The following is a 72,089-nucleotide window of genomic DNA, read 5'->3' as shown; positions in this document are numbered from 1 at the left end:
GTCTGCATCATTTACAGATAACCTGCTCTGAATAAACACTTTGTACTCTCCTCCATCGTCCCCAGCCCCCTCCTAATGAACTTCTGTTTTTGTTAGCAGGGCTGCAGGACTGGGATTTGTTTTATGCTTTGTGTCTCTAATTGTGTCTCACTGAGTTAAAAGATCTCCCCGTTATTATCGCTCTCCCTCTTTAGGCATCATGCAGCAGTTTGCGATCTCTGAGGCGACTCTGTTTGGCTTCAACTCGATGGACGGGGAGAGTATGGGAGCCGGCTCCAACCAGGGCAGCGTCGCTCACCTCAGTGAGGTCAACCAGGAGAGCATCACCAGCAGAGGTACGGCAGTTTAAACCTTCCTGCAAATGGCTACTGGGCACAACCAGGGCTGTAGTACTCGAGTCCGGTCTCGAGACCACGTTTTTGTTGTCTTGCACTTGTCTTGGACTCGTGCCTTGTTGGACTCAGACTTGTCTTGGACTCGGGGCTTTTGGACTCTGACTTGTCTTGGACTCGGGGCTTGTTGGACTCTGACTTGTCTTGGACTCGGGGCTTGTTGGACTCAGACTTGTCTTGGACTCGGGACTTGTTGGACTCTGACTTGTCTTGGACTCGGGGCTTGTTGGACTCTGACTTGTCTAGGACTCGGGCCTTGTTGGACTCGGACTTGCCTTGACTTCGGGGCTTGTTGGACTCGGACTTGTCTTGGACTCGGGCCTTGTTGGACTCGGACTTGCCTTGACTTCGGGCCTTGTTGGACTTGGGCTTGGCTATTGAGAACTGGTCAAGTTGTTCCTGGTTGCTGATTTGGGATAAGTTGTGCAGAATGTTGCCTGATTCCAACAGTGTTTCTCCTATATGCTGCTAATTATCCCCGAACGCAATTTGGGTGCCAAGGAAAAAAAAGGAACTCTGGTTCTATGAGTGTGAGAAATGAAAGGAGAAGAAGAGGTGTGACCAGATTAACATAGTTTATAAAAATGCAGCCCAGTGACGATACAGCTGTTTCATACACCAGACGTACTGTATATAACACGGACCTGCCGACGCTCATTCAACCCATGCTAGACCCATTCATATGAGTCAGCTGTCACTCTGTCAACGTTAGTAGAGACTTCATTCTGCAGTGTACTTCACGGAAACATCTGACAATTGGACACTAACATTAGGCTTCATGAGTTTTTGTATCTCTCTCTCTCTCTCTCTCTCTCCCTCTCTCTCAATTCAATTCAAATAGCTTGATTGGCATGACATAAAACTGTACATATTGCCAAAGCATATTCAAGTGATGAAAATTTATAATAATACATTTCATTAACAATCAATAACATAAAATAAAAAAATCATAACGCTCCACAAGTCAAAATTTGTTGGAACGATATAAACAGTAAACTCTGTCTCTCTGTCATTCTGTCTGTCTGTCTGTCTGTCTCTCTCTCTCTCTCTCTCTCTCTCTCTGTCTCTGTCTCTCTCTCCTCGATAGAGTCTGCCTCACAAGGAATAATGGACTAATATATATGATAATAAACAGATAAAAAAGAAAAGAAAATCTGGACTAGATCTTGACTTGGTCCCGACTGCCTTAGGACTTGGTCTTGACTCGGACTCAACTGGACCTGGTCTTGGACTTGACTACAGCTCTGGGCACGAGGGCTTCTACCTTGATAGCCAATAGTGTGGAACCATTGCAAGGATGTGGTACTGTAACTGTCATAAAGCTACAGTTGGAGGTTAAATATATGGGAGGAGGATGAGTCATTGGTGTAGTTGTATTCATTGAAGCCTATAAACCACTAACACAGTTACAGCACAACAGCAGATACTGAATTCTCACTGTAGACTTTTGCCAAGTGTAATAGCTCTAAACACTCTGTCATATGTCTTTGGACCACACAGTGAACTATCATGTTTTGTATTGTGCGTAGAAGCCCAGTTTGGGAGAATTAGAGCCCCGTAGGAACCTAAAAACAGCCAAGTCAGTTATTCTGCTATCCGACCAGCTGTAAAGGACTTTTGGAGGGCAGGCACACAGCTGCACATTTCTGCCTTTCACTGCTACCGGGCACTCACTCAAAAACGTCCAAATGACAAATCCAGATGACAGCCTGTCATTTCTGAAACATCAGAACACATTCTGATGGAGCGTCATCACGAGCGCTCGGGTGAGAGAGTTCACCCCAAATCTAAAAGACGAGTTGTATTCAGATAAGGAAGTGAACTGCATGAGGATTTCACTTCACACTTGGTTGAATAAAACTAAAACAGTTTGGGGGAAACAAACTCATATCCTGATTTGTGGTTTGAGCCTCAGGTGGTCAGATGTCTGTTCAGTTTAGTTGCACATAGGATGATAAAGAAAGAAGGAAAGGGAGCAATTTGCTCTGGCAGGATTAGGAAACCCCATCCAACCTCACAGGATAATAGAACTTCATACAAATCTAGACAATTCTGTGGCTCTGTGTCTTTTCTAGTTGTTCAAAAATAACACAACATTAATTTGGATTTGTGTGCTGCTTTCGCTTGTCCACTCAGTACCAACACTGTAAACGCTTTCTGGTTTAGTTCTTGCTGGTGTTAAGCAAAGAGTGACCCTGTACAAGGACTTAGCCCTGCTCTCATTAACAGCACCATATGGGCTCTGCTCTGTGTGCAACACCAACACACATGTACAGTATACACACACACACACACACACACACACACACACATGCACACACGCACACACACGCACACACACACACTGAAACAGCGATTAAAACGGCAGCATTAGGACTGAGGGGATGTTTCTCCTCCACAGACAGTGTGAGTGTTCAGCCTGCATGGTGTGCTCTATGATAACAACGCTGCTGCAGAAAGGCTCATCACACTCCTATTAAAGTTATTACAGTTTGTTGTTTTAGGGTGAGGGCAGGTTTATCTCGGAGTATGGCTTCATAAGAGCATCTAAACTATGCTGCTAATGACTGAATCAACAGCTCAGGGTCTGAGGTTGGATTTAACTCTCTTCTTTATAGTGTATTATGATTTTTTTCTCAAACTTGCTCATACATTAAAGTTACAGTATATTATACATCCTGAGTGAAACACTGCAACACACATGTATTTTCTTTATTTTCTAAAATTAGAATTATTTGGCTCAAATCATTAGATTTGTGTAAAGGCTGAGGCCTCTGAGACTTTTGTTATGTCGTGTGTTATCTAAAAACACGCTAATTCTGAAGCCTTGAATCCTGATTTGAACTCAACAGGAAGAAAATGACAGAAAAGTCTTTAAAAGTGCTCAATACGAAATTCCGAGCATTGCTATTGCCTCCATTAGGGCTGCACAAACAATCGAATATTGCGATCACGATTTTGGCTTCCCACAATTAACTGAACATGATCGCCTGTGATATTGACATTTAAAATGTGCGCTGCTGCATATCAAATCAAGAGCTTCCTAAACTAACAGCCAGCCAGCAGCCGGTGAACAAGATGTTTTGGATTCACTACTATCTATACAACCAATGTGTTTATGATTAAATTGAGAACATAACATTGTTTATCTAGCTCTTAATGTCGCTAATTTTGCTCTCGAAGTGCACCAGATTGAAACATTTAACTTTAAAAAGTAGCTAACAAAGGGGGTGGGTGAATATTCCAGTAGTTTTTCATATTGAATTTACACCGATCAGCCATAACACAAGGTCAGCACGGGCACCCTGACCGGTAGCCATACGCAACAAACTGCTCACTGTGTGTTCTGACACCTTTCTATCGGAACCAGCATTAACTTTTTCAGCAGTTTGAGCTCCAGTAGCTCTTCTATTAGATCAGACAACACGGGCCAGCCTTCACTCCCCACGTGCATCAATGAGCCTCTGGTCTGACCCTGTCGCCGGTTCACCGGTTTTACTTCCTTGGACCACTTTTGGTAGGTCCTGACCACTGCAGACCGGGAACATCCCACAAGAGCTGCAGTTCTGGAGATGCTCTGACCCGGTCGTCTAGCCAGCACTATCTGGCCCTTGTCAAAGTCCCTCACATCCTTACGCTGGACCATTTTGTCTGCTTCCAACACAAAGTTCAAAGTTCAAAATGTTCACTTGCTGTCTAATATATCCCCCCCACTGCCAGGTGCCATGGTAACCAGATAATCCATGTTATTCACTTCACCTGTCAGTGGTCTGAATGTTATGGCTGATCGGTGTAGATAGCAGAAGAAAAATATTGCAATGTCATTTTTTCCAACATGGTGCAGCCCTAAATGTCCATCAGCAAGAATGTAGCACAGCATGGAAGTGAAAGCAGTGCTGTTTATTTGAATGCGAAAGTGCAATAAAATAATGTTGCCGCTAAAATCAGTGAATAATCGTGATGAATAATCGTGATATCAATATTGATCAAAATAATGGGGATTATCATTTTGGCCATAATCGTGCAGCCCTGGCCTCCATACAGCTCTCAACATGGTGACGGCTGAGCCGGCTGCTCGGAGCTAACAGTGTTAACCTGTGGGGGGGAAACCAGAGAGTGGGCGCTATGATTGCGCCGCCGTTATCAGCTGTACGAGAACACTGCAGAGCAGCGGCCGTAACCTAGCCAGTGGGGCATTTTTCGTGCCATTTATGACCTAAATGGCACGAACAAGCCATAAACAAAGCAAGTAGAAGCTCTGATTACAACACACACAGAGGGAGAGGGACTTCATTCTCTGCTCAGGTAGACATTACTCCTCTATATCTTTACATAGCAAATAAAAAAATAGATGCTCTGGATATTGTTGAGAGATCCTTTAAGTTTAAACCTGAAAATGAGCTTCTTGTTTGTGGGAAGCAGTGTTGAGACCAGTGCAGTCTTGTTTTCCTCCCACTCATTACTGAAATGGAATTTTCCATCCATCTCTCTCCTCTCTCTTTGTTTTCCTTCACTGTTAAACTGTTCTCCTTTGTCTCACTCCTCCCACCTGTCTGTGTTTCCCCGTACAGACCAGGTGCTCCACCACTCCTCGGCGGACGTCTGGCCTCACACCTACGTCTCACAGGGCCTGTACTGCCTGTCGTCCACTGACGCCTGGGACCCAATCACCAGCCAGCCCTCGGGCGTGGCCTCGCCTGCTGCAGGCTCATACATCATGGCTGCCGGTGAGGACTGAATATTCTCTCTTACTACGCTGCCTCTAGACTCTGAACTGTGTCTCTGAGCACTAAGTGTTTTATGGTGTTGTCCAGGTGGTGGCAGTGGAGCGGCGGGTACACCTGGTGAGGGGTTCGAGGGAACGGTAGGCGGTTACCTTCAGCAGCACCATGGCTCATATCGCCCTGCAGCAGCAGAGCCAAATCCAACAGTTCCAACAGCTCCAACAGCTTCACCAGTACCAGCAGCATCAGCTTCTGCAGTACCAACAACAACAACAGGTCAGTAGTACTACTAAGTTGACTTACTGTATGCAGTGTGTTTCTAACCACTCTGGCACTGACAATGAGCAGCATCAGGTCTACCAGCAACAGCTACTACGGAAGCAACAGCACTAGTACTAGAATACTAGCACTGCATAAATATAGTATAGTAAGAGCAAAATTATGAACTGAAGTAACAGGTTAGTAGTAACTGCTACTGAACCGTATCCATAGAATGACTCAGTAATGGCTTCAGCACCAACTCTCAACTAATTTGCATCAGCCAATACATCGTGAAATAAATGCCCCATGGATTATGTATTTATCGTATTATCCAGTGGAATATGTCAACATCTCAGCACACAAATTTGCACAGATATGTATCCTAATGACTTTGATGAACCTGACCTTTCATCACCATGAAAATGACATGTGAGGTTTTTAGTTCAATGCCTCAACAGCAATTGGCATTAAATCTGGTACTGTGGACACTCATGCCTCCCTCAGAATGAATTGTTAAAGCTTTTAAAGACTTGTCATTTAGCTCCATCATCGGGTCAACATTTTAATTTGTCAGTAATAGCATTCCCATCTCAGCTGTACTTATAGTAGTGCTAATTAGTGAATGTTAACAAGCTAACATGCTAAACTAAGATTGTGAACATAGTAAATATGTGCTTTTTCAGCTTCTTCAATAATGGACAACAGCGCTACAGTGAGCCACGGCATCACAACACATTTCAGCTAGGAAGGTTGAAAAGTCCCTTCATGTCAAAACATGACAATAACAGCTTTACAGAGCTGTAGACTCTTGTTTTGTTATCAACATGACAATAAAGCGGATTATTACAACAGCTGTGTTGAATACTCGATTGATTGGTCAATCACGGTGTTCTGTGGTCTTTAATTTCTGTATAACAGACTGTTGCTAGGTATAACAGACCGTTGCTATGTATAGACAAACCGTTGCTATATATAACAAACCGTTGCTATGTATATGTATAATAGACCGTTGCTATGTATATGTATAACAGACCGTTGCTATATATAACAGACCGTTTGATATGTATAGCAGACCGTTGCTATGTATAACAGACCCTTGCTATGTATATGTATAACAGACCGTTGCTATGTATATGTATAAAAGACCGTTGCTATGTATAACAGACCGTTGCTATGTATAGCAGACCGTTGCTATGTATAACAGACCGTTGCTATGTATAGCAGACCGTTGCTATGTATAGCAGACCGTTGCTATGTATAACAGACCGTTGCTATGTATAGCAGACCGTTGCTATGTATAACAGACTATGCTGTGGGCGCAGCTCTGATGTCGGTCTCTGGAGGACCGTTTTTGTGTCAAAATATTGATTACTTCAGTAAGTAGCCATGTAATAAGCAGGATAATACACAGCTAGCGGGTCACTGTTGTGAAATAATCCCCGATAGGGCAAAGATTCTTCAACAACAATGACCCGCTAGCTGTATATTATCCTTTACTTGAATCATATTGAATGTATGGAGAAAAAAAGTCAATGTTTTTTTAATTTGTTTTCCCTGCAATATAATGTGCTCTCAGAAACTATTGCATGATTAAGGGTTTTATGGTTGTATTTAGGAAACTCAAAGATAGGTGTAGAAGGTGAGAAAAAAAGAATATTGGAGTGATCTATTTTCTAAGTGTGATCCATATAGTTTTCTCTCCTGTGTGTATGACTTAAGAACAGGTCAAAAAGAGGCTTTGCCAGGATAAACAGCTGATGAAAAAAAAACTTTTGCCAAGTGAAAAAAAAACTTTTGCCAGTATCTTTTTTCTAAGTTCCCCATTTCATGTGTGAAAAAAAAAGCTTTGGCAGGTGATTTATTTTGTCAAAATCATTTTTCAAAAGCATTCATGTTTTCTTCCAGATGAGTTTTAATATATGTACCTTGAGTTTAGAGGGGGACGGAGAAATTGAAACTCACCTGGACAAAAACATGAATGCTTTTAGTCCAATTTAGAACATGGGGTAGTGGTGCACTTCAGCTTCTTGTGGCCGACATTAGTACCACAACAACAATAACAAAATGTTTACGTCATAAACAATTTAGATCAGACTTAGAAAATGGATCACCAGAATTTATTTCTTTTCTTACTTGCCTCTCAGGACTTCTGCATTGGGAGGTTAGGGGAAACATCTTGGTCTATTGAAGCAGTTAACACAGACTTGAAACATGAGCAGCATCAGGTTTCCTCCAAATGGATTATCCGAATTAAATTAATTCTTCATTTCATAAAGTCATTCTTAGGACACAGGGTTGCTGGCACTAACATACTACCATACTAACATGCTGCACACACAAGATATTTATGTGCTTCTTGAGTGATCAGACTGTTTGGAACAATACAAATGAATGTTTAAAACTTCCTGGTTTAAATGACAGGCTTCACTTCCTGTTAACTGTCTGGATGTGCGGGCTGCGTGGCTTTTATTGGTGTAAATCAGCTGCTGACTTCCAGTTCTCAGGCTGCTGGGAGGTTTTCTGCAAATGCAGTGAGTCATGATGAACTGTGACACCCAAAGACTTTTTCAGCTCTGCTGGCTGCTCTCGTATTGGTACATCTCAGAGCTCATTAAGTGACTGAGGGTTATGAAATAAATAACTTGAAAAGGTCAGCGACTGTGTCTTAGAAAAGGTGTACTGATCTGAGACCAGAAAAGAAATGAGCTTGTTAGCTTTACTGTGTGTTTTATATTCTGAAGGAGACTATTGAATATATTACATTACATTTATAATAAAGCTTTTCAATCAGTCAGTCAATTTTCAGAGCACAAGAGCCTGAAACATTTCCCCAGTGCTCCCTGCAGCACCATCCCTGACTCCTCATTTAAAGGGCTATTACAAGAAGATGCAGACCATTATTAGTGACCAGAAGGAAGTGGAAAAACTGGCAAAAGTATCCTTCTAAGTCTCTGGCAAAGACTGCTTTGTCATTTGTTTTCCTACTAGCTGAAATGTGTTGTGATGCAGCTCACTGCAGCACTGTTGTCCATTAAAGCTGAGAATGTCAGGAGCTGCGGGGCTGTGGCGTGTTTTAAATCTCTAGTGGGTGGTGATAGTTTTATTCCAAAGAAAAACAAAAGTTTTAAAATCAAGAAATTTGGCCAACTGGCCAAGTAACTGTTGAGTCATTGCTTTCAAACCATAGACAGTATATAAAGGATGGACGTCATGACAGCTCCCCAAAAGTGAAGCCAAAACATCTGGATCGCCCCCCTGGTGGCTGGCTGCAGTATAGCTCATAAACCCCGCCTCCTCCATGTTAGTGGACGGGACATGAGCCAAACTAAAAAGTCAAAGTACACGTCGAATGAATTTTTCCCAAAGATGGTTTCAGTCATTTTAAGTATTAAGTTCTGATCACGCTGTTTGTTCTAGTGTTAATTTTTCTGCTAAGTTTGGTTAAATAAGTTATTTGATGCTATAAAAATGGGGGTGTGACGTCATGATTGACAGCTGCTCTGAGTGAAGTGGTCGGTGCACAGCCATAGGCTCAGGAAATGTACGAGAGAGGAGATGTAACTTTAACTTTCCATAACCGTCACGAGTGATCGTAACGGTATTTATACAGATATTCTGGTTAGTTATTGTGTCTTTCTCACCAAACAGCTACTGTGGTGCTAACGTAGCAGCTAGGTGGCTCACGCTAACGAGCTGCGGCCGTGTTCGGCTCGTGATTGGCTCGGACAGGACCCTCGATACCGTGGCTCCAGGCCCCCGATCACTACCGCGCAGACTCTGCCTCCAAATGATGTCAAAATATCAAGATGGCAGCGTCTGCATCCGGGATATTTTAGCTTCACTTTTGTACAGTGGGAGGAAGTGGAGACGCGTCATCCGTCTTTATATACAGTCTATGGTTTCAGCTAGGGCTGTCCCGAATGCCATGTATTGGACTTCGAAGCTTCTCTGAGAAATATCCGAAGGTATTGGAAGCTTGACATGTTCTGTCTGTCTCTATCTCCCCCGTTTCACTGCTAAGTACAGTGCCACTGCCACACTACTGTGCACACACCGAACCTGTACACAAAGCTAACAGCGATACCCGTCTGAGAATAACTAACAATAATACATGTTGAATATTAATAATGATAATGTTGAGGGATTATTCCTTATTTCATGGGCTATTTTGGGATTTATACATACTTAAAAAACATAATCCCCCCCCTAAAAAAACCTGAAGCATTGGAATATTGATTTGGAGGTCGATTACCATGGCAAACGGTCAAAGCTTCAAAGCATTCGGGTTCAGGCCTAGTTTCAACCCTTTGAAAATATATGAAGCTTATTTTCCAGTAAATTCTCATTAATTCTCTTTCCTTCCTCTCCTATCTCTGACTACAGTCTATGGAGCACAGGCTACATAGTGCCTCCCATTCCCTCCAAGCCACTCCCAACAGCACCATCCACAGTCTCGGCCCTCCCACCCACCCTCGGCTAGCTGACCTGTGGGGAGCTGCGCAGGTCGAGGCACACCACGTAGGCACTCCCCTGCTGAATCCAAATGGTCGGATTACGGACTTTGCGGACTAGATGGTGGTTTAATATATTCTGATGGAGTTTGCAAAGGCACGGGGTTGTATGATTGACTGTATATACAGTCACAGGCAAACAGGACAGGCATCTCCATCTAGTCATTGTTGCAGAATGAGTGAGGACATCATAACAATGATAGCATGTCTTATTATGGCATTTAATACTCTCTTGTTATTGTAGGAACCCAAGATTTATCTTCTTTGATGTGTCTTCAAAGGTGAAAATAGAGCACTTATCAAGTTGATGTTGATATTCTGCACAGGAATAGACTTTTTAGTCATTTTCCATCATGTTTGACACTTTGTTTTTGTCTTTTGGATCTGGATTTGTTTATATCAGCAGGCATATTTAGCACACATCTGTAGTGCAGTGAGTGATGGGAGACACTGCCAGGGAAGTCAAGCAAGGTAGGAGACAGGCTGAATGTCTGCATGGAGCACTGCCAAAAGTCTGCATGACAGCCTTTAGCGGACCTGATGAATTTTGACAAAGGACATCCTTAAATCCGCCTGGTCTTCAGAGTAGCATGCTGTAAAGTCCGCAAGTTTACAACTCTAGGCATTTGGATTCAGCATCTGTGTCTGTTGTACCTACCTGAGTATTTGTCTTGTCTCTCTGATGTCCTGCGTAGGCAAATCAAGCTGGGGTCAGGACATGGGAGCTCATATTCTGCTATTCCAACTTCCTTCCTTCCTGTCTTCTCTATATCCCTATTCTTTATTTCTGAAATTGAAGGGTTGATGTCAGTTTGTGATCTAACATAGAAAAAGGAAAAAAAGAAGAAAAAGACAGGTAATTAAATCAGTAAACTCAACTGGTTGCAGGTGGAGATTGCCGGGCAGATGAATGGACAGATGGCTGACATGGTCGGAGGTGTGGTGGAGACAGTCGGAGAGGAGCCAGAGCCCGAGTCTGAAGGCATCTCTGAGCAGCATGAAGAGGAAGAGGAGGGGCTGACAAATGTGAGTTATCTCAACTGGTCCCTTGGTTTTGTTTTTTGCTGCAACTCCAGAGTCCTAAAAACTGATACATCAGTGAGATTATCAATTAAAAAGATGACAAAGTCAGAAGATAGAAGTGAGGAAACATGCAAACACTTGGCCTAATACAGTGGTTCCCAACCTATTCTCCTTGGAGCCCCCTCATTTTTGCCCAATGATGTCAATAACTCCTGCGGTGACTGGTGACTCTCAGCCAAATGCATTGTGGTTGCTCGTAGTGACGGCAGCTGTTGAAAACACAAACAGAACATGTAGGTGTTCTCGTAAAAGCCTTCAATCAATTTTAAATACATACTAATCTGTGTTTATTATCTAGGCCAACCATTTATGCAAGTTACTACGAGCAACCCCGGACACATTCGGCTGAAAGTCACCAGTTAACACGGTCAGTCATTAAACCGAAACACCTGTTGCTCTGAAACTGTCGTGATCCTGTCGAAATTCTGTAGAACTTGAGTCTGCTGTTGGAATATCGACTCTGATAACCAAACATGCAATAACCAGACATTCTGATGCTGGCTTAATTCAATGTTTAAAGCTTGCAAGCCCGTCTGGATGGCTGGGTTAGAACGCCACTTCTGTTGCCAAAATGCACACGCTTATTTTTGATGACGTCGGCTGTAAAAAGGTCTCTAAAAATAGAACAGAGCATTACTTGCCTGTAGCGTCTCAAACTACCTTTTAAATGCTTCATTTCCTGTCTTTACAGGTAGAAGGGGTAACATTAACCTTGGAGCCGGCGCCGTGCTCTTTGACCCCGTCCCCACAGAGGGAGGAGGACCCCTCAACTAGAGGCTCAAGCCCAGGACTGCCAGCACAGGTCGCCCAATCTGTCGCGGGGAGGAAACCGTTTGAGGTCACGCCCTGTATCGTCCAATCAGTAGAGGAGTAGGACGAAGAGGTGAAGGAGGGCTCTGTCGTTACTGTTGCGACCAACTGACTCATAGGGCCAGAAAAAGAACTGACAACAAATACTTCAATAATCAATCAAGCTATTCTATCCCAACCCCAACCCCCTCCCAACTATTTACCCACTTTGAGTCAGAGGAAATGAGAGAAGACTTTTTCAGACGAAAACGTGGGATGTAATGTACACAAACTAAATGCCAAGAAGCTCCGCTAAGTTACTGCGGGACACGTGGAATTCTCAACAGAAAAAAAGAAGAAAAAGGTAGGAGGAGAAGAGGAAAGAAAGGGCCTAGTTAAAAATCAGTATCATCGCAATACAACAAACATGGACACAACAAGGTCAAAACAGTAGTTGCAAATCATTCTGAGCGGTTGGCTCAGGTGTAGCGTGTCACATCAGACCAGAAACTTCACCTGGTCACAGAGAACTGTTTGATTTGCTGAGTAATGCATTTTGCTTTGATTGACATAGTCGAGATGTTCTGATGAAATAAACCCGGTCCAATCAGAGTGACCTGTGCCAGACACTCAGAGTTATTTGCAAACACTTGATCTGAACACAACCAAAAGAAAGTGCATGCTTTTTAACAGTGACCTATCCCTAACAGTATAACACAGTATACAAAGTAATAATATATCAAATTGCTTTTTTATAATTAAAGAAAAAATCCAATAAAACCGATATGTATTTGTATGAATGTAAGACTGTATGTATGTATAGTATGTATGTATGTATGTATGTATGAATGTAGCTTTGTTTGTGTGTAAAATATATATATATTCTGGGAAACAGATTCTTCTTGGTGCTGTTCTGTTCCACCATGTCACAATGACAGATATTGTCCAGAAACCTTCACAGGTACTGCATTTAGCATAAAACAATATACTCAAATCATAACATGGCAAACTCAACAGCTGTCAGTGTGTCAGTGTGCTGACTTGACTATGACTTGCCCCAAACTGCGTGTGATTATCATACAGTGGGCATGTCTGTAAAGGGGAGACTCGTGGGTACCCATAGAACCCATTTACATTCACTGATCTGGAGGTCAGAGCTAGTATGACATGATTGGTAACAATGGATTCCTGAGGTTTTCTAGTTTCATATGATACCAGTATCTTCACTCTGGCTTTAAAACTGAGCCCACTACAACCTCAAATTTGCAAGTTGCATTAATGCATTAAAGAAATGAGTGGCGTTAAAACAAATTTGTGTTAACGCCTTATTATCACATTATTATCGCGTAATTTTCGCGTTATTATCGCGTTATTATCGCGTTAACTTTGACAGCCCTAGCATAGACACATATAATACACACAGGCGAACAAGGGAAATGCAAAGAACAGGTATGACTGAAATGTCCTGCTGTATATTTTTCAAGCTGCAGTGTGAAGGTCAGAGGTTTCCTTCACAGAGCTGTGGTAGTTTTCTTGTAGTCCATCAATTCCACTAAAACACTTGACCTGTTCTTATCACCAGAACAGCCTCATTCATTAACCGGGCCATGTAGACTTCATCACTGTCTGGAGGCAGAGAAGTGCCCTTGTGTGTTCAAGTGCTATTATCCTTTTGGAGGCTTTCTATGTGTGTTTGGCTGTTGTGTTTTCATTTCTCAAAGTCAGTGACTAGTGGTGTTTCAATACAGAAAATAAAGAAATGCTGCATTATAGAAGAAGTCTTGAAAAGCAAAATGCTTCTGTGACTTCATATGGATGTGTAAAGTGAAGTTGTACGTGGTTGTCGGTACAATGAGAGTATAACTATAGTATCTGTGTGCTAGAGGAAGTCAGACAAAAAAACAGAAAGGCACAGAATGGTGTATTTTACAACTTTGTGTGCCTACAGAAACATAAAAAAGGAATCAAACATTACTGACATTGTTTTTAACATAATCTCTTCTGAGAGATTGTACAGCTGCTGGAGAGGACGATTACACTCCAGTGATCACGACCCACGATGCCCCTGATTGCTGCGATAATCATCTGTCCTCTGTCCGTCCTCTTGTTGCTCAGAGATGTCACCCTGTAAATCATTCAGTGTCCAAACACACTCAGGCACCCAGGCACATTCTAAACAACTAAACACACACAAACACGACACCTGACTTTAGGAAATGAGGGCTTTTGGAGTGGAAGTGGAACTTATTATGGCATTTCTGTCAGATTGAAATAACTGCCATGTCAGTCATGCTGTATAATTACATTGGTGTTCAATCACTTTAATTTCTTATGTGGAGTCCATGCAAAACAGGTAACAGAAAAGTTTTCTTCCACAATGATAGCCATCATTGTAAATCCCTCACTGCACAATGGTCTGCAGAAGAACACCAACTAAATGTCAAAAGGACATTTAAAAATGGGACATCTAGGAGGAGTGACACCTACTCTTACAAAATAACATGATAACAAGTAATTAAAGGGACAGTTTGGGTGTTTCTCAGTGGGGTTGTATGAGGTACTTCTCCATAGTCAGTGTATTACCTACAGTAGATGGTGGTTTGGAGAAACAGACAGGATTACCAGCACAGGAGCAAAGTAATGTACTGCTGTGGACAGTGCCGGCAGCAAAACGCATTTCAGACACCTAAAAAAAATCGATATCAGTGTCAGTGAGTGTCAGTGTAGCCGTTATCTATGCTCTCTTCAAACTCACCAGACTCCATTGAAAAAAGCAGTAATTGTACCTGTCAGAACACAGGAGCTGCTGGTCTACCGCTGCCTCCATCGGTTTCCTTTGTTTGTGTTATTGTCAGACTTTGGTGAATCCGGACAAACTCTTTAAAACACCAAAGTCCCACAATAACACAAACTAACTAACCGATCAAGGCAGCGGTAGACCAGCAACTCTTGTGTTCTGTGAGGTAAAATTACTGTTTTTTGTCAAAGGAAGTGCGTTTGAAGAGAGCATAGTTAACGTCTTCAGTTCCTCGTCAGAAAGGACTGTCAGACAGCAAGGTAAAGTGGTGAAATATTCGAAATATAGCGTACACTTAAAGTGATAGGGATTTGTTTTAGGTGGCTAAGGGTGCTTTCACAAGCCAACATTTAGTCTATTTTAATCAAATTCTGGTGCAGTTCAAACTTTGATGCGGTTTGTTTGGGCAGTTCTCTGGTGCGGACCAAAACAACCGGACTGAGACGGCTTGGGAGAGGTGGTCTCGGACCGTTTCCAAGTGAACCAAAACGCTGACTACCTGTGGGGGCATTAGTTGAGATGGACACAGGTAGACAAGAGGTTAACATGAGTGGCAGAGGACTGACCTGGACTTCTGCAGGAGTACAATGTTTGCTTGACTTCTGGGCCGAAGAAAACAAACAGAATATGATAAATAAAGTCCACAAAAATAGTGACATTTATAAAGTTATTCAAGATAAACTGGAGGAGACGGGATTCAGTAGATCAGTGCCGAGTCAAAGTGAAAAAACTTGGACAGCAATATTTCAAAGTCTGCGATTCCCTGCATAGAAGTGGCAGCTCTGGAAATGAAAAACATTATTTGATGTGTGCACTGTGAAACCGAACCAGACTAAATAGAAAACAGACCAAAACTATCAATTTCGCTCGGCTGTGGATCAGAGGGTAGAGCAGGTTGTCCACCAATCGGAAGGTCGGAGGTTCGATCCCCGGCTGCTCCGGTCACATGTCAATGTGTCCTTGAGCAAGACACTTAACCCCAAATTGCTCCCAAAGGCATAGCCATCAGTGCGTGAATGACTATTTAGATACGGTAAAGTTGGCACCTAAGCAGCCTCTGCCATCAGTGTATGAAGGTGTGTGTGAATGGGTGAATGCTGACATGTAGTGTAAAGAGCTTTGAGTGGTCAGAAGACTAGAAAAGCGCTATATAAATGCAAGTCCATTTACCATTTACTCGGATTCAAACTAGCCAAACGGACTATGTCTTGTGAAAGCGCCCTAAAATGTGTTTTGCTGCTGCCCCCGTCCACAGCAGTACATTACTTTGCCCCCGTGTTGGTACTCCTCTCTGTTTCTGCTAACTGAGGGAGTGCTGACCGTCACTGTAGGTAATACACTGACTATGGAGAAGTACAACCCCACTGAGAAACACCCAAACTATCTCTTTAAGATAAGAAAACTACAGTAAGATATGAACATCCTGTCAGCCTGTCAAAATAAAGTTGAATATAATAGTCAATTAAATGTGCTTTTGATGTTCCATTGCCCATTTAAATGAGTAAATACTATATTAATGTTCATTTAGTGGTCATAGAGAAAGAAAACAAGGAATGAACTTTGTAACCAGGTTTGTTCTACCGTAGCTCTACTTTACAAATCTATCAACACTTCATTGATTGTTTCGGATATTTAATGTAATCAGAGCGGTTATCAAACCACGGTAACTCAAAAAGGATATTTTGAGTTTTTGTCATTTTGAAAAAGATTTCCAATTGTGATTTCTGAAGCTAAAATCTGTATTTCTGTCCTACCTTGACTGGGTTGAGTTCTTGTTCCAGGCGACGGAGTAAAGAAGAAACTTTTGTTTCTGTCTGCAGTTGCGCTGCCTTAACGCTTTCCTGGTCTGCCTTTACTGTACAACACGCCTGACCTGGATAAATATGCAAACAATTCAAGCATTTCACTTAATAAACTTTATTTCTCTCTTTCACAGTTTTATAAATTTTGAGATAACATTTGATTCTACTAAAAGATATATAAATAAATACATTAAACACAAAACCACAGACAGACGAAAGACCAGTACAGAGCCCTCTTAAGAAATGGACACACACATTTCAGTTCACACAGACATCGAGAAAAAGCTTTTTGTTAAATCTGAAGGTTTAAAGACTTTTAAGGCAGCACCTGAGAAACTGAATCCAGGAGATAAGAAGAGGATATGGAGGGATAAATGAAAAGGAACGGTGCATCACAAGAAGAAACGTTCAACAACACATGAATGCAATTATTAATAGTCACAGAGCAGCTCTTCACAATAAATCACTTTGGTTTTTGGTACAGTATCATTGGCTGTAACTGAGTTCAAGAAGGCGGGGCAATTCCACTCATCAAAACTTTATTTTGTAGAAGTTATGATATGTAACTTTCCACATTAAAATATCTAAAAACGACTCCACCTATGTTATGTATGTTGTTGAGTTGTGTACTTACATTATCCCAAATGATTCCAACAATTTTCAAACCCAGACAAATCTGTAGTTTTAATCATCCGATTCAACTGTTATCAGACCATTAAATAGGTGTTATCGGTCGCTATAAGAAGCATAGATGTGGGTCAGTAGGGGCCTACTGCACCTACTACGTTGTAAAAGTGAAAGTGAAACTTAAAAGCAACACGTTCTAACATGTAAAACTGAATGAAACGTCACGTTTTGAAAACGAACATCACTTTGTTAAGTTTAGAGAAAAACATTGTGCTTTGGTTTGAAAAAACTGTTTCAAAAGTGAAAGAGAAATTTCACGTTTGTGAACACAAAGACAACTACATGTTATTGGTTTCACATGGGATGCGAACCCCGGCCTCCTGGACTCTGTGTTGTCCAGATGGAGTTTCAAGCTCTCTATACTACAGCACCTGACTTCCGCTTCAGCTCCTTTCATAATTACTCTGATCGCTGTTGTGTTCTTTTAAACCTTCTTTCAGTGATCTACCATGTGAATAGATGATAAAACCTACTAGTGGGTGTAGTAGGCCCCTATTGACCCACATCTTATAGCGACTGATAACGCCTATTTAATAGCCTGAGAACAGTCTAAAAACAGTCCATTTCATTTAGTCATCTATCATTTGGTATATCCCCTTTGTGCAAGCGTCTGCGTTGTGGTTGTCTGCCAGAAGCTGTCATAAATTGACTTTTTTTTATCCAGTTTTAAGCCCCATTTTTAGCAAACACTTTTTAAATCTTGGTTGTTTTTAACTGAATATTGAATATTTTAACCAGAAGAAGGATTTTAGTCATCAGACGTCTGGATCTTAAATTATCAGAGAAACAAGCTTAGTTAGTGGCAGCTCGCAGTCCCCCCGTGAAGTCCTGATTCCCCGAAACAAGCGTCAGAGAAACACAGATTTTCATTGTGACCCTGCTTTTTCTGTGTTTTTATCTGTTTTATTCAGCGGATCCGTTTGTTTTGGAGATGAGGAGACCTCTGCTGATAATTCGGCTCCTGAACGATGAACATTGAAGGAATTCTGAAAAAAAACAACTCCCATGATCCCACGCTACTTCACAATGCCACCAAACTCCAACTTTTGTTCTTGTTTTGATTGAGAGACCCCTAGCAGCAGAAAATTACATATTGTGCGTTTAAGAAAACAGTTCATCAATCACACGTCCACTAAGAGGAAACACGGTGTGAAGTCAAAGTGTCACTTGTGTTGCTGAAATCAACCAGAAATAGCACCCAACTCAGAACCGCTACGCTGCTTTTAGCCTCTTTTAGTTAATCCTTTCTGTTGTCCATGTGCTCATGAACTGCTATGTTTGAGTCTCTCTGCTCTCAGTCATGTGTAAATAGGCAATTATTTGCTGTTATTTTACTAATGCACTAATGTTCAAATAGCAATTCTATTTCCTTGGTGGCCCTTAAGTTTTAAGAAATACAATAAAAATCAACACATTGTTGTCGCTGAGAGAAGGAAGTCTCACATGAGCAGCTTTAATAATCATCATGACAGGTCTATATTAAATAGTTTTGCTAATGAGGTAATTTATAAAACCAATTAATGCATTAATTGGCAAATATATCTTTGTCAACATACATCTTCATTTAACACATAGATGTTACGTGACAAAATGTCAGCTGTCCCTCAGTGTCATGAACGTCAGCCATCACTATGTTATTGTCACCGTTTTTGGAGCAGGATGGATGTCAATGAAAAGCTTCTGTTGTATATTTGTCTGAATTTCTTTGTGCAACATTATCTATTATAAAATTATGATCTTAAGTAATTTAAAGTAGTCATTTGCAATTTTTGTGGAAGGCATCCATCCTTGTTAGGGATAAAAATCTCCAGGACCCATGGAGCGGGGTTTGTCTGTCGTCAGCCGCCTTCAGCTGCATCATCTATCAACTTAACCGTGATGAGATGAGCTCTGAGGCTGCATTCACAAGGTCAGCACACAATTTGGAGGTCGTTTTGGGGCTTTGGACAATCTTCCACAGCGGACTGAGCAGCTCCATTAATCTACTGCTATCCAGATGGTCTGCTGCCAGTTAAAAAAATCAATAGCTCCTGCTCTCATCTGATAAAACCTTTTTTAAAGACAAACAATCTGGTAAGGCGGAACTACTGTGCAGCGGTTCACTGGGTTCACTTCTGGTTTAGATTACTCTTCAACACAACAAATTGTGTTGATAAAAACATAATGATGCAACATACGTTGTGCTGGAAAGCAATGGGATATAGTGATGTGTCTAATCAATCGAAATTCAAATTGGGACAATGCAAATTAAAGCAGTACATTATACATTTATTCTTCTAATCCCTTCTTCATGACTTAAAAATCATAATATCAGCCCGCGTATAAATGCCATGGTAACGCGCAAGGCTTTTAGCATGCATAAGTACGTTTTCCTTGATTTCAGTGTGTGGTTAATACGCCACGTATCCTGTTCTGACAGCAATGTAAACAAATCCACGTAGAAATGCTATGGTAAGAGTTAGTGACGTCGAATAAAAAGTGAGAATGACCACTTATGTTTGGTGACCCGTGTTTTTTATTGATGTTTGTGACGTATTTTCCGTAGTTGTGTTACGTTGTTTCCGTGTGTATTTTACTTAGTTTACGTTCTTGTTTTAAGCTCAACCATGACGTTTTTTCCTTCACCTAATTAAGTGGTTTATCTTGCCTGAACCTAACTGCGGACCTTTGCGTGGCGTACAAATGACACCTTAAAATGCTAAAATGCATACTCATGACACGCAAAATGTCTGTGTCTGTATACTCTACATACACATGTATGTATACATACACAGATATATTTAAAAGGTGGGTTATGTAGCCTTAAGGAGCAACTAACAATGAAATAATTACTTTTTCAGCATTTCAATGGTGAGTTTTGGTTGCCATAATTGTCTTAATGCTGTTTTGGATATTATTAACCCATTGACAAGAAAATAATCCTGGAGGAAACATCCAATTTATATAAATGAACTAGAATTACTGTCTTGCGTTGTATGCCTTCATCAACTAGTTTACATCCCCATCAGTCCAAAATGTCATCACTTCATTTTATCCTATTAGACATTTGTGTGAAATTGTCATAGTTAACATTCTTGAGTTATGGCCATGTTGATCTCAATCTTAGACCACCAAATTCTTATCAGTTCATCCTTGTGTTCAAGTGGATGTTTGTGCCAAATTTGAAGAAACTCCCTCTAGGAGTTCCTGAGATATCACGTGCATAGAATTGGGCGGACGGACACACGACCCGAAAACATAATGCCTCTGGCCACGACTATCGCCAGCACAGAGGCATAAACACAGCAGATAGCAGCAGCAACTTCAGTCTAGGAGGTGTAACGCATATCGGCTGAGCCTCTTGAGACTGTAGGTATGAAAACAACGAGAAAGAGAAAATGAGGAGGACGTGAGGCAGGAGGACAAGTATCAAAAAACACACAGCTTATTAAGGAAAGACAGAGAGGCCGGTGTGGGCGAAGGTCTGTGAAATGAGCTGACAGACTCGGTGAGGGGGGGGGGGGGGGGGGATCAACTGTCTTCAAAAGAGGAGAAATTATGCCTAGGTTGGCGTAGCTTCAAGCAAACAGACTGCTTCAAAATCTTTCCCCTTAGTGGTGACAAAAAGAGGTAAATGGGTGTCCAAAGACCAGAGCAACAAATTAAGAACAGAAAAAAACTCACACCATTAAAAAAGTTTTCCATTATAAAAAAAAAAACATAACCATCACTCTTGTCTAGTCTAAACCATTGGCTCATCATCACTGTCTTCATCCCCCTCAAGGAGTCTCTGTAAGGGTGTCAGCGTGGAGGAGGAAGGAGGAGGAGGAGGAGGAGGAGTGGAGGAAGAAGGAACTGGGGGAGGAGTGGTGGAGGGAGGGAGGGTGAAGTTGCTGTTGTTGCTGTAACTCCGACTGGCTGAGCTGCAGGCCCCAGTGCTGATGCTAACACCACCGCTTCCTGCACTGTAGCTGCTGCTCTCCTCCACCTCCGGGGTCACGCCCTCGACCCACACCTCCGTTTCATTCTCGTGGCAATGAAGGTGGTGGTGAGGGGCAGAGGGGGGTGAAAGCTGGGGAGCAGTTGGAGCTGAGGTTGGAGAGGTCGGAGAGGAAGGGGCAGTGGGAGAAGAAGGTGGAGGTTTAGGAGCAGAGTTGCGGTTGCTGATGTCGCGAAAGCTGGCGAGCGGAGGGCGGAGCCGCACGCCAGAGCGCGTGGAGCCCTCGATGGCCTTCTGGAGCTGGAGGAGGTGGAGGAGGAGGGAAAGGACGAGGAGATAAAGATGGAAGGAAGAAGAAGGGGAGAAGTGAAGTGTAGGAAAAGGAAGACAGAAGGAAACATAGTAGAGAGACAGCAAAAGAGTATGGGCAGAGGGAAAAGGAATAATGATAAAAAGTGAGGCAGAAGACGGTGTTTAGCAAGAAAAAGGATTAAGATAGATTGGTGAGTTATGCGAAGAAGGGATAGATAAAGTGAGGAATAAAAGCAAAAGAAAATGAGGTTTAGAGTGACACAAGAGGTAGAGATGGAGAGAATAACGGGTAAAGACAGAAGGAATGAAGTAAATCAAAGAAAGCCTGAAACATGCAGAGAGGATATTGATTATGCTAACAAAATACTCATACATAATTCAAAAAGCTTTATGAGACTTAAACCAATTGGACTTGTTTTTCCTCCAAAGTCGAGACAGACAAGGGATGACTTCGAAAAGTTGAGTGTATTAAAAAAGGAAGAGAGCTCAATGGTAATAGTTCAATGTACTGCTTGCTTTTGGTTCCAGGTGACCTTCCTCAGACACATTTTGAGTTTATAAATAAATAAAAATAAAAAAAACAACAGGCAGAAATGAAGTTTCTTACCTCTTTCAGCGCCACCACTCCCACCAGTTTACCGATACTGGTAACATAAGCGTGACTTAGCCCCAGCAGTGAGAATAAGGTGTGGGTCTGTGGAGACAGAGTGAAAAGGTCACGCGTCTGTGACTCCAGACAGTTTACAGGCTCAGTGCTGCTCCGTCAGCTCAGTCTAGACAGGAAGTCACAGACACAGAGAGATGAAAGAAAGCCGGCTCCAGGTGAAGCACAGGAAGAAAAAGTCCTTGAGTGTGTTTCCATGCTCAAAGTATTCTGTTCATATTCCGGCGGAGGTCGCACTGTGGACGAGCTCTTTGTTATGCATCAGCACACCTCGACCACAAAGCCTCCCTTTGCACATGAATAAACAGAATATTCCTGGATATTACCACGAGAATGAAATGACACTGATGACAAAAAAACAACAGCAATGGTACGATCTGTTTACACGCTTCAGTATCCTGCAAATCCTGCATCATCCTCACATTTGTCATAATGAGGATGTGAGCGTTTTACAGCGATTGTACAACACGGAGAAAATGGAAAAGTGAAACGTATGATTGAGTAATTTATAATAAAAGTAACAGTGACAGTAGCTACTAGCTCAACATGGAGGACAGCCTGCTCTCTGTTGTCGAGGACTTCTCGCCCTGGACCGGCAGGATAAATCTGGGGGGGAAAGTGAAAAAGCAGCGCTTCCTCCTCCGTCATTACCACCACTGAGGTGCCCTTGAGCAAGGCCCAATCCAGTGGAGCTGCTCAGTGGCCAGCAGATCAGACTGTGGTTGTACAGGGCAGTTTCCAGGTGCTGTGATCAGGTGGTTCTTGCAAAAAATAGGCTTCTTCTCTGTGAGACCTCCCTGAATACATAAAGGTAAAAAAAACTGTTTATGACCGAGTCTTGGTGATTTTTTATAAGTAGTGGATTACAGTGGCTCTTCTCATTTCTCAGTTTGTACAGCCTTGATTCCTTTCCTTGCCTCCTCTCTTCACGTCTTAGTCTCTCCCACCTAAGATGCAAGTGGAGGAGGCAAGGAAGAGACACAAGGAGAGAGGAGTCGAGGCAACAGGCATTTAACAAAATGAGACATCCGTAATTTAAAGTGACGTGTGGCACAGCTGTTTGTCACGCCTCTTTCTGCAAAGGATACACCTGTGCATCCTCGCTCATAGCTCCACCTGCAAGCCTCCTCTCTCCTCCAGATGCATTTTACAATTGAGACATCCTTCAACATGGCTCACTGAAATAGATTTCTGGGTCACAGGCAGGAGGACAGAGGAGAGAGGAGGCCATGGATCTATGATAAGACCTGGTCTGCGGTCGAAAAAGTCAAAAAATTACATCCTAACGTCTTTTCCTAACCACTTCTCCTTGACCTCGATGGAAAACGACATGAGGTCAAGGAAGGATGAGAAGGAGAATTCAGAAGGGACTCAGGAAAAGACAACCGTGGTGTTCAGAGAATCTGACTGCTCTTTCACTAGGCTCCGTCATTATGATGCGACGGCGGCGGATGTTAGTGACGCTGGTCTGCCATAGTGAAACTACAATGTTCTGAAGATGGACTACAAAAGGCACCGCCCTCCCCCCCGTGTGTTTTAAATAGGTCTTTCAGTGACAGACTGCTTCACCTGCGGTGTGTTAAAGAGAGATACCACAGGTCCTACTGCTGCTGGAAAAATATCACTTCATTGCCGAGGATGGAACTGAAATAAACAAAGGAATATATGATAAATATTGAGTTAATAGTTGGAGTTATGGAGAAGGTGTAGGACCATATACTTCCTCCAACTTCTTTTTGGACATGTAATATTTATTTATGTTGATTATTTGTTAAATGATTGTTCACTGTTCATTTTATTACTTATTCTTGTTTTGTTTTTTACTGAGGTATCTGTTACATGTTTCAAAATAAATAATTAATTAAAAATAAAGTGAAACGAAATGGTTGTCACTGTCCACTCATATTCAACATGAATCCCAATTAGTATATTAAAATAATATGCAAAATCAGCATATTGTTTGTTATCATGAACGGCTGAATTGTGCGTCGATTTAAATGCTGCGGCTGCAAGGAATTGTGGGATGTTATTCTCTCTTTTCCTTTGGTAAAGGATGCTCCAGTGTGTCCTATGCTAAAGGAGATAATAAAGGAAGCATTGAAGCTCCTTTCCTCAACATTTGGAGGATTCGAACATATCTCCTCATGGCCTTACAATCAGTTAGGAATCTTCCTAAGTAAAAAGGACTATTGGACTGCAGCCCTGGATACGGTGCCTCCGCTCTAGTGGCCACTGGCGGTATTGCAGCAAAACACCCCTCTGTGGCTCAGAAAGCATTTTCCCCAAAGACCACCATTGTAAAAGAGACGTCTGTAAAACTGTTGACGGTAGACTTCGATCTGCAAACAAGGTCGACGATGACTCTTTCTATTATGAAGTTTTGATACAGGGAGGTTTTATATTTGTAAAAGTTTCCTTGAGGCAAGGCAACAGGCATTTCACATAAGGAAATATCTGTGCTTCGGAGCGATGTCAATTAAATATGACATGTGGCAAAGCTGTGTGTCACGCCTCTTTTACATGTCACGGGTGCCAAAAAGACGTCCACAAGAATACACCTGTGCATCTTCGCTCAAAGCTCCTCTAAAGCCTCCTCTAAAGCCTCCTCTAAAGCCTCCTCTCTCCTCCAGATGCATTTTAGGAATTGAGAAATCCTTCACGATGGCGTGCTGAGATCGATTTGAGTGTTGAAGTGAATTAAATAAAGAAAAACAACAATGCAAGAACATAAACCTTTCTGCAACACTTTGGACCAACAAAAACAAATGTTAATATCAGAAGCGTCATTTACAAACACTGGTAGAACATCAACATTTGATCAACGTTAAGAGCTGGACAACAGAGAGGGAGCTGCTTATTAGTTTGGTTAACGAGTAAAAACTCATTTATTACAGTGACATCCAAGCTCAATAAACACATTCCCTGACTGTTTGCCCACACAGTGAACATAAACTAAAGTATGAACTTGAGCTTGAACGATCTCCCCTCCATAAGCAACTACTGTTGAGTCGTCATTGAACAAGGCACTTCTCATCTGTTCCAGTGGAGCGTCTCTGTGGAGCGTCTCTGTGTTGCACTGATCAGGAAGTAAAACATGTGGGTGATTCTTTTGTTTACTTCTCTGGCAGGAACAATGGTTAAAAAAATGTTTGCCTCACAATGGCTGTTAACAAATGAAAACTTTCTTCACCTACAACCAACAGGCACAACTCCCACACAGAAGTGTTTGGGTGTTCTGTAACAACCGCTCCACCTACTGACTACTGTAAATAACATTAAGTTCTCAGTCAAAAAATGTTGTGGTGTCCATCTCCATTTAGCTGGACGACACCGTCTGAATAAATCAAAGTTTCCACTTAGTGTTTTTCATGTGCCATTACCCCTCTGTCAAGGTTATCCACATCCTCAGCTGAATGAGATGTTACACAAGTAAACAACTTGAGGAACGGAGTGTGGGAGCAGCAACAAAAGACTCCACTGCTGCTCCAGGTGCTCAACTCCATTTATATGCTTCTTTACTCGTATAATACCGGTGATCAACAAAACAACAAACTCTTGTCTACGGCCAATTTGCGCTTTGCAATTCTAATCAGCTGCAGGCTATCCATCCAAGTCATTTCATGCAAATTATGATAAATAAGACATTTGAATGAAAATGGAAGAAATTGACAATATTTGTTTGCTTGAGATATTTTCCTGTTTAAATGAAGTAATGTTGTAATAAATGCTGACGGAAATGCAGTTGTTGGATGTATAATAATTGCCTCAGGCTCATAACACAGTGATGTTACTGTGAATGATACCAGAAAAGCTGTCTGTCTGTCTCCATTTAAACAGTTACGTTACAGTGCTGGAGACTCAGACTGCAAGAAAAAGTCACCCAAATCTGATCTCCCCCCAACAGTGTGAACAGCACAAATCACATGATACCTGATCTTTTCAGTTCTGATTTGGTCATGTGTGGTCCTAAATCAGATACAGGTCAGGTTGGCAATGCGACCTCAGTCTGAACTAGTGCTGCCTCCTCTTAATCCATTAGTTTTACTATTCGCTTGTTTTGGTCTTAGTCGACTAACATTTCTTTAGTGGATTAGGAGCTACACAAATGTCTTTTCCCGGTGGAGGAGAGCTGCTCATGACACCGCGGCGTGGTTTGAGCTGTGCTCGCCGCACATCACAGCACAGAAATAAGGAGTTTCAAAGCGTAGTGGTACTGTTGTCCCATTGTATCTGAAGGGGCCTTCAGTGAATGAGAGAGAAAGCCTTCTAAGAGAGAAATACCCAAGCAGGGGCAAAAAATTAATGAATGAATTAATGATTGACAACTGATGAATATTAGTTTATACCTAGATCCACACAAGCTCACGCCAAAGGGGAGAATTATTCAGTTTTCTTTCCTGAGAATTAAAAGTTCAATTAAAAGTAGGTCTATTTTACAAAAATGCTGTTGGAGTGTACTTATTATTGTGTAATGTTCATTCTTTAAAAGTCAACAGAATGCAGGAAACAAAGTCTCTGAAACTCACATTTTTCAGGGGGAGAAACACCAGACCCCCGCTTTGGTTTTGAAATCCTCCTTATTTTTGAGGTCTCGAGGTTGGCAAGTATGCACACACCTTCGTACAGTAGCAGCTATTGCTCCACAAAAAGATATCATTAAAAATGTGTCTCTCTTTCTTGTCGTCCTTGTTATCATTTGCTCACAAATTCGCTGGCTTCCACTGCACATCAACTTATAAATAACACCAATGCTGTATTTAATGGCCTCCGTGTTTACTTCCATACGACAGCGTGCTGCGTGTGAGCTCTTTGTTATTTTCAGGATTTTCAGGATCGTGAAATTCATACTGGAATCTGATATTGGCCAAATTAAAAAAATGATGTGAACAGTAGGGCTGTGTATTGGCAATAATCTGGTGATACGATACGTATCACAATACAGGGGTTACGATTCTATTTATTGCGATATATTGCGATACTAAGTTTAGGAAACAGTCGTAGTATAAAGAACACACCACCATATGATATCTAAGTAAAAGAAAGTTGACTTTTTTATGCAGGATCTGTATTTGCATTTATCACAGTCCCTGTAACATCCAACATCATAGAGAGGACGCATCTCTTTGCAAATGAAATAAAGCATTGACTGAGTTCATCTTTGCATGTGAAATATTAATCAAAAATCAATAGTGTTTTTGAGAATCAATACAGTGTCACAAAATATAATGCTGATACTCGATATTTTCAATAACCCCAGATGAAACTGTCTTTCTTTCACTGATTCACCATTGGTTCACATTTCTGTGTACACATTTTCCACACTGTCCCATCCTGAAGCTAAATTACAGTAAGGAAGCAAGGTGCTCTCAAACAGCTGTTAAACTTGGATTGAAACATCTGCTGACCTCTGTGACGCCTGTTTATCTTTGTCTTTCCCCACCAACCTTGTGTAATGATGTTCTCTCAACCAGCTGGAAAGGGGAAGGGTCTACTCGTATCTCATCGATTTCCATTGGCTCGTCCATCTCTGCCTCTTCCCACGCTGTGATCTGCAGCAGCAAATAAAAAGCAAGGTCACGGAGATGCATCGGGCTGGGATTAGTTCACAGTTGCTCTCATGGAGCAGGAAAATCCCCTCTTATTTAAATGTACGAGTTCAGCCAGAGGGGAACATCAGGATGTGTTTATATGATGGGTCATATACATAAAGCATATAATTAAATATATATCAGCCAACAATATTACATAAATCATGTAAACCATGAGCTGTGTGTGTGTGTTTGAGCAGTGTGTGCAGGAGGGAGAGGTTGGTGTGCTACCACTGAGGAGAGTTTTGCAGCTGTGAAAAACCTTGAAACCTTGTGTTGCGTCCTTGCGTGTCACCGGCCTCCCCTCGGAGATTTAGGATGTCTGACACCTTTTAGCCTCTCCATGGATTTTACCTACAAGCCTCCGCCTGCTGTGACATGAGCAGCAGTCTTGTAGGATTTACAGGGCGATGTTACGGAGCATTTTGGGAAAGTGCCAGGAAGAGTAAAGGGAGAGCGACAGACAGAACAGGACTGGAGGGCACAGTATTGTTTTGGTGCGCTCCAATGAAAAAAAGAAGGCTCATTTAAAATGCCGTCTGTGTTCACACTGCAGTTAAAACGTGCCCCAATTCTGAGTCGTCTCCTCAAATGTGACACAGATCTCAAACACCTGTGACCTACATGTGACATGGATTTGAATGCTAACAATGAGATTTGCCTGACTTCATAATTACTAAACCTCATTTGAGACTGTTCTTTTAGTTTTGTTTCTACATTTCACTTGCAGTGCCAGTATTGGCATGGAGAAAAACAGAAATGGCAGTAAGGCAGACAAGTCAGCTTGATAAATGTTGACAGAGACACGATTCAAAACTAAAATCCATACTATAAAAGGAATGTGGATAAAACATCTGCAAGTTTGTCACTGTTACACTGCATACGCAGGGTTGGGTAGTAACTGATTACATGTAATCAGATTACACAAAATAAGTAACTATAGTCAGCCAAGATTACATTTGAAAATGTTTTAAATCAGATTATAGTTACATTGTCATGGATTACTTGATTACATTTTTACATTTAGTCTTAAAAATATATATTTATGCCAGCATGTTTTTGTAAGGATAATTTGATTTGACCAACTGTAAATGCTGAATATGTTCGACTGTATATCAAAGTAAGTTACTCCTCGAAGGATGCCAGTTTTGTTTCAGTTTTGGGGACTTTTTTTGATGGTGATTTATGAATAATTTATAATTTATTCCTTTTTTATTTAAATTGAAAAAAATGCTCCTCTTGCATTACAAGAGCAAAGTCCTCCATGTGGCGAGCAGCAATAAAAACGTACACAAAAGACACATCATCCCACATGTTTGTGCTAGTATTGTTTTTTGTGAGGGTCATTTGATTTGACCAACTGTAAATGCTGTAAAATACTGCTTCTGTCTTTGACATTTCTGCTGACAATACAATGCCAATACTGCCCGATACAACAGAGGTAAATGATCACAGCATTAATGAAAAATACTCAACAGACCTCGCTATCAACCCTTTTTATAAGGATACATTACAATTTTTTAGGCAGAAAGTTGGTCCACCTTGGTCACTTGGACTCCGATGCTGAATACTCGAGATTCATTTTGGACTCAGGGTTTGGTGACTCAACACAGGTGTGTGAGTATTTGATCACCATGCTGCAAACAATCAAGCAGACATTTCTGTGAAAACATGCAAATCCACCATCCCTCCATCATTACCATACCTCCTCTGGTGTCATCGTGTCTGACAGGGGGAGGAGGACAGGGCTCCTGGAGACAACAAAAGGAAGAGATGGATGAGAGATGAGATGTGTTTGTGAGTGATTTTATAAAAACATCCTCTGTCACTTCTGTAGCTCTGAACCCGGCTGGATGTCACCTCCAAAACCTCATCTGAATATTACATGAGGGGAGCGAAGGGAAAGTAACTCAATCTGTTTGGTGTTGTTTGATATATTTCATCAGAGAACTTCAGTTCAGTTACACAATCTGATTACTCAACATTTACTTCTGGATTCATGTGTTTCTGTCATCTGTAAAAGATAAAAATATAGTTTGAACATTACAAGCAAATACAACAAGTGTATTTGAAACTGTCTACAGAGATAATAACTACTCTCTTAAACATACAATATTTAATCTAGAAATATTTTGACTTGGATTTCTGTGTCTTTCACAGCAATTAGGACAAATTGCAGTAGAACATGTGTTTTTGTAATCAGGTTGCTTTCATCCAGTTTTCTTCAGCTCATCACTCCTACAGCAGCACATCCAGCAGCGTTGTGAGTAAACTGGATGCAGAAGGTGAAACTGAGGCCAACACCTGCTGTGACTTGATTTGTGGAACTGAATTTATTAGTGATGCGCTCCTCATTATTGACTCACTGTTCAGGCAGTTTGGCTGCTTCTTGAAGCAACATTCAACATTGTCACAGAGTGCTACAGGCGTGAGGTTTGTGTGTCTGAACGCAGCAGGGATCTACACAAATAAAAGGTATAAAATAAGGTAAAGGTTTTACATTTTTACAAGGTATCTCACCTGTACAAATCAGCAGAGGTGGGACCAAGTCATTGTTTTGCAAGTCACAAGTAAGTCTCAAGTCTTGGTACTCAAGTTCTGAGTCAAGTCCTACACTGAGTTTTGAATCCTGAACAAGTCAAAAGGCGCTCTTAACCAAATGTAAAGCCATTTTAGCAACATAGTAAGCAGCGCTCAGTAACGTAACGTTAGTTCTTCATGGTTTTCTCCTACAACTTGATTTGATGCTGTCAGATTGGTTCAAACAAAGTGGATCTGGGGAGTTAAGTGTAACGCTAAATTCACACAACGAGAGACAAAGGGTACTGAGTCGCCGTTTCAGTGTTATTCTAGCGCTCATTGACGTAGTTATGCCGTTAAATATTACTAGGAACTGGCTAACGACAGTTTTTTAGATGGAACAGAACAGGCTGAAACAAAAACATATGATTGGTTGACGCTTCACTGTGTCATTGGAGGGCTTCAAATAGTTGAGATCAGTTCAACTTTATTTGTAGTGTGTAACGACAAGTGTCAAGCGTCAGTTTGTAGCTTCATGTCACCGGCTTCCATCGAAAATTTGATGTGTCGCTCTTAGTGTAATCCAATGCAAGCCCCAATAATATTCAGAGTCCAGAGTTCACCACTTTTTGGGGATTCAGCAATAAACAATAAAAGATAGAAATTCAGTTTGTCCAGTTCAGTTCAGTAATTTCCCCCCACCATGAGTAAATCCTCCTCCCAAACAAATCAAAGGATCTCTCAAAAAGTAAATAAAGCCAACATCTCAGACGCTGTCGGAGTTACCTCCGGTACCGGGCAGTTGATCGTCTTTGTGCACACACTTTTTAAATAACATACTTTTTAATCTTTGGGCTTGGGGGGAAAGTACCAGGTATTTTCAAGTCAAAAGGCTCAAGTCCAAGTCGAGTTGCAAGTCTATTTTTATTTTGTCAAGTCAAGTCTGAAAACATCAAATTTGTGAGTCGAGTCCACACCTCTGCAAATCAGTATCGCATGTCTGCATTCTGTGTAGCAGTATTACCTTTTCTTTTTGTTAATTCACTGCAACCCAGCAATGATTCTACTGCAAGAATGACCAAGATGCTGCCACTGTTACACCAGCTAATATTATAATATTCTAAAGGTCAGTGTGTGGTTACCTGCCAGCAGTAGCTGGTAAAGTAGACAAATACCTGATTCACAGCCAGAATTCAGCCATGGTTTGGCTTCATTGCTAGTGGCAATTTCCTGCTGTGTCTATTTGATATTCAGGGCAGTAGAGTTGTAGCTCGCTGCTGTAAAAACAATCCCCATGCAGGAATAGGATTGAATCCAAAAACATAATAGAAAATCAGACTGGTAATACACAAGGCACAGCAGTAGGCACAACAGAACTCAAATTCTAATCTTGCAAGCTTACAAGCATATGCTTATTTCCAATGTGGTTTTCATTCCAGCTCGTGTAAACAGATGACATGTATTGCTTTCCCTGTGAGCCGAATAATAACTCTACCTCCAGTATCTGGCTCCCCCATTTCCATATTAGAAGGCTGAAAGAGACCTGATGCTCGACTTCAGGGAGTTTGTCTGAGGATGAGGAAGCAGTTGTGTATTCATGTGCGTCTGTCAATCAGATAAGTGTATATCTGCCTGAATAGAAAGCAGACCCCATAATGAAAACTTCACCCTGCAAAAAAATAATGGATAAATATTTATATCCCTATCGGTGCCAGTGTGAGGATGTGGTTTTGGGATGGCTTTGCCAAAAGGATGGGTGGTTATTTGCATTTCAATGGTTCATAACACAAGGGAACATTTCTTGGCTACTGAGAACACTCCACACATCCCTAAATAGTTGAACAGAGAAAAGGGCATAAAGGTTTACAAAGACGTAAAATACACAGACATGTAGAAACATACAAAGATGTTAGTGAGCAAGATTACCACCATGACATACAGAGTAGAGACACAATGTTAATGCATCTATTGTATACAAACTGTTCAGTAGGGGTGGGAATCGACAGAGGACTCATGATACAATATTATCACAATACTGAAGTCATGATACCATCTTATGCCATTTGAAACATTTTGCGATGTTGCGATTTATTATTTTTTTTCAACTGCAAATTATGCAGTTTGTCAACATCGATTTTATCTAACAAGATACAGTTTTTACTATGTTCATCTCAGAGTTTACATTCACAGATCTTGAGGTCAGAGGTCAAGGGACCCCTTCGAAAATGGCCATGCCAGTTTTTCCTCACCAATATTTAGCGTAATATTGGAGTGTTTCATCAGTGTTAACATGACATGGTTTGTACCGATGGATCGATCAGGTTTCCTAGTTTCATATGGTACCAGTAGCTTCACTCTAGCTTTAAAACTGAGCCCACTACAACCTCTGAAAGACAGAACAGCAGGCGGGCCAGCAGGCGGGCTGTCAGGTTGTTAAGAGGTTAATAGTTTATATAATAAAAGTTCAATATTTGATGTCCATGTATAGATATAATATTGCCACGAAAACTATCGTGATACTATGCTGTATCGATTCCCCACCCCCCACCCCCACCCCTACCGTATAGGTTGTCTGTGTTGTTAGGCGGCGACCTCTAGTAGCTGTAGTAATTCTGATGGGTGCAAAGGAGGAAGTTAGGTGGCGAAGTATAAAGAGCAACAAAGTCCGTGTAGGGAGGAGGTCGGTGTGAATGGATGGGTGAAAAACACCAGACTTTCAACCAGGAGGCCGCTGTTCATGTCCCGCGTGAAACCAAAAGTTTATACGTTGAGTTATTTTAAGTTACCACGTCACTAATCTCGGGAACCATTGGTTTACAGTCTGATTAGCAACTTGAGATGCGAGATTGGAGTTGGAGTTGAGAGACGACGTCTATGACCAGATTCTTTCCCAAGTAAATGGACTTGGTAAATGGACTTGGACTTATATAGCGCTTTTCTAGTCTTCCGACCACTCAAAGCGCTTTACACTACATGTCAGTATTCACCCATTCACACACACATTCATACACTGATGGCAGAGGCTACTAAGGTGCCAACTTTGCCCATCAGGATTTAATCTAAATACTCATTCATACACCGATGGCTATGCCTCCGGGAGCAATTTGGGGTTAAGTGTCTTGCTCAAGGACACATCGACATGTGACCCGGAGCAGCCGGGGATCGAACCACCGACCTTCCGATTGGTGGACAACCTGCTCTACCCTCTGAGCCACAGCCGCCCAAGTAGCCAGTTTACTAGCTAATTTAAACTAATAAAAAGCTAAATCATCGTCAGACGATAGCCTGCAGGTAATCAAAGCCTACTCGAACATGATTGGTCAACACTATTTAGACTATAAATGTAAGCAGAACGCTTCCGATGCCATAATCTTGTCCCGTTGTCTACAGATTCCACATGTGAATGCAGAATCTGTTGATAGAGATTACCACGTCACACACTGCATCATGTATGTAAAGTAGTATCCATACGTATCATCCTAACCAAGTAGTTTTGTTGCCTAAACCTAACCAAGTAGTTTTGTTTAACAACGTTAAACAGAGCAGTCATATATGTAATTTTGGGAGTCATTGGCAAACAACCTACTCCATCATTTAGGTATGAGGTCGTGTTGATTGTATAAGTATACACACAATTATGCTCAGGAATGGACAGACATGCAATATAAAAATGCACACACACACACCTGCGACTGTCCTTCCGTCTGTCTGTTCTTGGAGGTGAAGAGATTCCTGAGTGTTTCCCTCACAGACTGTAGAGGTCCTTTTTCTGGCAGAGAGAGAGAGAGTTAGAGAGAGAGAGAGGTGAAGGAGGAGATATGCAGTGGGTTAAGGTCACTAAATTATACAGATGCAGCTTTCTGAAAGACTTAAGCTGTGGGAGAAAATAACCAAACTGCAAATAGAGGTTTTGAGAGACAACCCATGCAACTCATTGTTGTTGCCTGGATACCATTTCACTGGGAGACTGTTGTGTGTGATCGGCTACTGAGAAGTTTACTGTGCCACAACAGATACACACACGCCATCTGGTTACTTGCAGTGAACATGCTGCCAACCCTTCCCTCATTGCTGTTAGGGTTGCAAAGTTAATAATTACAATAGTGAGACATCTGTTGAGGGCACAGACAAACAAACTTGTTTTAGTCAATTTGGTGAACAGTGTGAAAGGCTGACCAATTCATAAAATAGATAGTTCTGGAGGGACATGAGTAGCTGTTAGCATTTCTTGGTGCTTTTCTGCTGCAAACTGTCAGTCAAGTGGGATAGTGTCGATCAGCAGGAATGTCTGTCGCATAGCCTACAGTGTTTTCCCCTATATGCAAGCAGCAGCAGCGGACGCTACTGACGCTTCATATCCATCGGTCCCAACCAGGTCGTACCAGCTGGTCATGAAGGAGGTTAAATAACGCTCCAAACTTACACTAAATTTTGGCGAGGAAAAACTGTCATGTACATGTTCAAAGGGGTCCCTTGACCTCTGACCTCCAGATATGTGAATGTAAATGGGTTCTATGGGTACCCACGAGTCTCCCCTTTACAGACATGCCCACTTTATGATAATCACATGCAGTTTGGGGCAAGTCATAGTCAAGTCAGCACACTGACACACTGACAGCTGTTGAGTTTGCCATGTTATGATTTGAGTATATTGTTTTATGCTAAATGCAGTACCTGTGAAGGTTCTGGACAATATCTGTCATTGTGACATGGTGGAACAGAACAGCACCAAGAAGAATCTGTTTCCCAGAATATATATATATTTTACACACAAACAAAGCTACATTCATACATACATACATACATACATACTATACATACATACAGTCTTACATTCATACAAATACATATCGGTTTATTGGATTTTTTCTTTAATTATAAAAAAGCAATTTGATATATTATTACTTTGTATACTGTGTTATACTGTTAGGGCTAGGTCACTGTTAAAAAGCATGCACTTTCTTTGGTTGTGTTCAGATCAAGTGTTTGCAAATAACTCTGAGTGTCTGGCACAGGTCACTCTGATTGGACCGGGTTTATTTCATCATAAATGCAGTACCTGTGAGGGTTTCTGGACAATATCTGTCATTGTTTTGTGTTGTTAATTGATTTACAATCATAAATATATACATTTATTTGCATAAAGTAGCATATTTGTCCAGTCCCATGTTAATAAGAGAATTAAATACTTGACAAATCTCCCTTTAAGGTACATTTTGAACAGATAAAAAATGTGCGATTAATTTGCAATTAATAATGGACAATCACGCGATGAATCGGGATTAAATATTTGAATCGATTGATGGCCTAATATTAACATTATATATTATTTGGATAGGATTCCCTTACAGAAACTGTAAGTTATTTTATGATTGAAAATGTCATTACAATTAAGTAAATTAACACTGTTTGATAATACAACAGTGTATATAGTGGATGTTTTTTGATATAATGTATTTTTTGTTCAATAAATGTCAAGATTTTACTTTTATTATGTTCAATAAGTGTATTTTCCTAAATCTTGAGCCACCTCATATGTAAGCTAGACAGACTTTTCCCCTGTTCATTACTGTGCACAAATGTACTGTATGTACTTTGGCCTCAAGAGCCCTTCAGGTGCCGGCAGACACACAGAAACCTCCCGGCAGGGTGCGCCTTGTGAGTGCACAAAAGAAACTTTTGCTTGTGAAGAAACCAACAGCTCCGCTGCTACAACTCCATCCTAGGGGAACACTGTGCGAGCGTCCTTTTGTACAAGACGGAGTAATAAGATTCAACAAAATGGTGACCAGAATATCAAAACATGGCTCAATAGCGCCGATAGTCAAAAACTCTACAGGGTACCTTTAGCTTACTTCACAAATAAAAAGGTTCATTACATGGTTACTGCTGTTGTTCTACAGATTCTATGAACTAACCCAGTTCCTTATGATCAGATTAGTTCCCATGGCTTCTCCTTTCATTCTTTATAAACACCAACGAGAGGTTGGATCCTCTGGACACTGATGTACTTAACACATACAGTACGAGAACCTGGTGATCTTCATAGACCATCTGGGCTCAGACTAAATGCTTAGTCATATCAGTTGACATATTTTTTTCTGAGGAGAAGTAGGAGAGACAGAGCAAAGAATAAATCTCATTACATCACCCTAGTGAGCAAAACTTGTCTGAAAGAATCAATATTACTATGACAAGCCCCATAAGGCTTTCACTGCCCAGCCTCAACTCCATGTCACAGAGCTCCACGAGTGTAACAAAGCTAAAGAAGAGAGAGCACCAACTGGAATTGTCCCACAAAGTTTGTTTCTACATTAATCTGGACAACAGAAACTTGATTTTAAGTCTCACAAGTAGACGGTACAAAGACGGCAAATTATAAGGTCTTTATCCTTTGCTAACCTGGAGAAAGTCCTCAATGTGTTTATCACATCCTATTAAGATTGTGGGGATTCCATTTATTCCTTCTCCTGTAGTGCAGAGATAATGTATAACTATTATATCAAATATTAAAAATGTACTGAGGAATATGAAGTCCTTTCAGCTCACCAGGGACAGAAGCAGTGTGGTTTTGAGGAAGGCTCCTGAGGCTTTGGAGGAGGCAGGGGGCCATTCCTTTCCTCCTGCAGCGGGCTGCCCTGCAGACCGCACACATTATCAATACAACACCTTTTAAAACAAAAAGGTACAAGGTGTTGGACAATAAAATGATGTTTTATTCCAAGGTGAGATAAAAATGGTTTAAAGTGAAAACAAATGATGGTAAAAATAAAAGGTAACCTCTGGCATTCAAATTGAAGTTACAAAGCAGCAAAGTTACAGCAACAAAAATGATGGTGGCCAGCACCAAAACATAAAACTACAGTAAACATATTATCAATCTTTCAGGATACCCCACAGGACAAAAAAAAACACTGATGGCTTTAAAACAATTGTACCAAATCAGAGCCCACCTTCTCTCCGTCCTCCTCTTCCTCTTCATCTACGAAGGCAAAGGACTCCCAGCTGTGTTTCTGAGACTGGTTCTGCTCCTGGAGGCTCTGACCCTGAATCCAAACCCAGGTAGACAGATCAATACAGACTGTACTGTTACACTGTGTTTAAACACCTGGGCTTTATTTGAAGTCGTACTACCTCACTCATTTTGAACATCATTTCACAGAGATTTGATGTTTCGCCTTTTTTGATGAAATGCAGTACATCTGTCTGTTTGACTTTCCTGAGTGGAGCCAACACTAAAAGAACAAACTGCAGCAGCTTTGTTACAATGTTTACATTTCTACTTTTAGCTATTCCAGTCTGCATGTATCTGTCCTCTTCGTGTAAGGTCATTTCAGCTTACAGTAAACATTAGCCAACACTAGATCTGTCTATATGCATTAACGCACATATTTGAGATAATATATCTGTACTTTGCATATTCTTTTTACACTTCTTACTGTGGAACTTTGTGCATTCCTTGGACAGTTTTGAACATTTTTGCACAAAACTACCACTTCTAAAAACTGCACAGCTCTTCCATTTTTAATTCAGAAATATTGTACATATTTCTATAGTATTTTTTATATTTTTATTTTATTTTTATCCTATTCTAAATAAAATGTTCTTGTACATATTTTTTTCATATTTTATTGTATTTGTCTTCTATTCAATATTTATGCTTCTTGTACATATTTGTATAGTAAGTTTTCATATTTTTATTGTAGTTTTTCTCCTATTCTATATTTATGTTTCTTGTACATATTTTTTAAATATATTTTTTCATACTTGTATTGTATTTTCTTCTATTTTATGTTTATGTTTCTTGTACATATTTTTTTAGTATTTATTCATATTTTAAATTGTATTTTTCTTCTATTCTATATTTATGTTTCTTGTGCATATTATTTTTGTATTTTTTCATATTTTTATTCTATTTTATATATATGTATTGTTTGCATATTTCGATTGTATTTTTTTCTATACTATATTTATGTTTCGTGCACAAATATTTTAATAGTATTTTGTCATATTTTTATTGTATTTTTATTCTATTCTATATCTATGCTTCTTGAATTTTGCAATACTTGCTTTTATTTTTAATTTCTCTTACTATGTTTGTGTAATGCACCAATACACCAAAGAATGAAACTACAAGTTTCGTGGAGATGGTTTTCCTTTCATGGATTTTTTTCCTTATCTGAATCAGAGCTCTAAGGGTAGGATAAGATCCTAGTAAGGGTATTTAAATCCCTAATTTTTGTCTGGCATTATGGTCTATCTCTTTATGGAAACACGGGCAAAAAACAGCTTCTGCTAAAAACAAGAGGAACTCAAGCAAATTTCCCCACTGCGGGACTAATAAAGGAATATCTTATCTTATCTTATCTTAAAAAATAAACATAACCCATTTTGCTATTTAGGTCAAGATAAGGCAATTATTGCATTAACAATTACTTTTATAACTGCATACTTGTCTTTATATAACACATATAATTAAATAGTCCACAGGATGTAATCTGCAGTGTACATATAAAGTATGTATAACACTGAACACCAAATGACAATCCTGTGGTCTCTGACAGTCCTCACCTGCATCAGTAGCCTTCTCTCTGGTGACAACCACCAATCACAGAGAGCCAGAAGCTCCAACCTGTCGATGCTGCCCAATAGGATCATAGAATCTGGAAGCAGGAAGAGGAAGAATTATTAGCACACAGACTTCAACAGTGGCTTCCTGCCATGCTCATGTTCATGATTTCATTGACACTTTGACAAAAATATCCTTCACAAACATTAAGTGGGTAAAACGTTCTCTCCTAGACACTAACATTTGGTTCTGTATAGTTTAGAGAGTAGATGATGGCAGTTCAATCTGGATTAGACGTAAGAAAATGAACTTTTATAGGTTTTTGCCAACTATTAAGATTTAATTCACAATGAACTCTTTACCTTTTGAGTCGACCAGAGGGATTGAATTGAGCGAGGAGGAGTCCAGCAGCAGTTTGACTTCTCTGTATGTGGACTGAGACGATATAAACTTCACCTTTCTCACCATGATGTCTTCTACAAAGATGTTATACTGGCTGTAGGACAGACACACAGATGGTGGTGGACTGAAACAACTTGTCAACACGTAGGTTTACTTACATTAAAGAAATATGTGCAAATAAAGTAAAAATGCACCCTCAAAGAGCACTGCACAAACAAAATGACCCTTCATCATTAACTGGAAGGACAAATTAGATGTTCCCTGATCTGAAATTGTAAGAAAAAAATCCTCTCACTTAGCACATAATTTCATATTTTTAAAAAAGATCCCCTTATTTTTTTTGCCTGGCGACAGTTGCAAGGTTGAAAACAACATTTCTACCATGTTTAGCATTTACATCTCTGTGACAATAACATCTCTTCTGCATGTACTTTTCATTTTATATTAATCGGATAATTGTTCACAAATGGTCTTAATTCAGCCGGGTGTGTGTTGCATTCAGAACATCACTTTGAGGTTGCGAAGATGCAAAAACGACGCAATAAAGTACCATCTCCTAAAAAGCCAATCAGTGTTGACCATTTGATGTCTGCCGTGTGCAATCAGCACGAACCTCATGTGCCCGAAGCCGAGCTCCGGCAGGTACGGCAGCTTCTTCACCTGGATGATGGAGTCGTACAGGGAGGGCTGCAGGCCCTGGGCCACCATGTTGGCCAGGATTACTGCCACCATCATGGGCAGGATGTGGGAGATCTGGCCTGTCAGCTCAAAGCAGATCACCGCCGTGGACACCGTGTGAGTCACAGCCCGGTCAAAGCTGCCGCTCCTGTCAGAGACGTGGGAGACGGAGGTTGAAGGATGGATATAGAAGGAGAGAGGGTGGGGGGAAACAGGAGGGAAGGATGGAGGTTAAAGAAGAAAGAGGGCGAAGGAAGAGAAAGACAGCAGTAAGAAGAAACATGAGAATGGAAAAAGTTGTGAGGCAGGACAGAGGGAATAAACAAGACGTGAATATTTAATAGGACGACAGGACGTTGAGGAAAGACAGACAGAGATATTTTAGGCAGGAAGAAAATATAAAGGATGGATAGAATAAAAAAGGAGAAAAGAGAGAAAAGATTGTGGGCAGGTGAAATGAAGGAGGAACTGTATACTTGTTTGTCTCCTCACTGTGTGGATGATGTGTTTCAGATTGCTTCTTGTGTGTTTGTGTATCCTGTCCTCTCTCTAGGTTACATGGTGGAGAGGACGTCGTGTTGCTCAGGCTCTGTCTGTCTGGCGACGCCTGGAGGCTGCTTGACATCCTCCTGGATCCATCCCTTCATATACTGTATGTTCACATTATATGTATAAATGTTGTCATATGGAGTGTTTATGTTGTAATTTCATCATGCGGTTACTCTGTACACACAATATCTATAGACAGGCAAAGTCCCGCCCCTTCCGGTGGACCCCCATGGGACCTTATGTTGTAAAAAATATGAACGGTAGTCAACGGCGAAGGACAAATCATTTTTGATCCTGTTTGAATTGCACCATGAATCACACAGATGATGTTTGTTGATTTAAAACATTTAACATCAGTTTGTTGTAAAACTGTTGAAGTATCAGACTGTGAAAAAAACGTCATTAGAAAGACGACACAGCCAACAGTGTGGTACTAACGTCTCTCTCAGCTGTCCATCCTGCCAGAGGATCCCTCCTAAGCTGCTCTTCCCGAGGTTTCTTCAATTTTGTCTTGTTAAAAGAAGATAAAAAGATATCCGATGCGAGGGTGTCGGATGCTGTACGGATTGTAAAGCCCCTGAGGCAAATTTGTGATTTGTGATATCGGGCTGTGTAATTAAATTTGACTTGACTTGAGGAAAAATCACATCAAAAAGAAAAAAACATAAACATGAAAAAAATGCAGGAGAGATGAGGAAGAAGAGAGTGGATGAGGGAATGGGGAGAAAAGAAAAGACTGCTGAGTGGAAAAGGGAAAGGCAGTGAGAGGAAGCAATGAGGGTTCACAAGCAAAACTAGATAATAAAAAGGTATGTGAGGGGCGACAAGAAGCATACAAAGGTCAAAAGAAAAATACTGAAGAGAGAGAAGGATGAAAAGGGTGAAACAAAGGACAGAGTGGGAAGGGAAGGAGTCACACGAGGATGGGAGAAAGAGGAGGGGTGGGCTCTGTCGGGCAACATGAGGGGGATCGAAGGAAGGCCATGTTTCTGGGCTGAGGTGAGGACAGCAGAGGGAACCCACTGTGACATTTAACTGTCAGAGCAAAGTGGCCACGTGCTCTGATGGAAAGGAGGGAGCGGAGGAGGAGGAAGAGGAGAAAGATGGGGAGGGAGATGAGGAAGATTAGGTGGGGAGGACAACTTGACAACGAGAGGGCCAGGGAGGTTGACAGGAGAGGAGGAGGACAAGTTGGAGGAGAAAGAAGTGACAGGAGAGAAGGAAGAGGACATGATTGACAGTTAAGGAGGAGGAAGAGGTGGAAGGCTTGGCAGTGAGGCGTTGATGATATGCAGTGATTGATGATTATTTGTATCTTGATAACATTACATACTGTTTAGGTCTAATGGCCCCTGTGTGTTAGTCTTGCCTCGTCAACAACTGGTCATAATTGGAGGTTGGAGGTGAACAAAAGTTGTCAATATGCTAACATGATGTGATAAAGCTAAGGCAGGGTTCCCACTCTCTTCTGGAGATCATTCTACAGGACTTTTCCACAATATTTTCAGTGCTGATCTAGCTGGTATGACAGACAGGGATCACACCATACACTAACATGCTCCTCTCTGTGGAAGTCTGATATAAAAGACGTGCAGTCTATGGTTACAACTGATCTATGAAATCATCTCTTACGTGCTGAGAAATCATGACAACTTGATCATAGAATAAAACACACCTGCAGACGTAGGCAAAACAAGCTAGCAAACACATCAACTTTAGCAACCGAACCAAACATGTTAACCATTTGAACCTACGGCCTCTAGCTACTGCTATGTTCCGTTTGTCTATTTATGTCGATGTTAAGCGTCCTTGGGTTTCTTGAAAGGCGCTTTATAAATCCAAGTTATTATTATTATTATTATTATCATTATTATTATAACATCCCCCCCTCTCAGATGGCAATGTTATCCATGTTAATTCTTAGCTAAAGGAAAATAGGAGACTTTTGAAATAATTTTCCAGAACAACAAGAATTTCCAGGACATTTGACTTTTTCTCTCATTTTCCATGTGCACACTGCTACGGAGGGAAGGGTAGCTAAGAGGAGGAGAGGGAGACTAACCAATGACTGCGTACCCTCCAGGGATGATGCGGTAAAGGATGCCATCAAACACAATCCCATGAGGAAACAGGGTCGCCATGATCTCCCCTACCAGCCTGCCGAATGCAGCTCCTGGGGGAGGAAAGAAAAGTTAAAAAGTTACCTTTCAAACTGCTAAAAGTACTTTCAAAATAAAAGATGTACTTCGAAGTGGCATTTTACAATGAAATAATTCATCACATTCATCCGGAGACATCTGTATGAATAATGAAGACAAACAAGAATATCACCAATAAGATTGTCAGCCTCTCTTTGTCTGGGATATTCGATGTGTATCAGCAGAGCAAACCGAACGAGAGTTATCAGTGTTTCTAGTGACAGCAGACGGTGGAGAGGCTAATGAAGGAATCACATCCAACATAATTATGTCCAACACATCCCTTCAGTGATGTTTGCAGTGCTTTTCAGTTTTCATGAAGCCCCTGTAATGGTCTCATTTAAAGGTTTGGTAAATGTTGATGTTTTGTGCTGCGTGACGGTGCACAAGGCCACATTTTAAAACCACAGAAAGACATACAAAACACAACACAACCCACCACGTCTAGAGCGGAGTTTATTCATTTAAAGTTGCGGCTGGTAATGATGAATATTTTAAAGTGAAGCACTGGTAAAGGTCACGCTCCAAAGCATTTCACTCCACTAAAACAACAGATGAACTGCAAACTACTGCAAATAAACACTGATATCGCATATGAAAGTTAATGAAACAAGGACTTTGGGAACATACAATCTGTCTGTTCAGATAGAACTAATTGGCAGCACAACTAATTGCACAACTCTTCAGCAAATTTCAAGATTTCAGCTGCTAATGGCAGAACTTCTGTATTACTGCAATGATTGAATAATGTCAAAACATTACTGATAAGTGCAAAAACTGCTAAAACACACATCATTAATAACACTAATCACATACTCTATGCCAAAATAATCCTCATTTGTAGCCATCCTCATGCAACCCCAGCTACAGTATATAAAGGCTCACCCAGTATGAAGACAGGCATGAAAGCCCCAGATGGAATGGGCATGGTGGTGGCCACAGCGGACATCCAGAACTGCAAGACAAGAAACGTGACACACTGTTTGGACTGGAAAATAAAAACAAAGTGTGCTTTAGCTCAGCGGTAGAACAGCCTCGAATCAATGTTAGAAACCATCTGAGGACAGCCTCAAAATATAAACCAGCAAGCCATGTTTGAGTCAAGTCATTGTTTGATTCACATATTTCTATTTTGATTTATTCATTTATTTGTCAAGGTCGATGCAAAAAACAATAACACAATTACAATAACATGATACAGAAGTGTTGCATAATGCATATAGGATATCTAGCGAAGGCTAATTTGCGACTCCTGTCCTGGGTTAGGCTTTTCTGCTGAAAAAAGTCAGAATACATAATCATTGCCAAGAGTATGTTAGTTAAATTGAGCACATACTAGTGAAATGATCATATACAAATTTCAATATTTACATCATATTACAATATTTCACATGTGTTGCTTATGTGTGTGTGTGCACGTGTGCATGTTCCCTAATTCATGGCAATATACAGTATGTGTATGTGCATCATTTTCTGTGTGTGTGTGTTTGTGTTAATGCATACCAAGGTTATAATAGTCTTGAATTTTCAATTATTTTTTAGATTTCATACACATAGTCTTTATGAGCATATATGGATGTTTATCTATGTGTATCTGCTCCTCTATCTGATTGTACATGTCCATGTTCAAGTGATCAGAGATCAGTCACATGAGTACTTGGCATTTGGTCAAAAGCATGTGACCAGGCTGTGTGTCTCTCCTTCTGGACGTGTCATGTTAATGTGGCTGAATTTCATCAGTGTCACCATTCTCAGTTTGACAAGCTGTCAAACTGCTCCAGTCAGAGAGAAAACAAATCTCAATCCTGTCTTCTCTTTCAAGAGCAAACAGGTCGGCAGCTATTTTCCTCTTCTCTGTTTTCATGTTCAATAATATCTCCTTAGTGACTGCAGGTTACCCACCTAATTGAATTAGACTGCTTGTGTTGCATAAGAATAGTATCAATGGGTATGCTCTTCAATATCTGTGTTCTCAGATAACAATGGTTCATAAACAGCAGAACTATAATACCACGGCCACTGTGCGTTCATGTAAAGTGTCTCGAGTGAGAAATGTTACCTGACTTTCCTTTATTACTGGTGCCGTGTCGTGGAACAGCCTTCCGCTACACATCAAGTCTTTAAATATGAGAGGGGCTTATAAAAGTATCATCTTTGGAACGGGGTAACAGATTTATAGTGACATTTGCAATGACATTGTTATTTTAGCTGTCCTGGTTTTTTGTTGCGAAAGTTATTTTGTTCTTATTTCCTCTGAGGCCCACAATAGACCATTTTTTGTCTCTTTAGGGGGTCCAGGCGGTCTTTAGGGGGAGATAGCAGGTCAACAGTAGATGTCACATAGAAGTGGTGTACATCATCTGAAAGCTGGAACCTGAAGATTCGTTTGAGATGTTCAGCTCTGTGTGTCCAGTTGTTCTAGTCATAAATCAGAAATAAACATGAATTCAATAATTAAAGTTTGGAATGTTATATAGCCTCCTTCCCGACAAGCTAGCATGGTTGGTACTAATGGATTCCTTAGGTTTTTCTAGTTTCATATGATGTATGTACCTTCACTCTAAAGCTGAAGCTGCTACAACCTCTGAAAGACAGTGCAGTGGGTCGGTCTCAGGGGGTTCATTGTGGTGACGTGTTTTTGGATTTCAAGTTTGTTTCGTTTTTATGTTGAGTGTCTTGTGCTTCCTTGAGTTTCCTTTGTCTTCTAACACCTTGGGACCATGTTGGAAATAATGTTTTCACTTTAACATGTCATCATTTAGATTTTGTTTTCTTTGTCTGATAATCCATAAATAAAATCAACCAAGCACTTAATCAAAAGGAGTGATGTAAAGTCCTTTTAGAGCTCTCTGTTCGCATTTGATTGGGAGAAAAAAATCCTCCTTATGTGGTCCCAGCTTGATGAGTGGAGAGGTGGAGAATCAGGGAGATTTGTGTGTGGTGGAGGAGGGGACCCAATCCCCTTTGTTGTCCTTGAGCAAGGCACTTAATCAGCAGCTGCTCCAGTACTGCTGTACTGGGAAGCTCCCAGATGAATGTGTGGCTGTGTGAGTGGAAAAAAATCTAATATGCAAACTCGTCTGCAGGTTAAATTAGAGCTAAACTCACCTATCAACTGTCACTTACACTGTTTGTCTCCAAACAATGTCTGTATTCATCAGAATGTAACTTCAAAATAGCTCTTCTAATAATACACTGCTCCTGGCTGCAGACAGAGAGCTCATCAGTGATAATGATTACCTTTACTCAAGCTCTGGATCTTTGGTGTGTGTCTGAGAGAGAGACACATACTGGACTTTCTCATTTTGATTTGAAGGGATTGGGCGGGCAACACTACATTACCATTTTAACAGTCCAGATTACCATTCTACACATCGTTTGTCATCATCGCTTGAGCACTTAATTACTGTGGTACAAGATAAAAACTCATTAGCACGTTTCTCACAGGGTGGCTGCTATCCTGATGGCAGAGAGGACTGCGCTCACACTCTTCTTCTCTCTTTAATCCTGGCAGTCAAACACAATCACACAGAGACACACAAAAACAGGCACACACTTTCATCAGTGTCACAAATCCTGAGATAGATGTGAGCAGAAACACTGAGACACAGTTAGCTCCACTGTTTGATAGAGAACAATGTGGAGAGAGAGTGAAGATAAAGAGAGGACATGTAGGTGCCTGTTTATGAGTGATAGAGGGAGACAGAGATGGAAGTAAAAACAGTTATAGACATAGTCTGACTGAAGAATGAAGGTATGAGCTCTGACTCATCTTTCTTAGTCAGTAAAAAATAACCCTATGACAGATAAAACTATCCAATAAAGAAGCTGCTAGTGGGGTTTTTTAAAAGCTGTATAAACTGTGTTGTCAAAGTTAATGTGATATTAACGTGTTCAAATAATTCTGCGTTAATGCTACTAATGTCTTTAACACATTAACGCAACTTGCAATTTCTAGGTTGTAGCTAGAGTGAAGATACTGGTATCATAGGAAACAAGAACACCTGATGAATCCATCGGTACCAACCATGTCATACTAGCTTGTCATGAAGGAGGTTAAATAACGCTCCAAACTTATGATACATTTTGGCAAGAAAAAACTGTCATGGCCATTTTCAAAGGGGTCCCTTGACCTCTGACCTCCAGATCAGTGAATGTAAATGGGTTCTATGGGTACCCACGAGTCTCCCCTTTACAAAGTCAATTGCCCTACTATGCACACTGACTCATCACATGGGCAAACACCTGTCACACAGTGTTACAATTAGCAATCAGAGCTTTAGCATAAAAGGGCAACAGGTGAGCTCTTCTGTTTTGGAGCAATGGATGCCAACATTGGAAACAGAGGCAGAGCCAGAGCCAGAGGAGTGAGAGTAAGAGGAGGAGGACAGGGAGGACGAGGACGAGGAAGGCCAAGGACCGTAATCTCTGATGAGATCCGAGCCACTTTGGTTGACCATGTGGTCAACCATGGTCTAACAATGAGGGAGGCTGGGCAAAGAGTACAGCCAAATTTGAGCAGGTACACTGTAGCATCCATCATCCGGACTTTCCGAAATGAGAATAGGTAAGACATCTACTCTCACTAGAAAATTGCAGTACTGCATATCAATACAGTACTCAATGAGTACAGTAGTACAGTATTGCCTGTGGACTGTTCTGTAGGACTGTAAAAATAAAGTATGTTTCAAGTATTTGGGAAATGTATTCCTACACAGTATTTACAGTATTTTACTATTTGTATTGCAGAACTGAAAGATTACCAACACAAGGTGGTCGGGAACGTCTTCTGTCTCCTGAACAGGAAACTGAAATCATGAACATGGTCCTAGAAAATAACGCCATAACATTACGGCAAATACAAAGAAAAATAATAGAAAACAATGAGATATTTCAAAATATTGATAGGGTAAGCTTATCAACACTGGACCGTGTCTTGCGCAGAAATAATCTGAGGATGAAGCAGGTCTACAGGGTGCCATTTGAACGCAATTCAGAAAGAGTCAAAGAATTGCGATATAACTATGTGCAAGTAAGTCCTATACAATCCCACAATTGATGCATACTCTCAACACTGCATAAATTATACATATTTCAGTATTGTAATCATAATGATTGTGCTTAATGATTGTGCTTCACAATAGTGACCACTCCATGTCTGTTTCAGAGTCCTTGAGCTAGAGGTGGCTGCAGTGGAGCACCAGTTCATCTTCATCGATGAGGTTGGATTCAACCTCACAAAAAGACGAACGAGGGGAAGGAATATCATCGGCCAGCGTGCCATTGTTGAAGTCCCTGGCCAGCGCGGAGGGAACATCACAATGTGTGCAGCGATTACCCACCATGGCGTCAACCATCACCATCCTACCCTTGGCCCCTACAACACTGCCCATCTGATCAGATTCCTGGACACCCTACACAACACACTCATTCCACCAGATCAGATAGACGGCCCAGAGCAGCTCAGGTACGTTGTCATTTGGGACAACGTAAGTTTCCACCGGGCTGCTCTGGTTCGTAACTGGTTCACTGCCCACCCACGCTTTTTAGTTGTTTATCTCCCTCCATATTCTCCATTCCTCAATCCTATTGAGGAATTCTTTTCTGCCTGGAGATGGAAAGTGTATGACCGAAATCCACAAACGCGTATACCCCTTCTCCAAGCTATGGAAGACGCATGTGGAGATATAGCAGTTGATGCTTTTCATGGCTGGATTCGACATGCTAAGCGATATTTCCCCCGCTGCTTGGCCAGGGAAAACATTGCTTGTGATGTGGATGAGATGCTGTGGCCAGACCGAAACAGAAGAGAGGATGCAGCATAGTTTTTTTTTTTTCGTTTTTTTACTGTAACTGTATACAGTAAATTCTTCTGTTGTTTTGTATGTAGACCACTGTATGTGCAACTTTGTGTTGGTTGGGATGTACACTGTGTACATTGTTTTTGTGGGGAAAATAAAATATATTTGTTACCGTGTATTTGTGTGTTCTGAGTATAAAAACAATATTCTAAAATATTTTACAACACACTTATGTATGTACTGTCTGTAGTAAGTGTAACACTGAACAAAAAAAAGGCCTAAGTCATTATGATGAATGGAGAAGGAGTGTTTTCCATTCATCATAGTGTTTTACATTGAGCACATCAGTGTTCAACTGGTTCTTATAAATGTCTATTCATATGTTGGTTTGTGTGTGTCATTTGAAAACAAAATACCATTTTGAGAAGAAATAACATTGTTTTGAATGTAAAGTTTCATTTTGCAGGAGAATTGAGGGGTTTTGCCCATTATGTGTGTGTTTTTTGATTTGTGTGTAGAGTTCTGAGAGTATGAGGCATGCTTTCAGAAAATGTGTGTAAACAATCGAGAAAAACTGTAACCTCCTTCACGACAAGCTAGTATGACATAGCTGGTACCGATGGATTCATCAGGTTTTATAGTTTCATATGATACCAATATCTTCACTCTAGCTTTAAAACCGCAAGTTATATATATAATATATATATATATATATATATATATATATTATATTGATGCATTAAAGAAATTAGTGGCGTTAAAACAAATTTGCGTTAACAATTTATTATCACGTTAACTTTGACAGCCAAAGTTTCACTACAATGAGCCTAACAAGCACTTCATTTGAAATTCGTAGGGTTTGTTTTGCAGGTGGATAGAAATACAGACAAACAAAGAGAGAAAGTCTAATCATGTGTGGGACAAAGGGAAATAGGGAAAGCATAAACACTGGGGGGAGAGAGGAAGATCCAGAGTGTGTGTTTGAGTATGTATTAAAGAAAGGCTGACAGCAGCAGAAGGCGACAGGAAAGCAGAAAAACACACCGTGTGTGTGTGTGTGTGTGTGTGTGCGTGCGTGCGTGCGTGCGTGCGTGCGTGCGTGCGTGCGTGCGTGCGTGCGTGCGTGCGTGCGTGCGTGCGTGTGTGCGTGTGTGTGTGTGTGTTGTGAGGAGTTTTACCAGCCAGCTGCTCTCAGTTTTGGTTGAATTAAGTTTCCACGACAGGGAGCCGCTCTGAGAAACACCATGACTAAACCAATGCAGTGTGTGACGCTGAGTGACAGGCTTTAATATCCTGTTGATAGGATCATTTATATGGCATTTCTGCCTAATTTCACTTTAGACACTGCAGAAAAACAAACTGAGGTTGACTCTAAAAAGGCAAATGGATTTTGACTTATTTTGGAAATCGAATGAGAGAGTGTGGATCTAGTTCAAATTATGGAGGACCATTTTAAAAAGACGTTTTTTCTACTAAATTCCCATTCGTCTAGTCAAAGTTAGAGTTAATTGACAGCAGGTTCTGGTGCTGGGAAGATGTAAGCTTTGGACTGGTTTGTCTCCAGTTAGAATCCAAAGAAAGGACAGTTCAATACCAACTCCTTAATGGTTTAACTTGGCAGAAACTCACAACGCCGACCAATACAACATGTTGGTCAGTTGCATAAGGTGGCTTCCATGTAGACTGAAAAGTTTGGTTTTGTATTTACTGAGAAAGTAATCTGCTTTCCCAGTTTCCCACTTCTTCACTGTTCTCTGCCTGAGCTCTTGAGAAGCTGCATATTTCCATCAAACAGGAGGCAGCAACAGCTTGGTGCTGTTTCCTGAAGCAGCCAACAGACTGGAGGCGGGTCAGGACGCAGAGGATTTAGAGACCAGACTTTGTCTGTCTGTGTTTTTCATTAATTACAACTCTTGAACTCGGAGGCTCTGGTCACTGATGAAGAACAATACTGGGGGTGGACAGACTGACAAACAGTATGAATGTTAGGAGGCTAAACACAAGGAGGGTTACCCTTTGACTTCTAAACAGCTTTGGTTCTTGGAGACGTGTGTTTGTGTCTTGATTACAATTCAAGTCAAACTGATAGCTTTGGTTTGGTGGTTACACTGCTATTTATCAGTGTTACAAGAACTAGATGACAACCTAACTGCATTAGTGTCAGAACCAGTGCTGAAGTTGTTGTTCACTCTTGCTTCATGGAATCATTTTAGAAAAGAAAGTCTACAGTATCAAGTACTCAAGTATGTCAAAATAACTAAAGTATGTATGGAAAGAGGAGATGGACATTGGTTTTTGGAGCAAACTCAGTCTTCCTTGTCTTGTTATACTGCATATCGAACTGCAGAGGTGGGGCCAAATCATTATTTGCAAGTCGCAAGTAAACCTCAAGTCTTTGCACTCAATTCCCAATTCAAGTCCCAAGTCCTAAACTTTGAGTTTTGAGTCCTAAACAAGTCATAATGTGCTTTTCACCAAATGTACAAATGGAATGCCAATTTAACAACAGAGTAACTGGTGCCAACTGGTGCTCAGCAACGTAACGTTAGTTCTTCATGGTTTTCTCCTGCAACTTGACTGGATGCTGTTGGATTGGTTCAAACAAAGTGGATCTGGGGAATTAAGTGTAAGATAATCAAATGCAAGTCCCTATAATCTTCTCCAAAAATAAAAAGTCCAGATTCCAACAAAAAACACCACTTTTTGGGGATTCAGCAATAAACAACAAAAGATAGAGATTGAGTTTGTTCAGTTCAGTAGTTTCCCCACCATGTATGAGGAAATCATCTACCCAAACAAATCAATAAGGGATCTCTCAAAAAGTAAATAAAGCCAACATCTCAGACGCTGTCAGAGTTACCTCTGGTACCGGGCAGTCGATCGTCTTCGTGCACACACTTTTTAAATAACATCCTTTTAAATTTTAATTTAAAGGTACTAAGTATTTTCAAGTCAAAAGCCTCAAGTCCAAAAGTCAAGTCATTGCTGCCAGTGTTGGTGCTATCTCTCTCTATTTGGGTCTGATGACATTTTAGTTTGGGTGTAATTATTCTCAGCTCTATTCTGATCCGGTCATCGAGTTCCTTTTGGATGAGGTCATCTACTCTGACATTGTCTGGATGTTAATGAAACCACTCATTTATTTGTATGGAAGGAAGCAGTTCCTGCACTTCGGATTGGACTTAAGAAATGGCTTTGGTCATTCCACTGATCATGTAGTTCCTGTGTAAGACCTTATGACTCCCATCAGCAGGCTGTCAGGTTATGCATCGTCATATCAGTTATTTGTGTGATCTTCTAGACTGGTCCTTGGTAGTTTTTGTAACCGATGCTACGAGCATCATCACACTGCTTGTTCTCTTTAACTCGATTTGTTCTTATGATGCTGTTTTGAAGATTCACATATAAATCTAAGATGATGCATGCTGCTTATTAGCATTGGTGTTGGTCTGTGTAGCTGCCTCGTTATTGTGATTTACTTGAAGTGTATTCAGGTTTATTCAGAGTGTGTAGTGATGATTGTCCCCCTGTGTGAACGCTGTGGGATTGTTTACCAACAGTTTCATCAACTTTCTGCTGATTCACAGTCAACCCAGCACCCACACCAGATCTGTGAACACGGCGATGCTAATAAAAACTGAGAGAGCAAGAAGTGGAACTCTCCAGGGTGTGTGTGTGTGTGTGTGTGTGTGTGTGTGCGTGTGCATGTGTAGCTGCTGTCAAGAAAACATAAGAATGCTAGAACTGCTGGCAGCTTGCCGGCCCTGTTGACCTTGGACAGGAAGAACAGGAGGAAGACAAACCCCCCCCCCCCCCCCCCCCCCCACACACACACACACAGAGAGACAGATGTCCCCATCACCAACACACAATATGAGTGGCCTGCAACAAATGTCCCTAATGAAGAAGAGGCGGATGATGACGAAAATGCTGACGTCAGGTAGAGCCAGTTACACACACACAACACGCACACGCACACACAGACACAGACACAGACACACACATACAGCCATACACACTCATGCATAATCCAAACACGCAGAGAAACAATGACACACACTTGAACTGCACACAAACACCTATCCAATCCAGCAAACACACACATTTCCCAGCAGCCACAGACCTTCATGAATAAGAAGAGCAGCAGGATGACGAAGACGCTGACATTAGGGTGCAGCCAGGCGGCGGAGCGGCCCAGACCGACCGGAGGAGGAGATCCTGAAATCTTTGTCCACGTAAAGTTGTCAAAAAGGGAGTTGATACACTCCCTTGGCATCAGCTGCAGAGGGGGGGGGAGGGAACAGAGGGAGGGTTGGGTGAGGGCAGGGAGTACGGAGGGAAGGTTAGGGTGAGAGCAAGAGGTGGAGGAGCGAACGAGGGTGGAGCAGAGAGTGGGAGAAATCAAAGAGAGATGGACAGAAAGGGCAAAAGGGAAGAGAAAACAAGAATGGTAAGAGAAATAGCAAAGAGGGAGTCGAGCTTAACAATGAGGATTTCCCGGGGCAACTAAAATGCCCTGTGGGGCTAGTAAATCTAGCAACTCACATGCCTGATCGGGGTAGTGGTAAAAACATATTAAAGGGGACCTATTGTGCTTTTGTAAGTTTTTGCTTGCCATCCACTGCGGTTGGCTTATCAATAGAGCGCTACTGCAATATTGCGGTTATTGCGACAGCCCTATTGGAAAGAGAAAGAAGGATGGGAAGAGAAAGGGATGAAAGAGGGAGTGAAAGGGTGACAGAAGGTGAAAAATGAGCGAGATGGAGATAGACTGAGTGGAAGGAAGAGAAGAAGAGAAGAGGGAGGGATATGAGAGGAAGAGTAGGGTGATGAAGATTGGGGAGAAGAAGTCAAAGACAGAAGGATAGAAAGAGTGAGGGAAGGCGAGCAAGAGAATAAGGATAGTGGGTAGAAGGAGAGATGCAGTTTAACGAGAGAGGAAAAGAGACAAGGAGGAACTGGATGAAAAAGGAGGACGAAAGAGAAAAGTGAAGAGTAAAGACATAAAAAGTGAAGGGAGGAAGAAAGTCAAGTGGGACAAACAGGCAGGAAGTCATCCAGAAATGTGGAAGCAGACGGGTACGGGTGGCCGTGTCCAATGACTCATTCTCTTTAGATGACTCATGAATGACTAATTCACTTCAACCATTTTGCACCACATTTGCATAGATGCCTTGGAATTTGCTCTCAGGCTCAAATTGCAGCACATCCCACATCTGCATAACGCCGCTGCGGGGGAAAAACTACACCGACGTCATTTCGATTTCTCTAATTCCTGCTCCAGCTCGGGTTGAATCGGGTCCAGGAATTCATCGTTCAGCGGGAGTGGAAACGTCGAGGATCTGCTCCGTGAAAGGCTGCTGCTGGCCTCCGTGGAGCTGGATGGAATAATAGGCTTTCCTGTGCCTTTTTGAAGTTGTGGGTTCACGTCTGGTTCACAACCCATGTAGCTTTTAATCTCCTCTCATTGTGCTGCTGCTTCTGTCACTCTGCACTGTGCTACCAAGTTGGAAGGATTTCATTCCCCAAAAGCTATATATAAACTTTCTAGGGGGGCAAAGAGTCTGTCAAATACAGATTTATTTTCTAAAGTGAAATTATTTAAATGTAGATATCACTTCACCTCCCTGCTGTGTGTTAAAACCATGCTGTGAGTTTGTTATTAAGGTGTGAGACACTTCTACAGTGAAGGTGTGAAAGACATGCACTGGAGGCACAAAAAAAAACATGTTACGGTGTTGCTGACTGACATATGCACACAGGTGGATACACATGCACCTACTACAGCATATAACACAAACACACACACACCTGGTTCACACTAACTGGTCTATTCTGAGCATCTGTGAAACACATGATTAGCCCTTAGCTCTGGGTGGGTGAGCTGATGATACTGTGCTTTCACCTTAAAACTCCTCACGGCATGTAGCTTCCACTCACGTAGAAACAGGGACACTGACATCACAGTAAGGCCACAGATGCACATTAATAAGCTGATGGTGTTCAGAATATTAAAGTATAGATTTTTGTTTGGTTCACGTTGAAGCAACAGAGTTTACAGCTCATATCTTGCATGTTAATCCCAATAATTAAAAACATCATCACACTTTATCTAACCTGCTGTCACACTATGTTAAACACCAAAAATAATGTGGCTTTAGGCTAAACTGTGCAGAAATAGATTTCTAGATTTGAACAACATAAATTCCTTTTCAGCTTCTTACACACTTAAAGGGTAACTTTGGTATTTTTCCACCTGGACCCTATTTTCCCATGGTTTTGTGTCTAAGGGCGTTTCAACAAGCAATAGTCTGTTTGGCTAGTCTGAATCAGAAAACCAGAGACATGTCCATGTGATGGAGCATCAGTAAAGGGAACACAGCAGGCTCATACTTATCAAGTCTACTGGTCTGTGATGATGGTTTATACCAAAGAGACAACAGATCTAAGAGATTGATGGATTTTGCTTTCTGATTATGATACATCATGGCTTGTAGATGGATATTGGACACCCCAACTTTGTTCTGTGTTCTTTTGAAGCAGGTGTACTTTGACATGAATTATCTGTGTGTAGTTGTGTTTTAAAACATGTAGATAAGTTACTGCTGTTTGCTTTTGTAGGGTGGCATTTACTGCGTTTTTTGTTCATCAGACCTCTGTAGCTGGCACAATCAGATTGACATGCCCTGCACTAAGGCTGCTTGATTATGGCAAAAATCATAATAACTATTATTTTGGTCAATATTGAGATCATGATTATTTAACACGATTCCCAAAAATCTTAATTGAAAATAAAATTTGATCAATCCCATTTCTTCCCAGCCCTACCCTGTATTCTCCCTGGTTTACACGAGTGAAAGGAAGGATAACAAGATGTGAGCTCTGACCTCTCCTGCCATGAACTGTCCAAACCCGGGTGGGAAGGTCAAGGTGGCGATGACCAGCGTTACCACAGCAGGAAAGATCAGCCGGCTGGGTGGGGAATAAAAAAACAAAAAAGTTTGTTAATGAAACAAACATTATTAACGATCTGTACTAATCAAAATCCTCAACGAAAACACAGAAAACACAAGGAACAAGAACCAAAACGTAATGAATAGATGCATATACGACGCACGCAGACTCACTGTTTGATGAGGAAGCGGGTCATAGCGTTGGGTCGTCTCATGAAGAGCACCACCTGTCTGTTGAGATAGACGAAGAACGCCCCCAAGAACCCACAGCAGATCCTGCAGAAACAAATCAACTTTACATTAGCCATCATCTATTCATTTGTAATACCTGTGTGTTCATGTGTCTCTCTTTCCTCCCCTGAGGGAAATGGTGAACTAGTAATTGGATTCTCCATGTTTTAAATGCTACATTTGCATAAAGTTTGACTTATTAGCATTTTCCATCTTGTCCATTATGAAGTTTGGACACACACCGTGCAGACACACACACACAAAGATGATGTCATATATACGTCTTTGTCTCAGTTTTCCTGTCGCTCACCCAATAATAGCGAAGGCTGGCAGCTCCTGCAGGTCAAAAGGGAAATCCATGCGAAAGTTAGTCCTGAACAGAGCAGTGATGGTTACTGGAAGATGAAGAGAAGGCAAACAGGGGAAATTTATACAATCACTTCTTAGTGATCAAGTACAGGATAGGTTCTAGTGATCCTTTGAGCATTTCAAAAATAGTATACTGTGGTAATAGTGTTACTGTGGGTCTGTTTGAAATTACATACTAACATACTATTCATACTATGTATGACGGAAAATTTAGTATGTAGTGCGCTTCAACTGCATTTTGTGTAAGCGAGAAATACCCGGATGTATACTAGATTAGCAAGAATTTCTGAGTATGAGACATGAGCTTACTGGACATACTCACCCGACCCAAAATGCATTGTGGTTCTTCATACTGTCCAATGGGAGACCGCTAGGCAGACACTTTAAAATAATTAACCATCAGATAAAATAATTACGAATGATGGCAAGTGATGTTAACGTACATTTAAGAGTAAAAGCGTGGGAGCTCACATACATAATGTACTGTAGAAACATATTTAACATTAAAACATTTAATCATTTTAATTTGCCTTGAAATAATACTGGAAAATATTAAATTGAGTGGAAGAGGTGATGCTGCTTTATTTGTGATGAACAATTTTCATACGATGGTAGCTCAGACCGGTAACACCTGACTGATACAGCGATGTGATGCAGAGAAGACGTGTTGTTTGAGTTTACTTAAATGTGAACAGTATGTAGTATGCAGTATGTTAGTATACAATTTCGAACACAGCCCAAGTCAAGTAAAAATTCTTAGAAGAAATTGTATTAACCTGAGACAGGCATAAAAATACTCATATCTTGGAAAATGCACAATGTGCCTACAGTACATACATGAAGTCAGTGTCACTAAAAAGATGAGTTTGCTTAGTGTTAATCATTGAAGTAAGGGCGCCCTCTAGTGCATGTTTGATGAAGAGAAAATTACAATATTGTCCAGTATCTCACACACCAATACAACATCTTCATAAACACTTTTTCTCCAATCAGTACCTGCGTCTTTGTTGAACACGGATAACACTCTGAATATGAAGGCGCTAAATGTAGCAGCAAAGTATCCTCTCCAGTAGTTTCTCACAGCAAAGTATGTGGATGTTACCTCTATACTGAAGAGCACACCTGGTGGAGAAAGAACCAGTAATCAGACAGACAGGAACTGAAAACAAGACAGATGAAGAAACATACAAACAACCTGATATTTACTGTAAAATGGCTAAATTTGTGGATATTTCAAGTTCTCCAAAACCCCAATTTCAATTTCCTGTGTCCATACAGTAGATGTGAAATGACTGAGTTCCCTATAAGTGAATGTGTGAGTGGGACACAGGACAGGAAAGAGAAAAGAGTGTGTACCTCCAAGTGGAGTACCAAAGCAGCAGCCCACCCCAACAGCACAGCCCACTGTCAGGATGTCTGTATAACAGTATGGATTCTACTGATCCAGAGAGGAGGAAGAGGAGAAAGGATCGAGACAATAGAAAGACAACATATAGATGAGGAATATCTCATACAGTATACATTTTTATGTAACAATCACACTTAAAAGTGGCCTGTAAATGAAAATGTTTCCTGACATCAGCTTACCTGATAAGCTCCAGAAAAGAAGGACATGAACCTGCTGAGAACTGCAGCACAGATACTGGCGATGTGAACAAACGGGCCCTGAGTGGAGGAGATGAACACAACAGCAAATGATGTTACATAGCAGTACATACAGTACAAGACCAAACACCACTCCACAGATGCTGTTGATGGTTAGATGAGGTGAAACATGTAGAAAGAGAGATCGCACCAGTGCGATGCGAAAATGCAGAAAATCTGTGTGTGAATTTTCCGCATGCCGACTATGCACACCGCGTTGTAGGGTTAATTTTTTGGCAATGAGGTCCAATGAGTTTCCTCCTAAATAGTGGCGTGTCCACTCCACACAACCAAAATCTGTCCAGACAGAGAATGTCTAAGGGGCTAACGTTAAAGTTAATACGTAAACTAATCGGACCCCAAATGTGATGCTAGAGCTAGCATTAACTGTTGTGGCGAGCCCCGTTCCATGACCAACATATAACGTTATTAAGTGCATATCAGCTACATTACCATCATCTTCTTATCCCAGCGGCTGGGCCATCTCAAGCCCATCGTTATTCCAAAACACCAATAGTCCGAGAAATGTTCCGTTGGACCGAAAAAAAAAAAGAAAGTCCAACAGTCCAGAAAACAAACGACCATTGTTCCGAAAACACGCACGCACAACGCACACTCTGTGCAACCAACAGACGTATGTGGCTAATCATTAAGCAGAAATATGGTTATCAGTTGGAAAAAAGGATTTCATTGGTCTAACATATATTAGGCGGAAATCCGCTGAAATCGAGGACTGTCAGAATATTTTTACCCCGCATGAATGTTCTGCAGGGGTCTGCAAGCATTCATAAGAACCCACAAGATATATATATTTTTAATTTCTGTGCAAAAACGTAAGTCCATGCTTGGTGTGAAACAGCTTTTAATCTGTGCAATAAATGTGGATCACTAACCTCTTTGCCTACGGGCATCCCGCTGCCCAGGGCAGCAGTCAGACCAATGACTTTAGCAACAAAGGCCCTGAGTGTTAAATATTCCTTTAGCACCACACCTCTCAGGATGGTCTTCAGCTCTGGGATGCCGGAACCTGGGACAGAAGGTGGAACAGAGGTTGTTTATGAGGGAAGGGGGGGGGAAAAGAGGTTTGAATTATATGGAAAAGTCCAGTTGGCGCTGGAGCGACTGCACATTAGCAGGCATGTAAAACACTGGACACCGATGCACAATTTAAAGCACTTCCATAACCTTAAATCTCTATCTTAGAGAAGCTACACCTTCCTGGTTTATTGATGGTTTTTCTGCATGAAATAGTGTCGTTTCCAGACCATTTGTTCTTGCTTTGCAGAGAAACAGCTTATGAGAAATCACCCCATGAGATAATGTGAAAAACATTCTTTTGTATTCTTGTGAAGCTGAGATAGGTAATCATGCACCCTGGAGGGCTTAGACTCCGCAGGCTTTCCAATCAAATGTCACAGCATCTGATTTCACTGATTAGCCGAGATGACTATTCCAATGTGTGATGTTGCAGACAGAATATTAAATGTATATTGTCTATTATGCGCTAATAATTCAGAGGTATTCTATCAGAAACTAAAGGCAGATGAGCAAAGAGAAGCATGAGAACACAGCTATGAGAAAGAAGGGCGTACAGACCGATAGCTTGAGGAGCAACCAGGTGACAGAAGAGGGAGGAGAACAGGATGAAGATCAGGGGATATGAAACCCAGGCCAGGTACTGCAGAGGGATGTTCCCCCTCAGCTCCCCATAAATCCATTTATAGGCTGGAAGAGGGAGAAAGGGAAGGAAGGAGAAAGAAACAGATAGGAGAGGTGGATGAAACAGGAGAAAAGGAAAAACAAAAAGAATGATGGATTGAGAAGCAGAGAGAAGGATGAATAGCAGGAGAAAGGGGTCGATAGAGAAAGAAAAGATAGAAGTAGAACAGGGAAGATAAGGAATGAAACAGGCATAAAAGATAATTCAGAGGGGAAGAGGCAAATATCGGATCTATTTTGCACCAGCTTTTCTTTACTTTAACGGATTCGAGGGCTGGGACGATATGATTATCCCACCGATTCGACACTCTCGCGATACTCGGGTGCTGAGTCGATATATTGCCATTCTACGAGTATTGCGATTCCATATTACGATTTATTGCGATTTGTCTTAACTTTTTTAACACTAGACCATGGGAAAAAGTTGAATCTTACACTTCTAGGGACTTTTACTTTGGAAAATCTCTAAACTGAAACAGTAAAAATGTTTGATTTTCAGCATGTATGTAGTCAGAGATGTCATGAAGTCAAATAGATCAGTCATTGTCAGGAATTATGGAGCAATGGGTTATTTAAGCACTGCAAGCATTCCGAAATGTTGCTATTTCAAAGGACAAATATGGGACTTTTACTTCGGACTATTTCTAAATTGACACAGTAAAAATGTTTGATTTTGTGTCTGTATGTAGTCAGAGATGTCCTGAAATCAAATATATCAGTCTTTGTCAGGAATTATATATTGCATTTTTTTCCAGTAACCCAAAAGTCATTACCCTCACAAAGTAGTGGTCTTTTTTTAATTCATAAAGGACATGAAATGTTTAATATTTTTCTTCTGAACATAATCCAATTAATCTTATTTCCTGATGTGAATTTCAGACGTAGTCCCACGTGTCTTCTTCCTCTAACTTCTCCAAGGTGGTCTCTAGCTCTCCCGTCAGCTCCGTTCTCTTTATCCATCCATGGTCAGCTCCATCGGGGCCGTTTGAATGCGTTTAACATAAATGTCAGTATATGGGTGCTCTACAGTTGTAGCGTCGGGCCATTTGACCACGGAGATGAGAGCGACGGCCGGCTCAACCGCCACGTTACCGCGATACATTATCGCTTCCTGTCCGTGACAGAGTTAGCATGCAGCTTTAGCTCTGCTCTGTCTAGCTCTGCTTTTCCTGTCAATGTGTGAAACCCAAAGTGTTTCCATCCTTTACTGGATGTGTAGTGTTTACCACGCTGGATTTAACATGTGAGGGTGCAGGTCGTATCCACGCTGACTCTCCAACGTTTTAGACTTTTTCGCTTTGTTTTTGTTGAAATGGATATGATGTCATGTTACTGAGACTACAACAATAAAAGCGGTAACTTCCTTATACCTCCGCATACACTCAGATGAAGCTATTATATCGATTCAGGTAAAAATCGATAACAAAATTGTAAAAGAAAAAGAAAAAGTCCTACCTTGCAGGCTCTTTGCGCTGGCATAGTCCATTGTCCAGCTGACCAGTGCCATTGTGATGCCCAGCAGAACGAGGAAGATCCAGTCTTCTCCTAACCTGGTCACAAGGAATTGCTGCACCCGTGCTATGCAGTCTGACAAAACACCACAATGAAGGAGTAATAAAGAATATGTCTATTCACTTTCTTTTGAATCCTTCTTCAGGATTGCTCACCTCTACACTTGGAGTAGGAGCGTTTCTTCCTGGTAGAGGACGTGAGGTCGGGTTCAGCAGTTTGCTCATCTTGCTCGTCACCCTCTGCTTCCATGTTGGACTGACGCCTGTTCCTCTGTCTGCTGTGATAGCCGTGCTGATGTCGGCTGTGGTATCCATTTTGACCGTGGCTACGCCGGCCATGTCGTGTCCTGCCATGGCTGCGGGGATGGTTGCCATGTTTCTTGATCTGTCTCTCTGTCAGCAGGCGTGTGGCCTCCCGTCTGCCAGAGCCTCCTTGGTTCTCTTGGTACTCCCCATAGAGCTGTCAATCAATCAGTTAACCAATCCATTAATCAATCAATCAGTACAGAAGAGAACACATCATAGAAACATTCATTCATTAGACATAAACATGTGCAGGTAGTTCCTGAGAAAGTGAGAATGTAGAGTGTGATAGTACTCTCCTTTTGGCACCCTGGCAGAGAAGAGTCCATTTTAAAAATAGACAGGACCACGTGCTGACCCAAACAGATCCAATGGAAGCGGAAACATGGGCTCTGCCTCTAGATTTATCGCCTCTGGACAGACTGCATGAAAACTGCCTGGGACATCTGGGGAAGAGATCAGTTCTCACCTATCTCTACCTCTCTCTACCCCTCTCTCTCTCTAGCACAAATATCTCTTTCAGTAGGAGATGCCCTCTTGCATTTGTATCATCCTTTTCTTCAAACACAACATATCTCACACACTTCCAACATAAGCTGCTCTATATAGTACTGCATATGCCTTCATTTTCTGAGACATTATAATAACTCCTTTCTGTAGTTCACCATCATAACAATCTTCTAAATGTCTCTTATCTCTTCCAATCAGATTACAGTATGCAGGTAAGAACGTGCACTTCAACTTTCTTGGTGCTCAGATGGCCGAGTGTGACTGATGGGTGTTCTGTGTTCATTCTTACTGTAGTACAGTATATTCATACCTGGGACCTGCCCAGTGCTTCTACTGGGAACTGCTGTGCAGGTTTTGTTGGTGTAGTTTAGGCAATCTCATGCAAAGTGTACAGTCCTCTTGACAACTACAGTAACATGAAACAATACTATGTAGGGACACCGGAGGTCATTAAAGTCATAAAGGTTCAAATTTGATGCTAATGAATTTTATAGAGATGCCCTGATTGCAATTTTCTTGGCAGATTCTAATTTTCTTTCTAAGAACTTTAATTGACAGCGAGGCTCCAGACCAGCATTTTTTACCACTGTCCCAAAGAATTATTTCAACGGTCCCAAAGACGTTATGTAGTTGTTACTTTTTTATCGTCATCTATAGTTGTTATTTGCAGAAAAACACACAATTCAAATGATTAGGAAATAACTGACTGCCTTTTTATTTAAATATTTGCTTTGATTAAAAAAAAATCTTGGCATTAGTAGTTTTAATTATATATTATTAGCTACATAGAGCTAGTGTTAGGAAACAGGTCATAATTCCCTCTCTATTATCTAGTTTATATTGCTGTGAAAACTTCTCCTTCAAACAACAATGATTTGAACACATCATGATAGAGTTATAATTTACCTTTGCCCAATACTCTGAATATAGCTTGAACGCATCATAATGCAAGTCAATGCAACCTCTGTTAAAGTTCGCCGTTAGCTCCGTTATAAGCAGGCCTGAGCTAGGGAGAGAACCTGTACTGTCGGCGACGAGCCGATCACTGCCATTATGAGATTGTTCCTCCATGGCTTATTTTGGACTTGCAGTTGTGACAAATTACAGCTTTAGGTCTTCTTCACTCACAGTGAAGATCTTCCACAGCTAGGACATTTTTGTGTGTGAGACGTTACCGTCTGTGCTGCTGTGTGCCGATGTAAAACCATCACGTAGAGTAAAACCATCACGCATAGTAAAACCATCAAGCAGAGTGAAACCATCACGCAGAGTAAAACCATCACGCAGAGTGAAACCATCACGCAGAGTAAAACCATCACACAGAGTAAAACCATCAAGCAGAGTGAAACCATCACGCAGAGTAAAACCATCACGCAGAGTGAAACCATCACACAGAGTAAAACCATCACGCAGAGTAAAACCATCACGCAGAGGCGGCACATGTGTGTAAAAAAATAAAATCAATAAAAATCAATATGAGACTGATTGGCCGGTCACGGCCGGTTAGCTGGAAACCGTCCGGTTTCGATCAGCAGCTGATCGATTGATGCATCTGTAAAATTTTATAGATATTCAACAAATATAGAAAGATATAGATTGTAATTATGTGGCAGCTCTACTTTTGTCAGCGCAGAACCTTCAGTAATTTTCCTCATTCTTACGACTCACAATCACAATTAATCACAAGTATTTATGTATATACATTACTGAGGCATTGTCTAATATTCCAGCAGTGTATATTAGACCAAGGCTCATGTATATTCTTAGTAAATCAACAGCAGACAATAGAACTCCAGGAATACAACTGACAGGCTGATGAGTTGCGTCTGGTGCTGACACATTGGACGTCGGTGCAGTAGCCTTTCAACAGCTTCTAATTTAGCAGGTTCATGGACAGACAGATTGATGGATGGATGGATTAACATGCACACACATGTTCATAAGGTGGCGGTGATGCTGTGTGAGCAGAGATGCCATTCAACGCACAGGGAAACTTGAGCTGCATGATACACAATATGCTGTAACTGAATGCCAACACACAACAAACACTTAAACAATAGAAGCCACAGATGTCTTGATTGGGTAGGCGGTCGGGTTGGGCCATCGTTTCTATTTTCATATCGTCCAATGGTGGTTACTCGGGATCGTCTATCACCAGGGGGCGGTGGAGATGGAGGGTTGGGGGGAGTCATAGCACGCCAGTGAAATGCAAACATGGACGACTGAGTCTAAAGTGTAAAAAAAAAACATAATATCTTGGTATTTGGGGATATTGTTGACCAAGATTTGAAATAATCGAGCCTTTACGCTTTCTGCCAGCAATACAGTTAAAGTTAAAGGGACTATTTGTAACTTTCAGAAATGCTTGTTAACAGCGACACCTATGGCCGTGAAATCAATGAAAGTCAGCTTTGGGCTCGCATTTGTGCTCACTCTAAATAGACATGAACGAGCATTGCTCAACACAGTGAGGCGACACACGTCAGCTAAAAGCACAATATCACTCTATATTTCAGCTGCTTGGCAGTAATGTTAGCTGACCAGACAAAGGTCTCTCCATGAATCAATGCTGATCCTAGTGTTGGCTTTTCCTGCCTCAGTGCAGGCTGAGGCAGCGGGGCTCTGCAGCGAGTTGTCGTCTCGTCTCCGCCCGCAGCCGGAGTGAACAGGAAGACACCGGCACCCGGTCGGTAACGAGACAACAACGTTTCTCTCTGCGGAGCTCCGTCACTTCACAAGACACGGGAAACCTCTGTTGGTCTGGAGGAGCTGCAGCAGTTATTTCTGCACAAACGTCCACTGTACATTCACTCGATATTCTCAGAGCTACTAACTCTTCTGCAGTGTGGAGTGAGCACGCATTCACGTCTAGAGGTGGAGCGAGCTGAGTGAGAACGCGCACAGTGTCTGAGTGAAGGCGAGCAGGCAGAGGAGCAGAGGCAGCGGCTACACGCGAACGCGCATATACATAATAAACGTGCGTGTCTGTGCTTGGTGCGACAATATCAAAGCATCATCTTCCATTTAACATTATTATCTTATCTTTAATATCACAACCCAAATCATATCCACAACGTTAGCTACTCTTATGAAGTGCAAAGCAACGCTTTGGTGAGCAGGCACATGGAGAACGGAGATGAGGGGTGTCAGATCCATGGAAAAGAGATGGCAAACTGGTTTGTTATTAAGGATTTAAAATCCAGAGCACATCTAGTGCCTGCACACGGCGTCAACGTGGCGATGGCTGAGCCGGTGGCTCGTGGCTCATGGTGCTAACAGCGCTAACAACAGCAACAGTGCTGACAGAGCTAATAGTGTTTACCAGTGTTGAGGGTGAACATGAGGATGGGCGCTATGCTTCAATGACGACAGCTGTAACAGCCGTATGAGAGCAGTGCAGAGCGGCGGCCATTAGTTAGCCAGTGGGGCATGCTCACATGTAGTAACATGTACTAAAAGGCATGTGCAGCCGGACCGGCTATGTAAACAAAGCACAGAGAAGCTCAGATTACAACAATACAATAATAATGCTCTGGATATCGTGTAGAGAACCTTTAATATCGGCGAAGGAAAAACAATCGTCGATCATCCCTTCAATTGTGGACCTATGATCTGATCGCCAATCAGCACAAGCCTAGTAGGCGGTGCTTATGTGTTCAATGTTAAATGTAACAGCCAACATCACGTACGTATACTGTTAGTAGAACAAGTATTTTTTAAATAAAATGCACAAGACCCTTCAAAAAAGATGCTCCGCCTCCATGCATTCTAAGAAGGGAGGATTTCCTCATCATATATGATTCCTGCACGGGCATTACACACACAGAGTGCACACAAATGCACTTGAAAGGGGACACCTATCACCTTACCATAATGTAACGCCTGACAGATACATGATACACTGTCAACATCACACCTTGAGTAACCACACCACACTGATTCTTCTTTACACTCAAGAAACTGCTTCATTCACACAGAAATGTCTTTCTTGGCAGCACCTGTATAACAAACATCCACAGAAGAAGCATACAGGCTCCTCATACTAACACAACTAGGCCTACTCTACTGCTCTTTCTGTCAGTAGATGCTTTTAGGGCTGTCTTTTCTGGAAATTAGAACTACAGTTGCAATTTGGAGAAAAAAAATCATAACTTAAGCATGTTGGCTGACCAGATATTATTAATAGCCACTATGAAGGAAGTGGCAACATAATACTTCATTTAATAATTGAATAATGTCTATTTGATTTGGTTGAGACACCCAAGTTGCATGTTTGGAAATGAAATCAGCTGCTATGCAGCCCAGCACAGGAGGACCTCCAACATGGAGTCTGTTATGTTGTCAGAAATCCATCCTTACCACACTCTTCCTCCTTTACCTCATTCCACCTCACCTTCCTGTTTTCTCTCCTGAACAGTGAAACTCTACCCTGCACTAATCACTTACTTGCCTCCTTGCTTCGTTGCCCCCTACTCTCTGCCGGTGAAACACTACTCTGGGCTAAATTTAGTACCGGTGTGATCCAATATTCCTCATTACACTTCCCACACCTCTCTCCCACCAGCAGTGTACCTTTCAATGTCTCATCATATTCCTCAGTTACTCCAATGTCTCTCTCTCACTCTCCGTCCTTCCAGCTGTCTTTTAGTCCCTCAAAGACATAGAGAAGAAACTACTCCAAAACAGCTGCGTTTCCCAAAATTCCACCAATTTTTAGTTATAGTTTCTGATTGACATACTACACAGCATAGACATACTAATGTCTAGTGCCTAGTGGAGGGTCAGGTACAGCGCAATGCCCCATGGAAGGATTCAGTGCCTTGCTCATTGACCCTTCTACAGTCTTAGCTGGGTATTGTTTGACATTTTCAATAGTGCCAAATCTAGGAGATTTTTGTGGTTTGAGGTGTTTTTCAATACTATCCTTTATAAATATATAATAAAACATGTTTCCCTCAAAACCAAGGCAAAACCTCTTTAATGTTAAAGTCATACAAGTCATATAATCATTTTGCCTACATAAAATAGTCTAAACTTCTCTGATCAGAGAATATGTAAATAAGATAATGCATCTAAACATGTTCGATGCCAGCTTTCCGTACTTGACAATGTTAATACTTTTTGGTACCCACCAAAAATATTACTGAGGTTTGATATCCAGCCCTGGTCAAAAGATTTTGGATAATAACGGATTGAACTGAGATTGTCCAGGTAATAGTTGTTGTGCTGATGTCATCACCTTTTGAAAACTGCTGAAATCAGTAAACATGTATGTAAACCAACCTGGACACATGCTTTATAGGAAGCAAGGTAATTATTAATTAATTATTTTATGCACATTTTCAACTTGTGCCAAGAAAAAAAAATGCAGAATTTTTTTTTTTTTTTAAAATCTGAATATTGACGAAAGAGTTGTTACACTTGGCTGAGGTGGAACAGTGGTATTAATAAAAGCAAATGCAAAAAAGTGATTTGGAAAGAATAAATCATGATGTACATGAAGCATGGGTCTTAAATGTCCATTGAAGCTTCCACTCCACTAAATACACTAAAAACTGCGCGGATGAATACATTAGATCTCTGTGGAGTGATGAGGAGGCTGTAACCTTCCTCAGATAAATACATGAAACAAACAGAAATGCCATGATCCCATCATGTTTTCTATATTGTTTTTCACCATTTGAGGTCTGCTGCGGTTTGACTTCACCCTATTCTTTTGTAATGCTTTAATGGAACCCCAACAGCTGAATTATTAATGCCAACAGTTTTTATTTCCAACAACTCTTAATATTTTGCATAACAGTGGAGGATGGAAACGCATGTTCATTTGTATTTTTGTTTGCAGATTATCTGGAAATTTAGTTAAAATGTGCGCTACATTTGGATGGAGATATGACTATAGTAAAAGCTGCAGGTCATACGTCATCCTCCAAGCTTGCGCAGGCGCACTCATGTTTGCATCTGAGCGGCAGCAAGCCGATAAATCTGTTTATCAGTTTGTCAGTTTGTCTTTCTAGTTAGTTAGCTAGTTAGGTGTAGTTAGCTAGCCCAACTTGTTGCATCAGCTAACTGAGGGTTGTGATTTTATTTCTTAGTTTCCTCCACCTTACTTTAGTGTGTTTACTTTCACAAAGGCATTTGTGTGTGCCAAGAACAGGTGCAATCAACGCAGTGGATCACACAATATCCCACCAGCAGAATTAACAACAGGTCCGGACGACAGAGAGGGCAGAACTTTCAGCTCAAGAGGAAACAAGAGAAAAGTCCCGTTAGCGAAATAAACAAATAAAGGAATGTCAGTGCAGCCCGGTGCAGTGTCGGTGCTGGGAGCTGGGAGCTGGGAGCTGAGGTGAGATAAGATAATAAAACGGCGAACATCAGCAACATGTCTATCTGTCCTCCGGTGCGCTGTGGCCGGCGTGCTGCGATTGCGGCTCCTCGGCGCAGCAGCAGCCAGACGGCCGCCTCGCCAGGAGGAGACGGTGAAGAAGAAAGCGAGTGAGAGAGAGTCGGTGTGTTGCGCTAATTCTTCTCTCATTTGTGGTCTGATAGGAACAGTAAATTCATCTAAACTAGGTTGAAAAAACGAAGCAATCTGGTTGCAATGGTAATGAATTACATCTGACTATTAACCACACCCCCATTCTCTGTTTGAGAAAGAACATTAACTAAAAAAGAGGAAGTAACACTGGCTGGCCTTTATATCATCTTACTTCTGATAGTAAGTTAGTTCAAATCGACAAGGGAAAAAAACAATCGTCGATCAACTCTTCAATCGTCGATAAATGATCCAATCGGCACACACTAGCAGGCACCTGACCATGCAGGCTTTAAACATGATCACAAGAGTTTTGACCTGGATTCTGAATTTGATGGGAAGCCAGTGTAAAGAAGTCATAGAAGAAACCTACCTCCATGCAGAGCTACATATTTCCAGCTGAATGGGAGTGCATGCTGTTATAAGCTGTCATCTGAAGTCAAACCTAATGCATATGAAGGTCTTCTAAAATAGAGAAGGGTTTAACGCCATACATTCTCTACATGACTGTACTCCCCCGTCACAAGCCCTGTCTTTGTAGCAGTACAGGGAGTTATTATTATTATCATTATGACTTATGTATTGTGTTTTCTTAATTTTAGTTAAAAGGACCATTAACTAGGAAATCATTAGAACACAAACACACAAGTACACAAAGATAAACACACAATGCACTCAAAATGACATCTAAATGAGTGACATGGCACTTGTGTTTATAGCCCTGCTCCCATGGGTGACAGTGTAAACATAAGGGTTACCCTAGCCCGCATGGCCTTCAAAAGTGCACTCGCACACATACACAGGTTAAATGACTTTGTACTTCCTGGACTCCCCGTAGGCATAGGGTTTCAACAACCATTAAATTCTATAGGTCACGATGATCACCAGCTCTCACATACCAGCCAATCAACACTGCAGAGGCTCTCCAGTGGTATGCACTAGTCTTCAAGGATTCTGCAGTGGAATACACCTTTATTTCAACTCAACTAGCAAACTCCCAGTGAAACAACAAATGTTCAAAATGTCAGTCCAAGCTGAGTCGATAAACTGTTTTGTTACCCTTTTTGTGTTTGATGTGTAGCATGCTGCTGTTTTGCATTTTTGAAAAATTCTGTGCTGTGCAGAGCAGCGCTCCAAATAAACGATGTCCTGTTGTGCTGGGGACAGTAAAGACAGCCCTGGGATACAAAGACACAGTGTCTGGGATCATTCTGGGACAGTAGAGGAAACTTCAAACAATGGAAGGTGGTCGCGCACATTCAAAACCATAGTAGGCTGGTGCTGGGCCAGTAGAAGACAGTTATGAAAAATGTAGAAGAAGGTCCGCACAATGTAGCTCCCTTTAAATGCAATTTATTGGCACGTTAGTTAGTGATGTTTGGAGCATAAGCTCTTCTTCAGATATAATAAATCTACAGAGACGCCATCTCATAAAGTATGACAGCCATGGGCTTGATGCTTTTCATATGAGCTGAGAGGTACTTACCTATATTATTAATTGATAAAATGTTGTATATGAAATAGTGTATATATTATTGAATATTACGTATATATGTGTTTGTTTCTTAATATACATGTAACATTACATTTGATTATATGTGGGATACTTGGGTCACTGGCAGTATCTTGTGACTATCATGTGATAAAGACAGTAGAGAAACTTGCATCATGGTTGTGTACTTTAGAGAGTGAAGCTACGGGATAGTGAGACAAAAAGAAAAGATGAGCCATGTTAAAGTTGTAAAAGCTGCCGGAGAATACTCATGTCCATAAACTTTGGTAGATGCAAAGTTTGACCCACGGGTAATGGACATATTGCAACCTGCAGAAGGTATACCTCTGTGTGTATTATTGTACTCCATCAAGATGTAGTGTGTTAAAGTCAGATGCTAATCATGGTTAGCACATTAGCACGCTAGTGATATTAGCATCTATTTGATGTAGTAGCAGCTACTGTGTGTTTAAAGCACATACAAAGGTGGGCATTAGAAGTAAAGGAGCCTTGGGGTGATTAAAGTGAGTGAAAAAACGGTCTCGTACACTAGACAGAGAGGAGCAGAAGAACAGCTGTCATTATGCGTGACCATTACGGACGGCTGTGAATATAGAGCTCCCATAGCATTAATTCAATCACATGCACATGTAAACCATCATCGTGGTGATATCTCAGTCATCATAATTAAACGTCAGAAGGATGATGAATGATTGATTTGAGCTCATATTTAAAACAGACTTTACAAATGGCTTCACAACTCTCAATAAATGGAAAGATTATTGATGCTACTTTAATGTACTATAGGATATGTTCAAAGTGTGTGTATGTCATTTCCATCGCTGTATACCGGTGTATATCAGAAACAGGTTTGCATTTTTGCACTAAAGTTTGCAGTGATCCATCTATTGATCAAACAATAAACAAGAAATAGTAACTCAACCAACGACTAAACGAATAATGAAAACTGACTGTGCCAAACACCTATGATGATTTCAATCTTTTATTCAGATAGGCCTCTAGTGCAGGGAACAACTGGCACTACTTCCATGGCGGAGCAAAGTGAGTCAATGAAGTGATGCAAGTTAACCTGCATGGTTTATAATAAATAGTTTTATAATAAAACTATATTCATTGTTTATAATGAAAAAATGCTTCAATTTGGGACATTGGTTGTTAAGTCTGGGACAGTTGCAAGTAGAATTCAGGACAGTTGTGGGACACTGAATAAAAAAGGTTAATTTGGAGTGCTGCACCAGGAGACCCTGTTTAATGTAAACTGTGTACTCACAACATTGCCTTACATCCTACAAATGTTTCCTAAACAACTGTGAGAACACTCAGGGTTCTAGAACAGAACATCCCAAGCCATGATGATAATCCTCCGATGTTCTGAGACACCCTTCATGCTGCCTTGTCCCCAAAACATACATGTAACTACATGAATAGTGAAGATTAGCACCGCTGCAAATGCAGGATCGGGTTTCCCTTTTTTGGAACACACATGGACGAGCACGCAACACACACAAATGAACACACAATCGCAGATGTACACAGACGGAAGGACACATATAATGTACACACAACATATTAACATACTACATATCACAAAAGTAATTCCTAGACGTGTTAAGACCAACCAGGGCTTAAGAAACGAGGCGCAGAAAGGGTAGCAAACAGGTGGCCGGCCGGGACAGAAGGAAACAGCAAAGCAGCGACAAAGTGCGTGTATCTGTGCACGTGTATTAATGCATGCCAAGATCAGGGGTGAAGGAGGTGCACAGTGTGTCTATGCACCTGTTGCGTGACCCTGGTTGTTATACATCAGCTAATTGGTCTTCACCATGTCTAGAACTCACACACATACACACACACAAAAGAGTGGCTCATACACAACAAGTTAGACGGGCTCCAGCCATGCACATGTAGTTTCAGTGCCAATACAGGTGCGTCATATAAGAATGACACGAGTGATTCAGGGACAGAGACTGTGGACACACAACACAGAGACATAAGCGTGACAAGGATAGGCTTACGTAGAGATAAACACATGGACACAGAGAGACAGAAAGAGCCACAGAGAGAGAGAAGGAACAAGAGGAACGAGAGAGTGACACTGACCAGAGTTTGCTTGTATCTCAGAGCCTTCCTTTCCGACGCATCTGCGGCCATTGACACACTGTCACTGGCCCAAAAATAAACCCACCCGCTCCACCGTCTGTCTCAGCATTACCAGGACCGTCGCTGGACACCCAGCCAGGGAGACTCGCACACACACACACACACACACACTGCATTGCCACACAGTAATAGACATACACAAGCATGGACCCCCACACAAACACACACACACAACACACACACACACACACACACACACACACACACACATATTCAGACATGGTGTAAACTAGCTCCAGCCAGGGTTACCCCCCATGCGCCAAGCTAACTGCCAAGCTCAGACAAGGTGGGCACCCCTGTGAAGTTAAGTCAGCAGTGAACAAGAAGGACTAAATGTCAGAAAATTCAAAGAGATTCAAAGTTATGAACCAAATACTTATTGCTCAACATCT

General features: G+C 41.3%; 2 protein-coding genes across 2 annotated transcripts in view; one reads left to right on the top strand and one right to left on the bottom strand.

Annotated features, from left to right (window-relative positions):
- The window catches only part of fam131ba (family with sequence similarity 131 member Ba), a 14,681-nt gene extending 2,575 nt beyond the window's left edge, over nt 1–12,106 (top strand). The window contains 7 exon segments of the mRNA XM_037794095.1: nt 195–335; nt 4,964–5,119; nt 5,207–5,288; nt 5,290–5,392; nt 9,761–9,895; nt 10,777–10,914; nt 11,663–12,106. Of these exon segments, the coding sequence (XP_037650023.1) occupies nt 195–335; nt 4,964–5,119; nt 5,207–5,288; nt 5,290–5,392; nt 9,761–9,895; nt 10,777–10,914; nt 11,663–11,893 (986 nt within the window). The 3' untranslated portion in view covers nt 11,894–12,106.
- Nucleotides 12,107–20,672: 8,566 nt separating this feature from the next.
- clcn1a (chloride channel, voltage-sensitive 1a) lies at nt 20,673–71,801 on the bottom strand. The gene is given in 26 exon segments (XM_037794122.1): nt 20,673–21,265; nt 21,885–21,971; nt 27,386–27,490; nt 29,235–29,264; nt 29,266–29,280; nt 33,736–33,818; nt 36,599–36,620; nt 36,622–36,687; nt 37,003–37,095; nt 38,621–38,712; nt 38,981–39,114; nt 39,634–39,843; nt 42,306–42,420; nt 43,331–43,400; nt 52,370–52,525; nt 55,134–55,218; nt 55,374–55,475; nt 55,741–55,825; nt 56,796–56,921; nt 57,156–57,234; nt 57,387–57,464; nt 58,337–58,470; nt 59,040–59,168; nt 60,618–60,749; nt 60,830–61,133; nt 71,638–71,801. Coding segments are annotated over 26 exon segments (3,081 nt in total). The 5' UTR covers nt 71,689–71,801; the 3' UTR covers nt 20,673–20,767.
- Between the last annotated feature and the right edge of the window lie 288 nt (nt 71,802–72,089).

Source organism: Sebastes umbrosus, chromosome 15 (genome assembly GCF_015220745.1).
Source record: "Sebastes umbrosus isolate fSebUmb1 chromosome 15, fSebUmb1.pri, whole genome shotgun sequence".
In the NCBI taxonomy this organism is placed as follows: domain Eukaryota; kingdom Metazoa; phylum Chordata; class Actinopteri; order Perciformes; family Sebastidae; genus Sebastes; species Sebastes umbrosus.
The sequence above is the reverse complement of the archived record's forward strand: the minus strand, read 5'-3'. Positions and strand labels throughout refer to the sequence as shown.